Source organism: Pseudonaja textilis, unplaced genomic scaffold (assembly GCF_049901715.1).
Source record: "Pseudonaja textilis isolate UNSWEBS1 unplaced genomic scaffold, rPseTex1.2 PTEXSCF20, whole genome shotgun sequence".
Classification (NCBI taxonomy): domain Eukaryota; kingdom Metazoa; phylum Chordata; class Lepidosauria; order Squamata; family Elapidae; genus Pseudonaja; species Pseudonaja textilis.
Window position 1 is genome coordinate 3,110,151 of NW_028262864.1, and position 72,089 is coordinate 3,182,239.

Genomic DNA, 72,089 nt, shown 5'->3' on the forward strand with positions numbered 1-72,089 from the left:
TGTTCTTAAAAACCTCCATTGATGGATGTCCCAAAGGTGCTTTTTCAGGAGGCAACTGGACATTCTTGTTTTTTTTTCTTTTGACCGAGAATCTCTACAGACTCCATTGATGGAGCACCCACAACTTCTAGAGGCAAGCCATTCCACTGATTAATTGTTCTAAAGTGTCAGGAAATTTCTCCTAAGTTCTACGTTGATCTTAATCTGCATTTTTTAGCATCTCAATATCTATCTATGTACTTCTTTCTTTCTTTCTTTCTTTCTTCTTTCTTTCTTTCTTTATTTATTTATTTATTTATTTCTTTTTCATTAAACTAGCCATACCCAATTCCTGCAACCGTTCTTTGTATGTTTTAGCCTCCAGTCTCCTAATCATCTTTGTTAATCTTCTCTGCACATTTTTTCTAGCGTCTCAATATCTATATCTCTATCCAATCTCTATCCATCTATCATTTATCTATCTATTGATATATAGATACATCATGGCAACCAAAACTGGATGCAATATTCCAAGTGCGGTCTTACCAGTAAAACTTTCTACAAGTTTCATAAATTTGTCCATCGTACAGTCTGTCCTGCATGCCTTCTGGATTTTGTTTTGTTTTTTTCCTACATCACTGGTCCAAATCTCTCTTGCGTTCCCAAAAGCCAAAGATGATCAGCCCCATATGTATTGTTACATTTCCCTCACTCCCATATTTTTGCCACACATGGCTTCTTTTCTCCTGCTTCCCAGGCTATTTGTGCTGTTGCTAAGTAACTCACCAAAGTGCAAGATTGTGTTAAGTTAGATCTTTTTTTTCTTCCCCTCTTAGGTTTTTTTTTTAAATTTTCTCCCTCCCTCCCACCCTCATCCATCCCACTTCACTGCTCTCACCAGGCTGGCTCCCCAGACTGAAGAGAGAAAAACAAGGAGAGGATAGAACACAAGCAAATTGCAATTTTTTCTTCTTTCGGCCAAAAAAACCACCCCACAACAACTTCAAGCTGCAAAATAAAATTGTACAGAGACACACATGCACCCCCAGGATTTACACGAGGGCCTTGGAATTTTCCAAGCAACCCTGGAAGCCTTTTGAAGTTTAGTGTTTAATTTCACTGGGGGAATGATTCAATGTGCGAACTCTATGCAATTTGGACAGAAAAGAGATTAGATAGCAGGGATATTTTTTGTTGTTGTTCTAAGCCCACTCAGATTTTGGGGGGTGAAGGGTGTTGGGAGAAACATCCTTCTGGGTTCAGTTCCAAGTGGGGAAAAAGACACTGGAAACATGGAGGCTATTTAGAACAGGGGTCGCCAACCTTTTGGACCTCAGGGACCACCAAACTCATAATTTAAAATCCCAGGGACCACTAACCGGTTCTGTGGGTGTGGCCTAATTTGTGGGTGTGGCTTGGTGGTCATGTGACTGGCTGGGCATGGCTTATATGTAAATATTATAAATATTTATATAAATATTGAATTTATATATATAAAAAAGCTTTTGCCCAAAATCAGGCAAAGCAGGCAGGCAGATTTGAGTTGCTCACAGATTCACTCAGAGATCTATCTTTCTGCAATCTGCTGCCTGAGTCTGTCACGTAAAATTTGCTTGCAAGCAAACTCATAAAATTTGAGAAATGAATTGGTCTTGGAAAAAAAAACCCAAAAAGTCCAGTTGGCATTTGGAGAAAAGCACCTTTTTGGGACATTGCAGCTCATGGTTAAGTTGCCCAGAGTGAAAGAGGGATGTCTGGCCCTATAGATGGCATGGATGGCATTGGGATGCCCAAAGATGCAGGAAGAGTGGCCACCTTCTAGCAGTCATCTGGATTTGTGCAGTGCAGACACGGGAGGCTGAATCAGCCTCCAAACAGATTCCTTCTCCTTCTCTTCTTGCACCAGCCAGGTTCCCTCTCTCTTCCTTCTCCTGTTTTTCCTTTCTCTTTTTTCTCCATCTTCATCCTCCTTGCCATCATTCCCTCCAGCTTCCTCTTTTTCCTCTTCCTTCTCCTCCTCATATCCATCCCTCCCTCCCTCCTCTTCCTTCTCTTCTTCCATTTTGCCATCACTCCCTTCAGCTTCCTCCTCCTCCTCTTCCTGTCCATCGCTCCCTCCATCCTCTTCCTCTTTCTCCTCCTCGCCATAATTCTGTCCAATCGTCTTCTTCTATCCATCGCTCCCTTCCTCTTCTTCCTCTTTCTCCTCCAGACACCTCCTCCTCTTCTTCCTCTCCCTGCTCCTCCTCCTGTCCATTGATCCCGCATCCTCTTTCCACTCCTACTATTACTCTTCTTTCTCTTTCCTCCTCCACTTCCTCCTCCTCCTGCTATCCATTGCTCCCTCTATCCTCCTCCCTCCTCGCTCTCCTTCAGCCTCTGGCCTCCTCCTCTTCTTCTTCTTCCTCCTCCTCTTCCTCCTGTTATCCATCACTCCCTCCCTCCTCCTCCATCCTTCAGCCTCCTCTTATTCCTCCTCCTCCTCCTCCTCCTCCTCCTCCTCGCCATCCTTCGACCTCCTCCTCCTTCTCTCCATCGCTCCCTCTATCCTCCCTCCCAACTCCTTCTCGCCATACTTCGGCCTCCTCTTCTTCGTCCCCTCCTGTTATCCATCGCTCCCTCCTCCTCCTTCTCCTCCAGGTGCGCTCCGGAGCCGTAGCGCACGGGGGCGCCCTCCTGGTGCCAGCGCCGGCCGCCCTCCAGACACCAGAGGTCCCTGCTGCAGATTCGTGGGGGGAGCCTGCTGATCTCTCTCGCCGCTGCCGCTGCCGCTGCCGCCGTCGTCGCCACCTCTTCCTCCGGGAGCGGCCGAGATGACCAGCCCCCGAGGACGCGGGGAGCCGGCGGAGGGCGAGGGCGCAGCGGCGGCTGACGCTTGCATGGCAGAGCCCGCAGGTGGGGAGGAAGGGGCTGCAGCGGGGAGGGAGAGATGGAAGGAAGGAAGAACGGGAAGGGGGCGTAGGGATGGGTGGGGGTGGGGGTCCCCGGCACCACCCGACCCTTTCTTTTCCAGGCAGGCCGGTCCTTCTCCCCACCTTCCATCTCCCTTCCAGGCGCGGCCGGTTAGTTCGCCTTTCCGGGGTCCTTTCCATTGTCTTCTCCCCCTCCCTCCCCAAAGCACGCGATCCGTCCCCACCCTCCGGGGTGGGTGGGTGAAGGAGGAGGACGGGGCGGGGGGGTACACCAATACGGTGGACGGATCTGAGACCCCTTGGCGTTCCCTTCCACCCCCGTCTGCCTCCTGTTTTAGGATGCGCCCAGAAATAGATCTGCAAGAAAGGCGGGTCGTGGTTTGCGCTCAGCCGAGTTTACAAACCCGCAAACAACCTTGGGAGGCGATCTAGAGGAGATCCTCGCTTCCTAAAATTGCGACGCGGTAGTTGAACGGATGCTTTTGCTGGTATTCTTTGCCCTGCCCGGTAGCTTCCTTTCCCTGCTTTTAAAGGTCAACCGTGAAGGCGAGAAACTTGGCTGAGGTTGGACCGATCTTTCAATGTTAGTAAACGCAGAATCACCATTTTGCTGTGCTGGCATTTCTCTCTCTCTCTCTCTCTCCCTACCTCCCTCTTTCCCTCCTCCTCTCTCTCTTTCCCTTCCTCTCTCTTTCTCTCCCCCCCTCCCTCCCCAAGCTTGGCTCAAGGACTGCGGATTGAAGATGGCAGGAGATAGATTCTTGAGGATGACCCAAATGTCTGGAAGGGAAGCTCTAAAAGGCCAGGGCCAGAACAGAGCAAGTTTTTTCAACTGCAGATGTGTTAGATTACGCTTCCCGAAATCCCCAGTCTCCATGTGTATTAGTGGGCCGGGGGATTCTGGGAGAGGGTGCTGGTTATATCTGGAGGCCATCACCCATTTGAGGAAGCTGGGAAACCAGATTGGCTTTGTGCATTAGAATTGTGATTCATCTGCGGTCCAGTATTTCTCAACTTCGGCCGTTTTAAGATGTGTGAACTTCAATTCCCAGAATTCCCCAGGCAGTCAATCTAAGCAAGGGAGAGTGTTAGGAATGATAGTCACCTAACAGTTGGGTTGGAAATATATAAACCAGGATAGTTATTTAATACTGTATCTTTAAGAGAATGCTGTAATTGTGATTGGCTGAGGTTCCTCCAACGGCCATAAGATGGAGCCAGAAACCTGGTTTGTTTCTCCTTGCATTTCCTGTTTTGCAGTGTTGCCTGATCGTCATTCTACTTGGATTGCTGTGAGTCTTGCAACTGTTAGCAAACTCCATTTACTGAACTTTGTTTATGATACTTGACTTTGTTTTTGGATTATCCCTGGACTGATACTAACTGCTTTAACCGTGTATGATTTGGACTGTTTGTTGGACTTTGTTTACCCGTTTACTGGAAGTAAAACCTACATTTTACTATTCAGTGTATCTGTATGCTGGTTGTGTGTTATTCAACATCACTCTCACTACGTTTCCCTGAGTGTACCTAGACCAACCCGAGCATTCAATGGAGCCCCCGCAAGGGATCCAATGATTAGGGTTTCCTACGGCCCAATTGATGGGCGTGGGACACAAATACTTATGATCATGAGCATATTTGGTTTTCCAATCATCTGACCCACAAGGATATCCCCCTGGTTTGGAACAAGCAATGCAAACATCAAAAGTTAAGACAATTGGGTCAGTACCATCCTTAAGCACAGTGGTGTGATTTAGGTAGTAAAGTTTTCCCTCCCCTTCAGGATCGGCTCTGCCAGAGGCTTTTGGAAGTCCGGCCCACAAAGTAACATTGAGGCAAACAGCCGTCTTGGGGTCATAGCAAATAGTTTTTGAGTTCATTTTGCATAAATGATACATAGTCCCGTTATTCTGGCGAGTTTTCCCAGTAGAAAGGCATCTCTGTGGTTGCTGGGTATGGTAAATGAGAGTCAGTCGAGTGAAGCCTGCTTGTGTGGTTTTGGTCAAGCAGGGGTGCAGTCATCTGGTTTGGTGGGTTTTTGTGATCTTTTAATCCTACGCAGCAAAGGGGGGTTCTGAATATGAGTGTCACGCTGATTCATGAATTGTCTGTGATGATGATGAGGTGAGCGAGGTCTGAGGATTGTCCAGGAGCTGTAGGTGTTGCGCGTAGAATCATGGAGGCGTCGACCTGATCAATAGTAGGTGGTTGCAGTAGGATGGGATATGAGGAGTGTAGCTCGAGGGGGTTGTTCAAAGGTGTTGACCCGGAAAGAGGTGTTGCTGGAGATGTAGGACCATGGCTGAGGAAGCGTTGACCATCTGAGATAAGGGGGAAAAATGTCCCAGGATGCAGTGCAGGTCAGCAGGAGGGGGGTGTCTGGCGTGAAGTATGTTACTCTGGATGGAATGGAAACTTTGGAGGCGTGTGCAGCAAGGAGGAAGAGGAGGAGGAGGAGGGTCAGCGAAGCAGCAGGGCAGATCATGTTGATATGTCTGCAGCTGGTGGTTTTGCTACCTTGGGGTGGTATGGTCTGATGTGCCGTCCAGGAACCCACAGGACACGATCTGGAAGCTGGATAGCTGCGTAGCCGCGACCCCAGGTAAGGAGATCAGCAGGACCTTTCCAAGCAGGGTCTGGCAGTTGGCGGTAGTATACCTGTGGTTTGGGAGAATCAGGAGAGGGGGGGGAGGAAAAGTGTCGCTCCGCTGCTGTCGTAGCAGGGTGCCAGAGAGATTGAGGAAATTAAGCATATAAAGGCAAAGATTAAGGGTGTTTTGCATCGCCGGGAGGCCAAGGGGTTTTTCCCTTTGGTCAGATGTCGTTCTAGCGCTGTCTTTAAAGTTAAATTGGCTCTCTCTGCCAGGGCTTGTCCCTGGCTGTTGTAAGGGATCCCAAATTTGTGGGTGACCTGCCACTTAGAGCAAAATTCTGACATAGCCGCACTAGTGTGTTGTGATTGGAAGGATCGGTCCTGTTAGGAGTTTTGACTCTGATGACTGTTAGATCGTGGATTGACGTCAGAACCAGGAAGCGTTAATCTGAAGGGCAAGCCAGTTAATTAGCACGTTGCCTTAATGGGTATAAAAGGACACAGCTGAGCTGGTGCCTTTCGCCAGAAACAAAATGACTATTTTGAATGAGGACGTTACTGCAAAGAGCCCTCTGTTTGTTTGAATTTTGAAGGGAGTCCTAACAGTTTCTGCCAGCCGTTATCTTGTTATTTCCTTCAGTTTGATTTGATTGTGAAACGGCTGTTTTGTGTTTGTTCGTTTGAATTTCCAAGAGGAGACATAACATTATTGTTCCTGGCCAAAACAAACCATCTTTCAAGCAAGATGGATTTAAATCAACTGCAGCGTTTGGTAGAGCAGCAACAACAACAAATTAATCAGCTACTGCAAAGCAATGTGACGCTTCAGAATCAGGTAACACAGTTGCTGAATTATGTTTCCAGCTTACCAAGCCCTGCTGCTGTTCCCCCTGCCCCTCCTGAGAGGAAAAGCCCAGTATCCATGCCGGAGAAATTTTCAGGACAAATGGACATGTTTCCGGCATTTCTGGGGCAGTGTCAATTATTTATGTCCTTGAGGCCTGAAAACTTTCCAAATGATCGGGCCAAGACAGGATTTATTCTTAGCCTTTTATCTGGGCAGGCTGCTAATTGGGCTACTCCCTTGTTAGTTCAAGATAGCCCGTTGTTGAATGATTTCCAGGGTTTTCTTCAACAAATGAGAGTGATGTTTGAGAACCCAATTAAGATACAAACTGTGGACAGACGGTTATGGGACATAAATCAGGGGAAACGTTCCCTGCAGGAATACGTTGCAGAATTTCGTTTGCTGTGTTTGGACTCCAACTGGAACGAACCGGCTCATATGGCTGCATTCCAGGAAGGCTTGTCTGATGCCATCAAAGATGAGCTGGTCCATGCAGAGAGGGCTTTAACTTTGGATGCATTGATAGTTCAGTGCTTACAATTGAAGCTCGTTTACAGCAACGTTGACGCAAACGGCTCGGTATGGAACCATCTTCGTTTTCTCGTGCACAACCCACGGTTAATGTTGAGGAGCCGATGGAGTTAGGCGCACTCCGCCCTCGCTTAACGGTGCGAGAACGTTCGAGAAGGTTCCAGGAAGGCTTGTGCCTTTATTGCGGGGGTCTGGGACATTTTGTTAATTCCTGCAAACGGAGAGGGACCCGCAGACCCGTACCTGAAACCACTCTTGGCTTGTCAGGAAAACAGGGTAGACCTGACCTCAAGGAAACCCTAGGTCGGACACATTTCACATCCCCACCTCAAATTGCTGAAGTAAATCCTGGCCCTCCTCGGCATTTACTTTTGGACACTCGAATTTTTCTACAGTCACAGAAGGAGGGAATTCCCGCTGTTGCGTTGGTGGACTCAGGGGCTACAACCAGCTTTATGGACCGAGCTTTTGCTACGCACTATGGGATCCCATTGGTTGCTGTACATCCACCCATTAAGGTGGAAACTGTGGATGGGCGTGAGCTCAAGTCTGGGCCCATTCGTTTCGCCACCCAGCCAGTGCGTATGATCATTGGGGATCATGAGGAGGCGATAAGTTTTTATATCACCTCGAACCTTCATCTCCCTTTGGTGCTCGGAATGTCCTGGTTGCGTTTGCACAATCCGTTGGTGGCTTGGTCGCAGAACGGTATTTCTTTTCCAAGTCTCCAATGTGTAGACCACCTGAGACAATTGGAACGAGCGACGCCTCCATTGGCTGTGGGAGACAGAGTGGGGTTGTCAACGAAACATCGTCAAGTTAATCATCAGACTCAGGGGAAGGGCCCTGCGGTGGGGGATAGTGTTGTGATTGGAAGGATCGGTCCTGTTAGGAGTTTTGACTCTGATGACTGTTAGATCGTGGATTGACGTCAGAACCAGGAAACGTTAATCTGAAGGGCAAGCCAGTTAATTAGCACGTTGCCTTAATGGGTATAAAAGGACACAGCTGAGCTGGTGCCTTTCGCCAGAAACAAAATGACTATTTTGAATGAGGACGTTACTGCAAAGAGCCCTCTGTTTGTTTGAATTTTGAAGGGGAGTCCTAACAGTTTCTGCCAGCCGTTATCTTGTTATTTCCTTCAGTTTGATTTGATTGTGAAACGGCTGTTTTGTGTTTGTTCGTTTGAATTTCCAAGAGGAGACATAACACTAGTGTATGCAGGACCATTGTCTGTTTTTATTTCGTTTGGGCGTCCCAACGATGCAAAGGTGCGAATGCAGTGGTTAATGACATGTTTAGAGGCTTCTCCTCTCTGCGGGGTTGCCATTATGAACCCTGAATAAGTATCAATTGTGACATGCAGGTACTTCCAGGGGCAAATGGAGGAAACTGAGTAACGTCCATTTGCCATATTTCACAGGCTTTCAACCCGGGGATTTACTCTAAGGGGATGGAATTGGCTTGCTGACTGCAGGTGGGGCATTGCTGTCTGATGGCTGAGGCTTCTGCCATGGTAAGGTTAAAATGTTTCATGAGGGCTTTGGCATTTTGATGAAAGTAAGAATGGCTTTCCCAGGGAGTTAGGGTGTGCGTGGTCATAATACCTGCAGCCGCTTGATCAGCCATGTCATTGCCTTCCTGGAGAATTCCTGGGAAAGGCTGGTGGCTGCGAATGTGGGCTACAAAGAGAGGGTGTTGTTGTTGTGCAACAAGCTGTGGCAGTGTAACAAAAAGAGAGAGAAGGTTCTTGTCAATAGCGGGAGAGAGGTAAGAGTCGTGGATGGTAGAGACTATTTGGGTAACATACAGGCTGTCCAAGATCAAGTTGAGGGGTTCGCTGAAATTTTGGAGGACTAGTATGGTTGCAGCAAGCTCAGCCCTTTGTGGTGAAGTCTGCACAGGGGTGGTTTTGGTGTGCCATGCTCCATTCTTTTGCCAAGCGCATGCCCCTCGTTCCCTGCTGCCATCAGCAAATATAGTCAGGGCACTGGCCAAAGGTTGTTTGCTGATGGGAGAGGAGAAGGAGATGGGTATGGTTCGAATGATCTGAAAACGTGGGTCAGTGGGTGGGTGGCAGGAGACTAGCCCAGGCCAGTCGGATAAGGCCAACTGAAGCTCCTGGGAGTTTTGGAATAGAGGTTCCCAAATTTGCAGCGAGAAGGGGATAAAAAGTGTAGAGACATCTATCCCCATGAGTGCTTTTGTGCGGCTCCTGCCCTTTACGATTAATTGAGCCAATTGAGCTGGTTTGGAAGTGATGGAGCATCGGGGCATGTGGGAGAGATGGATCCACTCTAAGATGTGGAGCTTTTGGTCCTTTTGGGTCACTGCCGCGGTCATGAGCCTTGGGGTGGCTAGAATGACCATATCTAGAGGAGTATTGGCAGCGGCCCTATCCACCCATATTCTACGTATGTTTTCTTCTATATGGGTCAGCACTTGAAGCTGAGGTTGCTGCAAGGATATTTTGTCAGCGGGCCCTTTTCCCCAAGTAAGGGCTTCGAACAGCGGAGAAAGAGTGTCAGTGGTTAGTGACAGGAAAGGTCGGGCCCAATTAATGGTGCCCAGATATTGTTGAAGCTGAACCAGGGTAGGTTGAGGAGGCAGAGAGAGTGAGGGGAGTGAAGGATAGGCAGTAGTTGAGAGCATTTTATAGCCTAGATATGCATAGGGAGTCAGCACTTGTACCTTTTCAGGCGCTATGTGCAAGCCTCCTTTGGAGGATGGCTTTCAGGAAAGAGAACGAAGCAAACACTACCTGGGGGTCCAGGAGCAGCAACAAGGATGTCATCCATGTAATGATACACCAGAAATTGTGGATAGGCAGAACCATAGGGTAACAGGACCTTATTTACATAGTGCTGACACATGGTGGGGCTGTTGAGCATGCCCTGAGGTAGGACTTTCCATTGAAAGCGAGAGGAGGGAGAGGAGTTATTCAAGCGAGGCAGAGTAAAGGCGAACAAGGCGCGGTCAAGTTCATGCAGTGGGATAGAAAAAACAATCCTTTAGGTCAACAACCATGAGATCAAATTTTTCAGGGATGATATTGGGATTTGGCAGGCCACATTGTAATGCCCCCATTGGTTTTATAATCATGTTCAAGGCCCTCAAATCCTGTAAGAGCCTCCATTTCCCTGATTTTTTCTTTACAACAAAAATGGGGGTGTTGTATGGGCTGACAGATGGTTCAACATGCCCTTTGACAATTTGGTCCTGGACAAGTGATTGCAAGGCTTCTAATTTGTCTATAGTGAGGGGCCACTGATCCACCCAAACAGGCTCTGTGGTTTTTAGTTGCAGCCGCAGTGGGGTTTCAGTGGAGGATGCCATTAGTCTATGATGAGTTTTGCATTAAGTTGAGACATGAGATCACGGCCCCACAGGTTAGTGTGTAGTGGAAGCACCAAGGGTTGGAGGTAGGCAGTGCGAGACGTCAGATGAACTCACCGGTAGCCAGTGTTTGCTACGGTGGGCGTGCTGAACTCCTCCCACTCCCGAACGGCCGGGCAGTTTCCAGGGGCCAATCGTCCGGCCACTCAGCCGTTCGGATGACACTAACGTCAGCTCCAGTATCTAAGAGACCGAAAAGACCTTATCATTGATTGTGAATTGTAATACAGACCTGGCTCATTCCATAGATTGATGGACAGCGAATGCCCAGGCATCTTCAGTTTTAACAGGTACTGGAACAGCAGTTGCCACTAGTTCTCCCTTGCTAAATTTTGTGGGAGTATTTCCAATTACCGCTATGGCAACTGAGGAAAAGTCATCGGAATCTCTCAGAAATGGAGATGCAATAATTCCTTTTGCCATGAGGTCCCGGATGGGATAAATCATGAGGGGCGTCATGGCAGGAGGGATGGTTTTCAGACATGTGGGGAGAAAGTACACAGTGCCTGGGATGTCAATTTCCATATCTTCAGAAGCAACTAATTGGAAAGATATGGTGTCAGCCTTTGGAGTGGGGCTGGCTGACTGCCCCCTCTAGTTTCCCTGCGGTTGGGGGTGCTGCTGCGACACTGGTTTGCCCAGTGGTACCCTTTTTGCACCTTGGGCAAATTGTTTTTGCTTGTTGTTGTTTTGTGGATTGTCCCTAGCCCTACGTTGTGCTTTGAAGTGGCCTGGTTTCCCACAATTGAAGCAATTCCCAGCCGGCCTGTTTTGAGAATTTGCTTGCTGCAGGGCCATTGCCAGGTGTTCCATATTGTAGGAAACAGTCCCCACGATTCTGCAAGCCTTTAGATAGTCCGAGAGGGAAGCCCCCCCCTCGGGCAGCCAGAGGCTGCAGAATCCTTTTGCAATCCTCATTTGCATTCTCAAAGGCTAATTTCAACAGAAGCTCTCTGCGGGCCTCTCCATTTGAAATTTGCCTCTGGACAGCCTTTTGGAGCTCCTCTATGAATTCAGCATAAGGCTGATGTGATCCCTGGGTAATTTTGGAAAAGGAGCCTATAGCCCCAGAGGCAGGATCATCAACCTTATCAAGGGCTTTGATAGCAATGATGCTGACAAGGGTGAGAACTCGCTGTGGGATCGTTGTCTGGGATGTTAAGTCAGCGAATCGGCCCATGCCAAAAATTTGATCTGCTTTTGAGCCACGATCGTGAGCAACTTTCTCAGCTTCGGCACGAAAGTCTGATTCCCACACAACGTACTGCGGTCCTGTCAGTATCATTCGGAAGAGGTCTTTCCAATCTTGGGGTAGCATAAAAAGGAGGTGCTGATGGTGTTAATGAGACCTCTGACATACGGTGCCTGAATGCCATACATGGCCACAGCTTGTTTTAAATCTCTAATTAATTTCGTGGATAAGGGTTCAAGCCTAGGCACCATATTCCCAGCTCCATCCCCCACATATTCTATGGGGCAGAGGGAGAGCTCCTCTAGGGTAAGAGAGCCCTCCTTGCACCCCTGTGCCATGGCTTGTGCAACTGCTCCCATGGGTGTCTGATCCCCCGCAGGATTTAATTTAGGAGGAACCGAGGGTTCAGGAGCTGTGGGGAAGAGGCTTCCAGTGGGAAAGCGTCTTTGGTTTTGGTCTCAGCAGCATAGGGAGGGGGACCTCCCGCAGGGGTTGCCGGCGTTAGTCAGCGCTGAGCTGTGAACTTTAAACATTCCATAATTATCCGCCAGGTGGTTAAAATCTTTGGCGGAGCCCTGGGAGTATCATGAAAAAGTCACCCAAACGTTGCCATGTGGAGACTTTTAAGGACCCCTTTTCCGGATAAGCTGGACACTGCGTGTGGATGTACTTTAAAAGGGCTATGAGGTCCTTTTTAGTTGGAGCCGGAGCGTTTTGCCCTGACTCCTAAGAATCAAAATTGAGCTCTTCGTTAATTCCCTTAATTCTTGCAGATGCACCATCTGCGCTTTAGAGAATTTCCCGCCCATACTCACCTGAAGGGAGGATTTTCTCCTGGGGAGGGATCCGTGACACTAGACGGCGTCCCTGGGTTGCAACTGGCTCGTCCGGCCGGGTGAGATGGGAGGTCGAAGGCGGGCGGGTCTGCTTCTTTTCAGCAGATCACGTCGGGGTCACCAGATGCGGCTTTGCTCCGCATTAGGAGGGCTTCTCATTGAGTCCAATGCATCAAGAAAGAGACCAAGCCGGTTCAGTCTTGGATGAGCAGCCCCGAACACACGCTCAGGGAAGCTCTTTTATTGAACATACATTGTTAAACGTCACAAAAGAGAAAGTTCAGTCTACTTTACATGTTAAAAGAGTGGGGGTCTCAGTGGATACATTGTAGCGCCCGATCACAGTGCTTAAGGGATACAAAGTAACCAATCCGCGCCTGCAGTCCAGCCAGTAGCCCAAGGTGGGCAGCATCCTTTTGTTCCTGATACCTGCTTTCAGCCTACGTGAGGTCTTGCAGGTATCGAAACTCCTTTGCCTACGTGAGGCTTGGCATATATCAAAACTCCTTTGCCTACGTGAGGCTTTGGCATATGCCCAGGCTATTAGATGTGGATTCGCTGCTGCACTCCTAATTGGGAATACCTCAACAGAGAGTATGTTTTTAACTGCCACATCGCATTACATCGGTTAGATGTATTATTTGTCAGAAGGGCCTCTGGTGGAAGGAAATTTTCCATCTGTGCCTCTCCGTGTTTATGGGTTGCAATATGCCAGGAGAAGGTGGTGGCCATGCCAGCATGCACAGATTGTCCTCCTTGAGAGATGATGCCAACTTTCCCCAACCCAGTCCTTTCCAGATGCATGGCTTTATCCCTGCAGCTTAAAATTTGGTGAATTATAGGTAGTCCTCGGCTTATGACCACAATGGGGAGAAGAGTTTTCACTGCTAAGCATTGCTGAATGAATTGTTCCAGATTTTATGAGCTTCGTTGCCGTGGTTATTAAGTGAATAGCTGAAGTTCTTAAGGCAGGAATGTCAAACTCGTTTTCATTGAGGGCCGCATCAGGGTTGTGTTTGACCTTGGAGGGGCAGGTGACATGGCTAGGGTGGCCGTGGCCAGCTTGACAGCACTTATGTCAGGGCGTCTCTGGCAGCCCAAGTGCTCTGTCAGCAAAAACGGAGCTCAGGAGGGCTGTGTGCAGCCCTACCGAGCTTCATTTTCACTGGCACAGGCTGGTCCTTCGCTGTTTCTAGGTTAGCCTTGTAGGCCAGATCTAAGCACCCCACAGACCGGATCTAGCCCACGAGCCTTGAGTTTGACACCACTGTGTTAAGGGAATTTTTTTAAAAAATCCAGCTTCCTCAAATGACTTTGCTGGTTGGAAAGTTGCATATGGTGGTTACATGACCCAGGGACATTGCAACCATCATAAATACTTGCCAGTTGCCAAGCGGCTAAATTTTGATCATGTGACCACAGAGATGCTGTGATGGTTATAAGGACCGGTCAGAAGTCCCCTTTTTCACTGCCATTGTAACTTTGAATGGTTGCTAAACCAATACAGGTAGTCCTGGACTTACAACAGTTCATTCAGTGGCCATTCAAAGTTATAACATCCCTGAAAAAAGTGATTTAATGATTGTTTTTCACCCTTACAACCATTGCAGCATCCCCATGGTCATGTGATCAAAATGTGGATGCTTGGCAACCGGTTCATATTTATGAAGGTTGCAGTCTTCCGGGATCATGTGATCCCCTTCTGTGACCTTCTGACAAGCAAACCCAGAGGGGAAGCTGGATTCACTTAACAACCCTGTTACTAACTGGACAACTGCAGTGATTCACTTAACAAATGTGGCAAGAAAGGTCATAAAATGGAGCAAAACTCACTTAACAAATGTCTCACTTAGCAACAGAAATGTTCGGCTCAGTTGTGGTCATAAGTCGAGGACTACTGTAGTCTTCATCCAACTGGAACAGTGGCCCCACAACTTTTTGGTCACCAGTTGTGTGGAGAGAGGTTTTTCTGTGAACTGGGTGGGTGTGGTTTCATGTCCCACAGGTGGGACTTTGCTTGTTTATGCGGCCTGGTTTCTGGCATGCCGTGGCCCAGTGCAGGTCCACGGACCAGGTGTTGGGGACCCCTGATCTGGAAGACACCTTGCTGGAGGGAAAACTGAACTTTAGCGGATCTCTGCTTTGAATATGCAGCCAATGTGATTTAAGATTAAACAGGTAATCTTGGAGTTACGATCACAATTGAGATACATATTCTTTAAAAGAAAAATTTAAAATGATCTTCTGATGTACTGCAGCGGTGGTATTCAGCATCGGTTTGGGTGAACTGGCGACAGAGCAGCCAGCACAAGGGAAGGAGGAAGCTGCTTTCCCTCTTTCTTCTCCCTGCTCTTCCTTCCCTCATGCGAGCTGCTCCGTTGCCCATTTCTCCATTGCAGTGCAGCTCCCAGGATCCACTTTGATAGCCGGGGGGGATTTAACAACCAGTTCACCCATGGTTAGGTTGGCCATTGCAGGAGGTTTGTCCTGCATGTGCAGCAGAGCTGGAGGATGGGGATGCGCCACGCCTCCCACAACAGCCAACCTAACCCTGGGTGAACCAGTTGTTAAAATTATTTGAATCCCACCACTCATGTACTGCCTGTGTTTTTCATCTTCTACCTATCTTGTAGACAGGTAGTCCTTGAATTACAACAACCTTTGAGCCCAACATATATACAGGTGAAACTTGAAAAATTAGAATATCGTGCAAAAGTTCATTTATTTCAGTAATGCAACTTAAAAGGTGAAACTAATATATGAGATAGACTCATTACATGCAAAGCAAGATAGTTCAAGCTGTGATTTGCCATAATTGTGATGATTATGGCTTACAGCTTGTTATGTATATGTAAATAAAGTAGTTGGGTTGACAATATATAAACTACAAATATATATGTTTGTAGCTTTAAGGAAAAATAGTGTAATGTATTATGCTGTGTTCTGGTTGGTTAATTATGCTACAAGTTGCCATAAGAGGGAGCTATAGATCATGGTTTGACTCTCTTTTCCACTGATGATCTCTCTTGATACTGATACTGAATGACTACAGACCGATATTGACTAACCCTGTTTATTTTGATATTCTGTTGATATTGAAGTTTATTTGTTGTATTATGGTTTGATATTTGTCTGCTGTAAAAGACATGGAACCGGTAAGAAGACTTTATAACTAGATGTAAGAAGACTTTATAACTGGATATTTCTGGACTGTTAAAAACGTGTATGACATGGACTGTTTATTGGACTGTGCTATTTCTTCAAGTAAACATTAACACAACTTGTTCAACTCTGTGTGGCTGTATATTTCTTCATAACTGTTCTCATAAACCGTTTTCCGTGTGCATATCCTTTTTATACAAGGGTTACTCTGCACATATCCTAACACAGCTCATGAAAACCCCTAATCCACAATCTCAGAAAATTAGAATATTACTTGCAATAAATAAAACAAGGATTGTACATAGAACAATATCGGACCTCTGAAAAGTATAAGCATGCATATTTACTCAGTCATTGGTTGGGGCCCCTTTTGCAGCAATTACTGCCTCAATGCAGTGTGGCATGGAAGCTATCAGCCTGTGGCACTGCTGAGGTGTTATGGAAGACCAGGATGCTTCAATAGCGGGCTTCAGCTCTTCTTCATTGTTCGGTCTCATGTCTCTCAGTTTTAATTTTATTCTCGCTTTCTTGCTTTGCCATATATATTTCAACACAATTTTATTTAAATCTTCAAAGTAATCTTTCCCAAGCCTAATTGGAATTGTTTGAAACAAATATAAAATTCTGGGTAATATATTCATCTTGATTGTTGATATTCTCCCTGTTAATGACAGTTGTAAATTTTCCCATTTCACCAAATCTAGCACTATCTGCTGTTTAAGTTTGATATAATTATTATCTTTTAGTGTACTGCATCTTGCTGTCAAGTATATCCCCAAGTACTTGATAATAAGAATTAATTAAAAAAAGAAAAAGATATTTTTTAAAAAATAACTAAAAGGGAGTCTCTGGCTTAGAATATTATAAAGTCAAAAAGGAGAAAAGAATAGATAAAAAGAAGAGAAAAAAACCAGTCCAGTTTCAAAATATAAGATCATGTGTAGAAAATCCAGCAATGAGAAAAAAAATAAAAATATTACTTTGACATTCCTGTTTAAAATCGCCGCTTAATCACTTCTGTCAAAACTTTTACAGATTATTTCTTTCCCTTAGGGTGTCCTTTCAAGTCTTAAAATAAAGAAAAAGTTCTCACCAAACCGGTACACTCTCTCTTTCCGTTCTCTTTCATTTCAAAGCTGTCCCAACTTCAGCAGCTTTAATGGCTGCCTCTTTGGCAAAAAGAGCTTCTCCTGGATCTACCAGGGACTTTGCGATATCCCTGGGATCGATAGAATGCACTCTTTACATTCACCGTCTCTTCAGGATGGTTTAAATCCACTTGGACCGTCCAGGAGCAAAGGTATCGGCAGCGATCTCAGACCTCTGGGATCGCATGCCGTATCGTTGCGATGCCAGCTCCGCCCTCCTCCACATAACTTTCTATTAATGTGCTTTGATACAGCACTTTGGGAACATCCAACTTCTTTTACAATTACCTTTTGAGGCTTTCCCTCCTTATGGAGGGTGTCATTGATGGTTTTCTGTACAACTGTCAGGTCAGCGGTCTTTCCCATTATTGTGCTTCCTACTGAACCAGACTGAGAGACCATTTAAAGGCTCAGGAACCCTTTGCAGGTGTTATGGCTTAATTAACTGATTAAAGTGGGACACTTTGAGCCTAGAATATTGAACCTTTTCACAATATTCTAATTTTCTGAGATTGTGGATTTGGGGTTTTCATGAGCTGTAAGCCATAATCATCTCAATTATGACACATCACGGCTTGAACTATCTTGCTTTGCATGTCATGAGTCTATCTCATATATTAGTTTCACCTTTTAAGTTGCATTACTGAAATAAATGAACTTTTGCACGATATTCTAATTTTTTGAGTTTCACCTGTATATATGTTGTAAGTGACTTTTTTCAGTGCTATTGTAACTTTGAACAGTTACTAAATGAACTGTTGTGAGTCAAGGACTATCTGTACTAAGTCTTTATCTGTCGTCAGTTTTTTATGTTCCTGTATTATTATTATTTTTACAAATCTGGACTTAACAACTTTCTCTTTTTTTTCTTTTACATTTCTAGGAGACACTGGGGGTGACTCCAGCCCCTTCTCCTGACCTTCCTGTCATATCATCTTCAAGGACCTCTCCGAGTTATCCACTCACACCACTACTTGTTTCTCAGAGTGAGCCCCCAGTTCAGCTGGACTTGTGACCACTCCCACCACCGGCCAGGAGCACTCCAGCGTCTGCTCCTCATCCTCCTCTTCCGTTGAGGTCCACCCCGAAAGGTCCACAAGCATGGATGTGGAACCTGGGCCCTTGTTGACTGAGCCAAGCCAAGAGCCCGCCTCTTCCCGGCCCCCTCCTCCGTCACCCCCAACCTTGCCTCCCCCCACCACTCTCCCCACCGGGCATCTCAACATCCCTCTCATCCTGGAAGAGTTGCGTGTTCTGCAACAACGCCAGCTCCATCAGATGCAGATGACAGAACAGATCTGCTACCAGGTGTTGCTCTTGAGTTCGTGGGGGCAGGTTGGGGCTCTGGCCCCTACCACAGAACCTGCTTCGGTGGTGTCTGCCCCACCCAAGCCCCCTTTGCCCGTCTTTTCCATCAAGACTGAGCCTGGGAGGAGCCAGGTGTCCGCCTCTCCAGATTTACCAAAGCCGGCATTCTTCCATCTCTACCACCCGTTCCCTGGTGGCACCAGGGTGCCCAAAGCTGAGCAGCTCCTGGCTCCAGCCTTCCCTACATCCACAGGTGTCTTGGCAGCCCAGTGCTTAGGGACTGCCCAGGGTCTGGAGCAGGCCACATCTCCAGGACTATTGCAACAGAAGAACGGAGGAGGCGGGGGAGGAGGAGGAGGAGAACCCAACTTGGAAGGTGAGAAACCAAGTGGCCGCCACAAATGCCATTTCTGTGGGAAGATCTTCGGCAGCGACAGTGCCCTCCAGATCCACCTGCGCTCCCACACCGGTGAGCGTCCCTACAAATGTAACATTTGTGGGAACCGTTTCACCACCCGAGGCAACCTTAAGGTCCATTTCCATCGTCACCGGGAGAAGTACCCCCACATTCAGATGAACCCTCATCCAGTCCCAGAGCATTTGGACTACGTCCTGACCACTTCGGGCCTCCCTTACGGCATGTCTGTGCCGCCTGAAAAAGCTGAGTCAGGAGAGGACCACAGGGCCCTCCCTGCAGCTGAGCGCAAGGCCCTGAGTGCCACTGAGAGTCTGACCGTACTGTCTGGCACAGCTCCTTCGGCTGCGGCTCAAGCTTTGCCCAATTTCAACAACCTGGTCCTGATGAAGATGGTAGAAGCCAAGGGGAAGGGGGACGAGAACACCCCTCCTGAATCAGAGGTGGAGGGGGCCCGTCTTCAACTGGGGAAACTTGTGGGGGCCTTGCCCAGCTGGGCTCTGTTGTCCAATCACTTCAAAGCAGGCCCAGCCATGGGGCCCTTCCCCTACGTCCTGGAGGCCTCTCCCTCTGAGACCTCCAAGCTTCAGCAGCTGGTAGAGAAGATCGACCGCCAAGGATCCTCATCCTCGGGCACGGCCTCCGTGGCCCCATCCACAGCCGGCTCCTTGATGTCGTCTTCTCCGGCAACTTCAGGGCCTAATCAATGTGTCATCTGCTTGAGGGTCCTCAGCTGTCCCCGAGCTCTGCAACTTCACTATGGGCAGCATGGGGGTGAACGCCCCTTCAAGTGCAAAGTCTGTGGGCGAGCCTTCTCCACTCGGGGGAACCTGAGGGCTCACTTTGTGGCCCACAAAACCAGCCCGTCATCCCAAGCACAAAACTCTTGTCCCATCTGCCAGAAGAAGTTCACCAACTCCATGAGCCTCCAACAGCACGTCCGAATGCACCTGGGTGGGCAGATCCCCAACGGAGCTCTCCTGCCTGAACCTTCAGCCCCAGAGGGGGCCCCATTGGGAGAAGGGGAGAAGCCACGGGAGCAGCCACCTGCCCCCCAGGAGGAGGGGCTGTTGGAGGAGGATGAAGAAGAGGAGCCCACTGACGAAGACTCAGTGGAAAGCATTGGAGAAAAGGCAGAGCAGGTCTCCAGCCCTGAAGGTCTGGGTCCTCCCAAGGAAGGGGAGGAAATGGGGCAGCCTGAGGGGGAAGAGGGAAGACCCGGAGTACTCTCCTCCTCCCCACTGGGGCCCCAAAGTCCTCTCTGCCCCTTGAAGGATGGGGAAGAGAAGGCCTATATGGAAGAAGATGATGGTGGAATTGCCCCGGTGAAAGAAGAACCAGAGAAGGACAAAGGAACTGGTGGAGAAGGTCTGTCCAAGAAGCAGCAGCATCAGGGCAGCCAAGCCAAAGAGGAACCAGTGCTGATCTGTGGGATTTGCAAACAGCCCTTCACCGACAGGACGGCCTTGCACAAACATGCAATGACTGTCCATCCCCAGGTAAGAAATTAAGGCAGTGGGATAGGGGACACCTGGCTTCCTTTGCCCCCTTGTGGTCTTGGATAGGAAGGTATCTTCCCTTGTGTGCTCTCTGTTGCCCTCTAGAGGTGTTCTTGACATTCTTCCTATGGATTATCCAGTTTTTCTTTAAAGACATTTCGCTTCTCATCCAAAAAGCTTCTTCAGCTCAATGATGAAGATGCTTCTTGGATGAGAAGCGAAACCTCTTCAAAAGAAAAAACAGAAAATCCATTTGCCTCTTGAAAAAAGAACCTTTGGGACAACCATGACGTGGATGACTGAGACTCTCCATAAGACATCTTCCTATGGATGTTCTCCAGATGTGTGGTGCCACAATTCTCCCATGATTTGCAGTTCAGCAGGATGAGGCCTTCATAACCTTTGTGTTGGGTATCACTGTGGGCCAACCTTCCCTAGCCTGGTGCTCTATAGTCCACACCACCCTCAGTGCAATGGGGAGAATAGGTTCTGTAGGTAGAAACAGAATTGTTTGGCCTCTTGATGGGAGACTAGCAAGGAATCGAGAACTGTAGACAGGGAAGTCAAAAAATTGGATAGACAACTTCCATGCTGTTCCTGAGGATACCCCATAGATGTCCTTCACCATCTTTTACTTTTATGCCATTTCTGATTATGGGCAAAATTTATATGCTGCAACTTCCTAGGTTCCTTGCTTAAACTGTACCTCACCTTGAAATAATCCCCAGAAATCCGGACTGCTTCCGGTAGCAGGACAGGGAGAACGGAGGTGAAGAAGACTGTCGCAGTCTTTGAACACCTTTTCTGGTGCCAGGAGCGATCCCCCAGGGATATACGAACCCCGGAGAGGTTCGTGTCAACGTGGAGAACCTCGAGCTGCAGAGGGGGGAAGGCAACCCCCCAACAGTGAAGAGGGAAGCTCCCGAGCCCGGCGCAAAAGAGTAAGCTGTCATTCTATGGCGGCTTCAAGTCCGGTCTGCCACTTGAGTGAATAAGCAAAGCAGTGACAGCCTGCAAGGCCGAGAGTAACAGGAACAGAGAAACGGTTTATAACTTGGATCCTTTGAAGACTGAAGAGAGCAGAATGACAGAAGAATGACAGCATAAATTCTTGTCTCCTGGTTGTGATTAGCACCTCTCAGAAGTCGGGCGGAAAGCGGCCAGAAAAGCAGTTGGGAAAATGAAAGGATTATAATGGAGAGCGGAAAAGCCTAAGCACAAAAGTGAAAGCACAGATTTACCCTGTGAAAGGGAAGCTCTGGGGAAAGAGGGAGATTGCTAAAACCAGGAGATTGGAGGTCCGGAATTGGTGAGGGGCTTCATCTGATTTTTGGACCTTTCTTTTTGACTTTACTTGAGAAGAGGGAGGCGACGGAGGTGAAAGAATACTGACATTGATTGAGTCTTATGAATCCTCAGATCTGAGCACAACATGACTATTACATCTATTTAATACTGTGGAGAAGACAAACGGAGCATTATATTGGACTTTGGAAGATTTGTATGTTGATTTAAAAGTTGGAAAGCAAAGAAAGAAGCAGCAAGAGGAAGAAAGCAGAGGCGAACAGAAGGCTGGGAAAGACGGTTTGGGGACTGCAGATTAGTCAGCACATTACACCATTTGCTGATTGGAAGGCTGAAAAGAATTCTCTAGCTGGAAGATGGACTTTTAGCTCACCCAACTTGCTTTCTTTATTACGTGGTATTACTTACCGTATTTATCGGCGTATAACACGCACAGGCGTATAACACGCATTCCCTTTAATATGCGGCGGGCGCAGCGCCATGACGCTGCGCCGCCGCTTAGGCACTATTGGGACGGACATCGGCGTATAACACGCATACATCATTTGCCCCTATTTTCAGGGGAAAAAGTGCGTGTTATACGCCGATAAATACGGTAATATTACTAGTTTGGCACTACTTTCTCCTTAAGATGACTTCCTTGCTTTTTGTTTGTTGATTCTCTGAAGCTGTGGTAATCTCTCTCCTACCCTTTCTCTTATTGTTTTGCCCCCGCCTCCCTATTGTATCTCCTAAATAGCTTACATAATTCTACTTATTTGGGGGGAAAAAAAGAGGGGGGGTATACTATTATTATAGAGTTAAGAGATTACTGTTGTAAGTATTAATAGTAAAGAGGGATAAACTCTGTTGATATAAACTATTTATAAATTATTTAGACTACTTAAGACATTTAAGATTAATTCCTTAAAGTGTTAATTGATGTACTATTGCTGACCAATTTTCTTATTACATAGACTAGAATACTGTAGCAGATATCTATTTATGATATAGGGGAAAAGACTGTGGAGTGAGATATTAAATAGACTTTCAAATACAAGACCCAAACACTGAATGGTGATTTGGGATAATATATCTAAAATTGTGCATCAACAAAAACAAATACTTAGAGAGATGACATCCACGACAACTATGGCCTTAAAAACAGGAAGGAAGGCTACCCCGACCCTATCGACTACGTTGACACCCACCCCACCAACAACTCAAAAAACTATTGAGGAGTCCTTAACAGGGGAAAAGCAGCCTAATGTCCCCAACATTAATATACAAACTTCCCTATTATCCTTGCAGGAAGCTATATCTAAAATGCAAGAAATGATGATTAAAAATCACAATGAAACTAGAGCAGATATAAGCGAATTGAAAGATGAGATGGGGAAACTGAAGGCTGAAATGAAAGCGGATATATCGAAGGTAGAGGGTAAGATAGGGTCTCTACAGCAGGCCATGGAGAAAAACGAAGTGAAAATAAAAGATATAGAGAGTAGAACAACACGCATGGAGACTAACTTTGAAAGGATGGATGAGGAATTTAAAAATGTACTTAGAGAAATGGAAGACTCACTGGTCCACCTCGAGATGGACAAAGCAATGGCGTATTTAAGGTTCCAGAATGTGGCGGAAGCAAAAAATGAAGAATTGGAACATTTGATGGCAGAAATATTGGCTGAATGGCTAGGAAAGGAAAAAGATGATCTAATTAAAGAGTTTGATGAGGTATATAGGGTTAGCACAAGCTACGCCAGACACAACAACTGTCCAAGAGAAATCCATATCCGCTTCTCTAGGAGATGTCTGAGGGATTTAATTTTGAAAATGTCTAGGGAGGAAACAATATCATATAAAGGCAGAGAAATTATGATTTTAAAACAAATTCCAAAGAAAGTGAGGATGATAAGACAAGATTATAAATTTCTAGCTAATGATTTAAATAAAAAAGGAATCCAATTTAAATGGTTAATCCCGGAAGGGATGTTAATTACGTGGAAAGAGAGGAAAATCAAAATAGAATCGATAGAACAGGCCCAAGATTTTTATCAACAGCTCACGGATACGAATGGTCAATCCACTAAAGAAGAACTTAAAAGGAGACCACAGGAGGACCGATATCATCACAGAACCCAAAAGGAACGACTTTCTCCAATTTCAGGAAGTGATAAACCACAACCTGGGAGAGAAGAGCAAATCCCACAACAACAACAACAAGAGAACCGAATCATTACTAGGCAAAAATCTAAGCAGACGTAGATAAATGGTGGAGGGGAAGAAGTTGCTCTCCATCAATATAAACGGATTAAATTCAATATCAAAAAGAAAAAGGATATTTTCAAAACTTATTCGACATAACGCAGATATAATATGTCTTCAAGAGACACATATTTCGAAAAATGATGAAAGACATCTAATTTGTCCAAAATTAGGGAAACTTTTTATGGCACCAGCCGATAAACACAAGAGAAAAGGAATTGCAATTTACGTAAAACAAGATGTAAAGGCAGAATTAACCTGGTCGGATCCCGAAGGAAGAACTCTGGTTATACAAGTTTGGATAAACCACATCACATTTTTTCTTGTAGCAATCTATGCCCCAAATGAAGACCAAGGGAAATTTTTTAAACACCTCCACCATTTGCTTGATTGGCGATTTTAACTCCATTGCAGACTACCAAAAAGACCATAGTAATATGGGAAAAAACAAGAAGGGGAAAAGGGAACTTTCTGCGACATGTAAGGAAATGATGAAAGAGTTAAATTTAAAAGATTTATGGAGGGAACGGAATCTTGAAGAGAAACAATTTACATACTATTCTAATCCACATAAGACTTGGACTAGAATAGATATGGCTTGGATGGATTTGGATTTGGCTAATGAAATAAAAGAAATTAAAATCCTACCAAATGAATGGGCTGACCACAACCCAATACAGCTAATTTGGAGAGATAGGAGAGGAATAAAAAAAAGATGGACACTCAACACCCAAATAGTAAATGAAGAAGAGTATATTAATAAGCTGAAAGAGGAGCTAAACTATTTCCTAAAAGATAATAATAATGAAACAACTTCAAAACAGAATATTTGGGATACTATGAAAGCAATTATAAGAGGTACAACAATTTCCTATAATGTTATGAGAAACAAGAGAACTTATGCCCGACAAAACGTATTACAACAACAAATCAAAGACTTAGAAATACAATTACAAAAAACCCCTAAGATCCAAGGAATACAAAACCAGTTAATATTAGCCAAACATAAGCTGAATTTAATTGAACAAGATAAAATAGAAGTTAGCTTGAGAAGGTCCAAACAAAATTATTTTGAACACACCAATAAACCAGGAAGATGGCTATCTTATAAACTTAAAAAAGAAAAAGAAAAGAGACTGATACACCAACTAATAGACGAGAAAGGCATACCACAACATGAGATTGAGAAGAAAAAAGATATTATATTAAACTATTTTCAAAGATTATATAAAAAGAAGAAATCAATGAAGACAAAATAAGAACTTATCTGGAGAATACGAATGATAAAACAATAGGAGAAGGAGACAAAGAATTATTAAATAAGGATATTACATGGTCTGAGTTGAAATCTGCAATGGAGAATCAAAGTAATAATAAATCTCCTGGTCCAGATGGGATTCCAGTAGAATTGTACAAAGCCACAATAGAGTTAGTAGGGCCACTGATGCTGGAAGTGTTTAACTAAGTACTTTTGGCAGCCAAAATGCCAGACTCATGGAGGGGGCGTTGATTTTAATTCGAAGGAGGATGTAGATGCCAGATATATCAACAATTATAGACCAATCTCACTTTTAAACGCTGATTATAAATTATTTACCTCAATTATAGTGAATAGAGTAAAACAAGTTTTAAATTTATACATTCATGAAGACCAAAATGGTTTCCTTCCATCCCGCCAAATCAAAAATAATCTAAGAACCGTTATTGACGTCTTAGAATATTATGAAGTTCATCCAGAGAAACAATTTGCACTCATGTTTTTAAATGCGTAGAAAGCATTTGATAATCTACATTGGCACTTTTTAATACAAAAATCTATAACATGAGTCTGGGCACTAAATTGAGAACATTATCACAACAATTTACAATACCCAACAGGCCAATATACTAATTAATGGTGAACAAACAGGCCCATTAAACATTGAAAAGGGCGTTAGACAGGGTTGCCCCCTCTCACCCCCTCCTATTTATACTTGCTTTAGAATCACTGTTAACGCGGATAAGACAAAACTTTGAAATCCAAGGAGTTAGGGTCAAAGCAGAGGAATATAAACTACAGGCGTTTGCAGACGATATGGTTTTCTTCCTAGAGGAACCCATGGAAAAAGGACATAACCTAATAAAAGAACTAGAACAATTTGGTTCAGTAGCAGGATTAAAGATTAATAGAAATAAGACAAAATTACTGACTAAAAATCTAACAGAGAATCAGAGGAAAGAATTAGAAAAAACCATGGGGATACAGGCAACAAAAAAGGTCAAATATTTAGGCATATGGTTAACACCACATAGTAAATCGCTCAAAGAGAATAATTACGATAAACTATTACAGCAAATTAAGAAAGACCTAGAACCTTGGAATAAGCTGCAGCTTTCTCTACTGGGCAGGATTGCCATGATCAAAATGAACATCTTACCAAAACTCCTTTACTTATTCCAGACAATCCCAATTAAATTACCAAAAAATGTTTTTGAAGATATAAATAAGGTAACTCTTAAATTTATTTGGCAAGGGAAAAAAAGCTAGAATCAATATTAAGGCTTTACAAGATGCAAAAAGTAGAGGGGGGCTAGCGCTCCCAAATTGGGAATTATATTATTGGGCAGCCAACTTATTATGGTTAAAAGACTGGGTCAATTTACTCAATAAAAGAACTTTAGCCTTGGAAGGGCACGATCTTCAGAGAGGGTGGCACGCATTTCTATGGGATGTGGGGAAAACTAAACAGTCGTATTTTCATAGACACCTTATTAGAGATTCATTATTAACTAATTGGAAAAAAATATGCAAAAAACATTATTCAAAAATTCGATTTGGCTTTCAACAATGGAGGCAATGGTTCATCCCAACAATTTGGATATAACAAAAACGACTAAATATAAAGATTTATTAGACCCTCTAGGGAAATTAAGAACTCGACAGGACTTACAGGAACAGGGATTTAAAATTGACCAGTGGTTATATATACAAATCTATAGCAGATACAAACAAGATATCAAAGAGTTTGGAATCTATAGCAAATTACAATATTTAGATAAAATCTTATTAGGATCAAATAAAAAGAATATCTCCAAATTTTATAAATATTTATTGGAGGTAGAATTAGAGCAAGAGATAGTGAAAGGGAACATGATAACGTGGAGTAGGAATATTGGAAGAAGCATTACATTAACAGAATGGGAAAAGATCTGGAATAGAAACATCAAGATTACGAAATCACATGGCATACAAAGAAAATATGTATAAAATGTTATATAGATGGCACTTACCCCTTCGAGGTTGGCGAAGATGAACCCTAACATGAGCTCAAGGTGTTGGAAATGCAAAAGCACTGAAGGAACATTTTCCACACGTGGTGGTCTTGTAAAACTACCCAAAAATTTGGCAAAAAAATCAGAAAATGGTTGGAGGAGATAACTAAAGAACAAATAGACTATAAACCAGAGTTCTTCCTGTTAGGGATCTCTGATAGATATTTATCCAAAAGACAAAATATGTATTAATCCATATTCTAACCGCAGCTAGATTAGCGTTTGCTCAATGTTGGAAATTACCTCATACACCTTCAGAGCAAATGGTTATTCAGAAAATTTGTGAGTGTGCTGAAATGGATAAATTAACGATAGCATTAAAAACAAAGAGTCCTCAACATTTTACGACAACTGGGACTCATGGTATAATTGGCTTACACAGAGACAAATTATGTAAATGATAAAAAGTAACTTAAACATAATGGAAAAGAGGAGTAGATTGGATATGATGAAGAGAAATGATCCTTACAGACTGTCACAAAAGATATCATTCATTTTTAATTGTATTTCTACCCTATTCTCCCTCCCTTCCCTTCCCTTCTCTCCCTCTATATCCTTTCTCTTTCCCCCAACCAGCCTTTATCCGGTGTGCTAGGCCGGGTGTTTTCCTTCTTTCCCCCTACCCATCTTTCTTTCTACTTTGTAAATGTATTGTCGATGTGTTTTTAAATTGTAAATTTAATAAAATCTATTTTAAAAAAAAAGAAATAATCCCCAGAAATCCCAAATATTTTGCTGCAGGTAGTCCTCGCTTTACAACAACAATTGAGCCCAAAATTTCTGTTGCCAAGGAAGACAGTTGTTAAGTGAGTTTTGCTCCATTTTACAGTTGTTAAGTGAAATCCTGAGGTTAATCCAGTTACTGTGTTAATAGCACAGTAAGTTAGTAACACAATTGTTAAATGAATCTGGCTTCCCCATTGACTTTGCTTGTCAGAAGATCGCAAAAGGGGATCATGTGACCTGGGACATTGCAATCATCATAAATATGAACTACTTGCCAAGCATCAGAATTTTGATCATGTGACCATGGGGATGCTGCGACGGTCCTAAGTGTGAAAAATAGTCCTAAATCACTTTTTTTCAGTGCCGTTGTAACTTTGAACAGTCATTAAATGAATGGTTCTAAGTTGAGGACCACTGTGTAGGCTTCTTCTGATGATCATTTGGGTCTTCTTGTCTTGTTCATCTTTCATTGTCTATGGAGATTCTCAGTCCTCCAGATGATGGTTGTCCCAAAGGTGTTTTTTCAATAGGCAATTGGACTTTTCTTGTTTTTTTCTTTGAAGACGTTTCACTTCTCATCCAAGAAGCTTCTTCAGCTCTGACTGGATGGTAGGGTGTTGTGGCTCCGGGCTTGGATTCAGCTCCTGTGACTGATATGAGTTCAAGTGAAGAGGTCATGGCAGAAAAATATGAGCCGGCCTGGCTTAGTGATTGGACTGATAACCAGGATGAGGAGATGGACGTGACAAAGGACGACAGACCTGATGTATTAGAATTGTCAGGACCTTTGACCTCCTCTGGTTCCTTATCTGATCAACAGCCGGGAATGGCTGACAGGGAAGTTTTGAGAGAGTCTTCTAGTGGAGATGAGAACTTGGAAAATTTGTGGTTAAATGTAAAAAATAGAAGACGGTTGAGAAGGCAAAATCAGCTGGAGCGAATGAGGAGAGCGAGTCAGTAAATTAGCACGTTGCCTCAATGAGTATAAAAGGACACAGCTGGGCTGGTCCATTTTGCCAGGAACAAAATGACTATTTGAGTAAGGACGTTACAGCAAGAAGCTCTGAGACTGGAGATTTATTGCCAGGACTGGTTTGCCGGACAGAGTAAAGATTTATGCTGTGGTTTCTGCCAGCTGTTATCTTGTAAGACTTCTTTCTGTTTGATTTAATTGTGAAACGGCTGCTTTCTGTTTTGTTCGTTTGAATTTTGAAGGGGAGTCATAACATTATTGTTCCTGGCCCAAACAAACCATCTTTAAAGCAAGATGGATTCAAATCAACTGCACCGTTTGGTAGAGCAGCAACAACAACAAATTAATCAGCTACTGCAAAGCAATGTGATGCTTCAGAATCAGGTAACACAATTGCTGAATTATGTTTCCAGCTTATCAAGCCCTGCTGCTGCTCCCCCTGCCCCTCCTGTGAGGAAAAGTCCAGTATCCATGCCAGAGAAATTTTCTGGGCAAATGGACAGGTTCCCGGCATTTATGGGTCAATGCCAATTGTTTATCTCTCCGAGGCTTGAAGACTTCCCAACCGACCGGTCTAAAGTAGGATTTATGATCAGTTTATTAACCGGGCAGGCTGCTAATTGGGCTACTCCCTTGTTAGTTCAAGATAGCCCGTTGTTGAACAATTTCCAGGGTTTTCTCCAACAAATGAGAGTGATGTTTGAAAACCCAATTAGGATACAAACTGTGGACAGACGGTTACGGGACATTAATCAGGGGAAACGTTCCCTGCAGGAATACGTTGCAGAATTTCATTTGCTGTGTATGGACTCCAACTGGAACGAACCGGCTCATATGGCTGCATTCCAGGAAGGCTTGTCTGATGCCATCAAAGATGAGCTGGTCCATGCAGAGCGGGCTTTAACTTTGGATGCATTGATAGTTCAGTGCTTACGAATTGAAGCTCGTTTACAGCAACATGGACGCAAACAGCTCATTATGGAACCATCTTCGTTTTCTCGTGCACAACCCATGCCACCGAGAGTTTTCCAACCCACGGTTAATGCTGAGGAGCCGATGGAGTTAGGCGCACTCTGCCCTCACTTAACGGTGCGAGAACGTTCGAGAAGGTTCCAGGAAGGCTTGTGCCTTTATTGCGGGGGTCTGGGACATTTTGCAAATTCCTGCACTTGGAGAAGGACTCGCAGACCTGTGTCTGAAACCACTTCTGGCCCGTCGGGAAACGGGGTAGGCCCGACCTCAGGGAAACCCTAGGTCGGGCACATCCTCCACCCCCATCCCAAATTGCCGAAGTAAATCCTGGTCCTCCTCGGCATTTACTTTTGGACACTTGTATCTTCTTACAGTCCCAGAAGGAAGGAATTCCTGCCGTTGCGCTGGTGGATTCAGGGGCTACAACCAGCTTTATGGACTGTGCTTTTGTTAAACATTTTGGAATTCCTTTGATTCCTGTGAATCCACCCATTAAGGTGGAAACCGTAGATGGGCGTGAACTCAAGTCGGGACCCATTCGCTGCGCTACTCAGCCAGTGTGTATGCTTATTGGGGATCATGAGGAGGCGATAAGTTTTTATGTCACCTCGAACCTCCATCTCCCTTTGGTGCTCAGAATGTCCTGGTTGCATTTGCACGATCCGTTGGTGGCTTGGTTGCAGAACGCCATTTCTTTTCCAAGCCTACAATGTGTGGACCACCTGAGGCATGTTTGCGCTGGCCAAGATATCGCTGCTCCTGCTGTCTCAATTCCTTCGGAGCTGTCGGACTTCTCCGATGTTTTCAGCGAACAGGAGGCAGACCGATTACCCCCACATCGTGCTTATGATTGTCCCGTGGACCTGATACCGGACGCTCCATTGCCAAAGGGGAGATTATACTCCATGTCGGAGCCCGAGTTGGTTGCACTCCGAGAGTTTTTGGATAAAAACTTAGCTCGGGGATTTATTCGACCCTCGTCGTCCCCTCTTTCGGCTCCCGTTCTTTTTGTTAAGAAGAAGTTGGGAGAACTGCGTCTCTGTTGTGATTATAGACGACTAAACTCTATCACCGTGAGGAATAGCTATCCCTTACCGCTCATTCCGGAATTGATGGAGCGGTTGCGGGAGGCTACTATCTTCACTAAACTCGATCTGCGTGGGGCTTACAACCTGGTTCGGATGCGCAAGGGGGATGAGTGGAAGACGGCGTTTGGCACTCGTTATGGTCATTTCGAGTACACCGTCATGCCATTTGGTCTAACCAACGCTCCCGCTGTATTCCAGCATTTGATGAACGACATTTTTCGGGACATGCTGGATCGGTTTGTCGTGGTGTATCTGGATGATATTTTAATCTACTCTCGGTCCAGGGATCACCACCTTCATCAGGTCCGTCAAGTGCTGCAGCGTCTTCGGGAGCATAAGCTCTATGCGAAACTGGAGAAGTGTTTCTTTTTCAGTCATCGATAGAGTTTTTAGGGCACATCATTTCTCCCGAGGGCATTGCTATGGACCCTAAAAAGGTTGAGGCATTGTGTAGTTGGGAAGCCCCTCGTCGAGTCAAGGACGTCCAATGTCTTTTGGGATTCGCCAACTACTATCGGACTTTTATCCCGGACTTTGCTAAAGTAATGGACCCCATAACTCAGCTCCTCCATAAGAAGGTCCCGTTTGTGTGGGGGGGCCCGCAACAACAGGCTTTTGACATTTTAAAGAAAGCGTTTGTAGCTGAGCCGATATTGAGGCATCCTGATCCGAATCGTCCATTTGTGGTCGAGACAGATGCCTCTAATGTCGCTATCGGAGCGGTACTGTTACAAGCTTCGAAGGATGGCGCGCCTCTTTTCCCATGCGCATACTCTTCTAGGAAGCTCACAGCTTCAGAGCGCAACTACACCATCTGGGAAAAGGAGTTGTTGGCCATTAAGGCTGCTTTTGAGACCTGGAGACATCATTTAGAGGGGGTTCGGCACAAGGTAGAGGTTCGGACAGATCACCGAAACTTGGAACATTTGACCACAGCTAAGAAATTGAACCAATGCCAGATTCGGTGGTCGTTGTTTTTTGCCAGGTTCAATTTCTCCGTTACTTATGTTCCGAGTGGACAGAATCGGAGGGCAGACGCGTTGTCTCGGAAGCCCGAGTATATCAGTCCCGAGGATCCTCTTCCTCTACGAATGGTGTTACCACCAGAATCCTTGGCCGTACTGCAAGATCCAATAGACTTGCGGGCTCGCATACGAGAGGCGCAACGATTGGATGCGTGGGCGCAGCAGAGACAGGGGGATGTCAGACCTGATTCTCCATGGTCCATTGAAGAGGACTTGCTCCGACATTGGGGTTTATTATACGTACCTACCAGGTCGTTGAGAGCTCTCATCATGACACAATGTCATGATAACCCCGCTGCTGGCCATTTTGGATTTTATAAAACCTTGCATTTGGTCACCCGGACTTTTTGGTGGCCTCAGGTTCATCACGATGTGTTCTCTTACGTTGCTTCTTGCGTCCAGTGTAGGCAAGCGAAAGCGGCATCGGCTGTGCCCCCTGGACTCCTCCAACCATTGCCGACTCCGGGCAGACCATGGGGAGCGATCTCCATGGACTTTCTCACACATTTACCATCCTCATCGGGCTTCACGATGGTGCTCGTGGTAGTTGATATGCTGACTAAAATGGCTCATTTCATTCCCTGTCGGAGATTACCTTCATCCCGCACTACGGCTCAGCTATTTTTACAGCATATCTTTCGTCTGCATGGACTGCCAGATAGAGTGGTTTCTGATCGTGGGGTTCAGTTTACTGTGCAGTTTTGGAAACAGTTAATGGCAGCGCTACAAGTTCAGGTGTGCTTAGCGTCAGTGCACCATCTGGAAACTGATGGCGGGACTGAGAAGGTGATTGGCATTCTTACCCAATATTTGAGGTGTTTTGTTAATCAGCGACAAAGCGATTGGGTGAAATACCTCCCATTGGCAGAATTCGCTTTTAATAACTCGCAGCACACCTCCACTCGGGTAACGCCATTTTTCGCAAATGTAGGTTATCATCCGCGCTTCTTCCCATTAACTTGGATGGATTCACCGGTTCCTGAGACACAAGATTTTCTGGAGGAACTACAAGCGGTCCACCGTTTAGTAAGGCAACAACTTGAACGAGCGAAAGAGGACTATAAACGGTTTGTGGACCGGTCACGTCGAGCACTGCCTCCGTTAGCTGTGGGTGACAAGGTGTGGTTGTCCACGAAACACCTTCGGATCGATCGCCCAATTAGGAAATTGGACCATCGTTTCATCGGTCCATTCCCGATTGAGGCGGTTATCAACCCTGTGGCATACCGGCTCACCTTACCGCGCTCCATGCGTATTCACCCTGTATTCCATCGCTCTCTTTTGGTTCCTGACTCCCCGGACTGTCCTCTGCGTGCTCCAGCTGGTACGACTTCCCCATCAACGCCCCGTGAGGAGGCGGAGGTTGATGACACGGTGGTCAGCGTTACTGATTCGCGTTGGCTCAAGGGTCGTTTCCAGTATTTAGTTGGGAGGAGAGTGGATGACTCGGAAATTTGCTCATGGACGGATGCGTCTGCAGTTCATGCTCCAGACATCATTCAGGACTTTCATGAGCATTTCCCTTTGAAACCGCATCCGGATCGTCAGACCCGGGGAAAGGGCCCTGCGGTGAGGGATAGTGTTGTGGCTCCGGGCTTGGATTCAGCTCCTGTGACTGATATGAGTTCAAGTGAAGAGGTCATGGCAGAAAAATATGAGCCGGCCTGGCTTAGTGATTGGACTGATAACCAGGATGAGGAGATGGACGTGACAAAGGACGACAGACCTGATGTATTAGAATTGTCAGGACCTTTGACCTCCTCTGGTTCCTTATCTGATCAACAGCCGGGAATGGCTGACAGGGAAGTTTTGAGAGAGTCTTCTAGTGGAGATGAGAACTTGGAAAAATTGTGGTTAAATGTAAAAAATAGAAGATGGTTGAGAAGGCAAAATCAGCTGGAGCGAATGAGGAGAGCGAGTCAGTAAATTAGCACGTTGCCTCAATGAGTATAAAAGGACACAGCTGGGCTGGTCCATTTTGCCAGGAACAAAATGACTATTTGAGTGAGGACGTTACAGCAAGAAGCTCTGAGACTGGAGATTTATTGCCAGGACTGGTTTGCCGGACAGAGTAAAGATTTATGCTGTGGTTTCTGCCAGCCGTTATCTTGTAAGACTTCTTTCTGTTTGATTTAATTGTGAAACGGCTGCTTTCTGTTTTGTTCGTTTGAATTTTGAAGGGGAGTCATAACAGTAGGGAATGGAAGGATTTATATTCCTTGCAGACAGCTGGTCATTCACATCCTTTTAGAGAGTTGTTGAGACCACTTGGAGTCCCAAAGGTGCTGTTTCAAGAGGCAACTGGACTTTCTGTTTTTTTCTTTGAAGACATTTCGCTTCTCATCCAAGAAGCTTCTTCAGCTCCAACTGGATTGTGAGGAATGAAGGATTTATACTCCTTGCAGACAGCTGGTCATTTGCATCCTTTTAAAGAGTCATTGAGGCCACCTGGAGGTTTATCTCTTCATCTCTCATTGAGATAAAGGCCAGACCTCGCTTCTCATACCGGTGTGAATAACAGAAAAGCATGCTTGCACTTCATGTCCAGTTTCTCTTTGAGTTGTGGTACAACCACGCCAGTTGTGTACTTCTCAAGTTGTTTATGGAAAGTTGCCCCTGTTTTGTATAACCATCTTTTGAAGTGGAGGCCAATGTTGACAAATTCAAAAGTTCTGCTTCCTGTCTTGATGAATCTGGTTGTAAGTCTTCACAGATAATCCTTGACTTACGTCTTTAATGATTGTTCAAAAGTTACAATGGTATTGAAAATACTAATTTACATCCGGTCCTTGCACTTATGACTATCAGAGCATCCTCACAGTCACATGATCATGATTTAGGTGCTTCGCAACCTTTATGTACCGGTAATCCTCAACATACAACAATTCACTTAGTGACTGTTCAAAGTTACAGTGGCACTGAAAAAAGTGAGTTATGACCATTTTTCACACTAGTGACCGTTTCAGCATCCCCATGGTCACATGATTTACATTTGGATGCTTGACAATGGACTCACATTTATGACAATTATAGTGTCCCGGGATTATGTGATCCCCTTTTTGACCTTCTGACAAGCAAAGTCAATGGGAAAACAAGATTCACTTAACAACCGTGTTACTAATTTAACAACTGCAGTGATTCACTTAACAAAAGCAAAAATAGTAGTAAAATGGGGCAAAACTCAACAAATTTCTCACTTAGCAACATAAATGTTGGGCTCAATTGTGTTCATAAGTTGAGGACTACCTATATTTATGATCATTCCAGAATCCTGGTGTTCACATGATCTCCATTTGCAACCTTCCCAGCTAGCTTTTGATAATAAAGTCAATGAAGGAAGCCAGATTCACACAAAAGGGTTGTAAATTCAGGCACAAATCACTTAAACGGCTGCATTGTTTAGCAGCAGAACGTCCAGTTCCAATTGAGGTCATAAGTTGAGGACTACCTGTATTGAAAGAGTCTTGGCATATGGGAAGTGCACTTTTGTCTCTAAACATTCCTAAATGTTGTCCCTTTTGAGGAATGGACAACCTCAGGACACCCTGATGGACTTTACTTCCCATTGTTCTTGTTGTTCAATCAGTAAATCATGCCTTACTCTCTTCAGCCCCATGGACCATTGCACACCAGCACACCCACCGACCCCAGTCCTCCATTGCCTCCTGAAGTTTACCAAAATTGATATTTATTGTATTATCTAACCCTGTCATCCTCTGCTGTCCTCTTCTCCCTTTGCCTTCCATCTTTCCCAAATATCAGGGTCTCTTCCAATGAATCCTGTCTTCTTATTTGGCAGCCAAAGTATTTGATGACATCCCATAGTTCCTAAATTGGAAGAAAATATTGGGTATTCCTCCTTTGGCTTTTGCCGCCATATCCATACCTCCCTTTTCCTTCTCCTGCTTTTTTTTCTCTCCAAAGGTTCATCTTGGGAGCCACGTTTGGAGCAATAACCAGGCGCAGCGGGGATGGCACCTGCCTCTGGAAGGGCCCCTGCCGGTGCTCTCCGGGGCCCAAGTCAAGCTGCAGGACTTCCTGGGACAGGACATCCCAGCCCAACTGGTGGGGGTGGATCCCCTTTCCTTCTGGAATCAGTACACTGCCTTTGTCTCTGGGGGCCTGCCCGCCAAGTCTGCCCACAGCACAGCGGCTTCCGTTGTTTCATCTTCCTCCTCTTCTTCCCCCAACATGACCACACAAAGCCTCTTTGGATCGAGCAACGTGCCTGGGAAGGTGGTCCCCGCGGAGTCCAAGGAGAAGCTTCCGGTGACCAACTTGCTACTCCTTTCCCCGCCAGCAGCCCCCATTTTGGAAACAATCCCTGAGAACCAAGGAAAGGGGGAGAAGTAACCCAGCTTCTACTGAGTAAGGTGGTAGTGGGAGATTATGAAGCTTGTGAGAAACCCGACCCTGGCCAAGATGATGAGATTGAAGTGGCACTTTGCCAGCATGTCTGCCTCCGTGTGTTTTTATCAAAATGTTTGGCTAGTGGCTGATATTGGAAGCTGGATCAAACATTCATTACTAGTAAACAGTCTCACTTTGGGTCTGTTTCATTTTATTTGGCTCCCAGGGTAGGGTAGGGTAGAGTAGAATAGGAATAGGGATAATAGTCCAACCCCATGCCAATGGTATAGGCAGGAAACCCTATACTATTTCAGACAAATGGTTGTCCAATCTCTTCATAAAAACATCCAGTGTTGGAGAATTTACAACTTCTGGAGGCAAGTTGTTCTTCACCTGAGTATTAATTGTATGGGACTCTAGTAGAAAGTTTAACCTGGTGCATAAAAGTAAACCAGGTCAGTATTTACAGGTTTTGTTGTATTTTTGGTCTCGGAGGGGAAATCTGTGAACATCCATGACCTGGTTTCAAGTTGGGCATCTGGTTTGATGGAGGGCTTCAAACTCAGCAGAGGTATTTGATTGACTGGACAAACCAAAGAAGGTTGGATCTTATTAATACTGGGATGGGAAACCACAAAGAGATCCTAAAGTTAGATGCTAGATTGTGAAGTGAAAATAACAGTAAAAATCCTACTGGCAAAATGTTTCCAAGAAAACTACACATGGCTTGGGAATCAGCCTTGATTTGAGGAAGTCTTTATTTTTATGATTAAAAAAAGTCATAGTTGGAGTTGCAAGGCCAGAAGAGTTGAGAACTTGCTCCCTATAACTATATCCCTCTCTTTTTCTCTTCCAGAATGATCCACTCAAGAGGGACCAAGTGTGTGACAGCAATTAAACCTTATATCTGACGTTGCAAATTGATATGGTTCCAGTATAATTTTAGCAACTTTTTAGTGTTTTACTTTTAACGTAGTTTGGAGCTCCGTCGGCCGAAAGGCAGGATCCTGACCCGAGGCAGGGAAGGATGGTCCCTGCCTTGTACTTTTGATTTTTTTTTAAAGAAACTTCCCTCTCATGTAGAACAGGACACCAAATGGCCTCAACCGAAGAATTTATTCCCTCAGTAAAATAAATTTGAAAGAATTATTGAGTCTGTGGGTTTTCTTTCTGGCCACAGGGAAAAGAAGTCCCTTTATTTTGAATTCTGATTTCCTTTGGGAAGGAGAACCAGCTTCATGCATGATCTGAATTCATTATATATTCCAGTTTGTCAAAAGGCAGTGAAAGGGAATTGAAAGATGCCACTTTGAAAATTATTGTTTGGGTTGTCTCAAAGGTGCTTTTTCAAAAGACAACTGGACTGTTTTTTCTTGGAGGAGGAGGAGGAGGAGGAGGAGGAGGAGGAGGAGGAGGAGGAGGAGGAATTTCGCTTCTCATCCAAGAAGCTTCATCGATTCTGGACAATGAAGCTTCTTGGATGAGAAGCAAAATGTCATCTTCCTCAAGGGAAAAAAACAATCCAGTTGCCTTTTAAAAAAGCATCTTTTGAGACAACTATGACCTGGATGACTGAGAATCTCCACAGGTATTTTCTGTTTGTTTGTTTTTTAACAGCGGCCAGATTCTTTTGTTTAGTTTTTTAGAGAAAATAATAGAAACCAACACATTGAATGATTGACATTCAAATGTGAGTTTACATACCCTTTCTGAGTTTTGGTCTAAAACTGGTTTTTGGTGAAGTTTAATTCTGTGCTTGGTGAGGTTTAATCCTGTGTTTATTGATGGGATAATTTTCCCTATTCAGCTTTGTTTGGAAGGAAAAGGGTTAATCTCTGTTCCTGAAAAGAAACTGGGTTTAGAAATCTGTCTAGTTCCTATGTCTATTTGGTCTGGTAATTGGTTTAACAAGCAACAGCTACTGTTGTGATTTAATTATTTCTATTGTGTTTGAATTTTTTCCTGCCTCATGGTTTCTTTTTCTATCTGGGGAGCGGTTCTTCCTTCACTGCTTTAGTGGTATCTGGCACTGTCCTTTTAGGGTGTACTTCCAAGAGGCAGGATGCAAGCTTGGCACTGATTTTTTTTTACTGCCTTTCTGGTTGGGCATGTGATCTTCCCTTAAATCTGGATGATTTCCTTAGGATAACTTGTGAGGTGAGTGAGACCAGCTGGTATCTTTAAATGGTGCAAATGGATCTAAGCAGAGGTGGTATTCAGCAGGTTCTGACCAGTTCTGGAGAACCGGTAGCGGAAATTTTGGGTAGTTCGGAGAACTGGCAAATACCACCTCTGACTGGCCCCGCCCCATCTATTCTCTGCCTCCTGGTTCCCAGCTGATTGGTTGGGTCTTCTTTTGTTGCCCTGCACAGGAGAACAGAGCTGGAAAGCAGGTTAGTGGAGTGGGAAGAGAATGGGGATTTTGCAGTATCCTTCCCCTGCCAAGCCTACCAAGCCACACCCACCAAGCTACACCATGCCCACAGAGTAAAATTTTTTGAATCCCACCGCTGGATCTAAGGATTGCTTCTCCTGGGTGTGCTCTTTCTGGAGAGCTTAAATGACCTCTCTGCTAAAGGGTTTCATTTTATGAGCAAGAGTTGGCTGCTGATAGTTATCATTGCATTTTAACTATTTTAATTCCTCAAGGTAACTCCAGCTTGCAGGTATTTTTAATCTAATTATTGGTATTTAGGACAGCTTTTTGCAGGCAAAGAAGCTTTTTGTATTTTTGTACAGGTAATCCTTGACTTGCAAAAGTTCATTTAGTGACCATTCAAAGTTACAATGGCACTGAAAAAAGTGACTTATGACCGTTTTTCACACGACCGTTGCAGCATCCCCACAGTCATGAGAGGCTATGTGAGGAGAAGCGCCCCTTGATGTGAGTGATGTAGAATTGGCCATGTCCACCCAGTCACATGACCACCAAGCCATGCCCACCAACTAAGCCATGCCCACAGAACCAGTTGTTAAAAAATTTGAATCCCACCCCTGAGCCCAACCCACCTCACAGGGTGGTTGTGAGAAAGGTGGGTTATTGAATTATTTGTAAAAATAATAATTAAAAATAATAAAGGCGGAATGCAAATAAACACATTACTCCATAAAATTACAAGCTATGAGTACAAATTGAAACTCCATTCTGCTTTAAATAGCCTATGAAACTGAGGTACTGTATGAACTTTGTACGTTAAAAAAAATAAACTCACATTTTGGATGGGGTACAAATCCATGTGTTTTGTGGATTTTATTCCCCCAAATGGTTCTTGCTGGAATCTCAAGAAATTGCGTAATCGGTGTCCAAATAGAGTCAGAGACGTTGACACGAACTTCTAGTTTTATTTAAATATATTTTACAATTATGTTTACAGCCCATAAGATAGGCATATTATGAGGTAAATCATGAGGTAAATCACAAACGGCATACAGAGAACACAGGAGAAAAAGGCGAGGGGAAAGGGAAACGCCCCCTTTATACCCAGCAACCAATTATAACACAGATTGCCTCATGCAGGAGCCCGCACTGTCCAATCAATCAACTACAATTGTGTATTGTGGCTCATTATACAATTTACTGTTCCAGCTATTAAATTAAACATCTTAACATTTTAAATTATATTTATGTTCAAAAAATGAATTTCAGTGGAAATCTTTTACCATTGTCATAAAATAAGACAAGTGGAACAGGAAATACAAGCATGCACCTCATTTTGCTTTGAATCAAAAGTTTATTTCATGAGCAATTTGGAACATGAAAGCCATCAAAGTACAAACAACAATTCAGTAAAATAATGTTTACATCAACAGCTCATTGCAATGAGATCCAGAGATAATAGCTAGGTCCAGCAAGGAGCAGCTACCGTCAGTGGCCATGATCTGAGATAAAACCCCTTCTTATATACTTTTTCTCTACATCTCTTCTGTTCCTCTGGCAGATTACCAGGGCTACTTCCTCATTCATTGTGCCATCCTGTTGCTTGGCACTTATTTGAAAAACTCTTGTCATCTGCACTTTTTGGTTCCATATTCTCATAATGTCCCAGACAGTTATGTCTAAAATAGACCCAAAACTGATTGAATTGCAACTATTAGATTTACATAATTGCAGATTACAAATTTTCCCTTAGTTTGCGACTTTTAGAAGGCTAGTGCTGTAATATACTATCATATTGGAAGAGTCAAAGCCAGGTTCAGAGCTAGGAAGCATAGACAGATAGAGAGTTACAGGTCTCCTCTTACACTCCCTCCAGTTTGTCCTTCCAGGACAACACTATGATGGATACAAGGTTGCCAGATTTTTAATATAGTCATACATCCCTCATATAAGATGAAAAGAGGATAGCTACTTTGATTAAATTGTTACAAAGCAATACTCTAGTGACATGGCAAATAATCAAGCTGAAACAAGGGTTCATTTAATCAGGGTAGAAGTCAACGCTCTTCTTCATAGTGGCATATCCGTGGTCTTCTGAGTGCACCAGTGTATTGTGAGGGGTCCTATTGTCCCTCTCAGAGGAAAGGGACCTAGCCGAAGGTGCTCTACCAACTTCCAGCAAAGAGGAACTCCCCATTTCACCTGTCACTGCATGAGCAGTGATAGTCATAAGAGGAAGAGGAGTGGCTTTGGGAATTATGGTGGAGATACATCTTTTAATCACAGTAATGATGATACATAGCAGGAACGCAACAGCCAGAATAGATATTAAGAAGAGTAAAAATTTTCCTGCTATACCAGAAAAGACTCCACCGAGTAATTCTAAGAATCCTCCTTTAGCAAAGGATCCATAAGGGGTGACAGGACCTGATTTATAATTTATAACAGCCTGGCAAAGTTTATTGATGTTGGCAAACAAGCTGAGGTTTCTATCTGGAATATGTACACAGCATGAGGACCCCACTAGTTCACAAACTCCACCTTCCTCAGCAAGCACCATGTCAAGAGCTAATCTGTTTTGTAAAACAGTAGTTCTCATTGCCAAGATTTCTGCTCCTATTATCTCAAAACCTATGGCAGTGGTATTGGCAGTGGTTTCAAGAAGCAAGGAGGATCTTTTGCATTGTTCCCACAGCATATTAATTCCTAATTGAGGAATAAGGGAACCAAAGAATCTGTTCCACCCACTGGTCAAAGAAGTGGCATTTGCTAAAAGATCACGTTTCTGTCAGGGAAAGGGTACTGTAGGGCTATGAAGGTCCTGAGGTTCCATCACAGGGAGTAGGCCTGGAAAGATAGCCCCTACCTTTCCACCCCTGGGGGAAGCTTACGATAAGCTGTATGCCCACAGATGATATATGACCCTGGTGGAGCAGTAATACCAAACATAAATTGTGCAGGTGCAAATGCTTGTTCCCATACCTGTGCTTCAGGTCTGAGATATGGGGGCACCACATCACTCTGACTCATCTTGATCTTTCCTTTGCAGGTGTGAAATTCACACTGAGTAGTTATGGTTGCAGCAACATGCAGTGACAAATGGTTCCTTGGGCAAGTCCTTCAATGGTTTGTTTTGATATGGAAATATTCTTGCACTAGTGGATATTACCCCTAACAAGTCATGATCAAAACAAGGATATTTGTGCCATGGGGAATATCTGCAGGAGTCCCCCTCAGATGGAATACACCATTTGACTTTCTTTAACGCAGTAGAGGACATTGCAAAGTTATATGGCCTTATGTTTCTACCCCCAGGAAATATTTTCCACTCAGCAGAGGCTTTAATAGTGAAGCTACATTGACTGTACCCAACTGTGGTGACAGGCTGACCCCTAGTGCGAATGCCTGTTGATTCAAAACAATAGCCCCCTTCCTCTGCTTCGAGAAGGGGAATTGCTGTGATGGGAGGTGATGACTTCATTTCATAATCTTTAGCATAGCCAGGGGAAAGAAAGTGATCAGAGACCAATTTTATCCCACTAGACATAGCATTCTGCTGATACCATTCTGCTGATAAATGGGTCAGGTATGAAAGTCACATCCTCAAGATCAGAAACATCCCTAAAAATAGCCCGATTCCCCAAAAGATATAATACTCTGAGAAAATGCAAGGCGCTGCTAAGCCAAAGTAGCATCACTATTGTCCATACAGTGGACATTAAGCCTTTTCTGATGCAAGCTGTGGCCTGCAGTTGTCACTGTGCTTCCATGATTCGTAGAGTTGGTCACTCCGATATAAAAGGTAGGGATGACACTGAACTGACCTTTTGCTGCTTTGAATGAAGGTTGTAGGGCGATCGGGGGCAGAGGTTACTAGCACTTGCCTCCCTGTTGGGCAAAGCTTCAGTTTTTGCCTTGGTGCAGCCTTTCGATGTTGGTTGAACGCTTCCCTTGTCTGGGACAGGTACTTTCTTATAGGGCGATGCATGCACCCAGGAAAGCAGACTGTGACACTTCACAGCTGTGTTAGTAGTCAGGAGAATCTGGAATGGACCCTTCCAACAAGGAGTCAGACAGTTATTTTGCTGAAATATCTTGACCAGCACCCAGTCACCAGGAGACAAGGAATGACAAGGATGGAGAGTCTCTTTGGGGAGCACAGCAACAACCTGTGAATGAGATGACCTTAGGGTGACAATGAGAGCATGACAATAGTCTAGCATGATGCTATCCAAAGCATGTATATCAGATAATTGTCCTATAGATGGAGGAGAAGTAGGCATTCTCATAGGATGACCCATTATAATTTCGTGGGGAGAAAGGCCTGTCACCTTTGAAGGCGTGGTTCACATGGACATCAAAGCTAGTGGAAGACAATCAGGCCAACTTAAGGTGGTTTCTTCGCACAACTTGGCGATTTTATTTTTTAGGGTGCCATTCGCTCTCTCAATCTTCCCACAGGATTGGAGGTGATTCACACAGTGGAGTCTCTGATCAATTTGTAGAGCTTTGCAGGCGGCTTTTATTACTTGATTTGCAAAATGAGTCCCTCTGTCACTGCTCAAATATATTGGAATGCTAAAACGAGGAATGAATTCTTTTAACAAGAATTTGGCCACTGTAACTGCATCTGCCTTGGCACATGGATAAGCTTCCACCCATCTGCTATACATACATACCAAAACCAAGACATATTCATAACCATGGCTTTTAGGTAATTGGATTAAGTCCATCTGGATGTGTACAAAGTGAACAAATTTATACAGACAAGGATGGAAGAATCTTGATGGTCGAAATAATTGATAACAATGTTAAAATATTTTTAATAGCATTATATGCTCCCAATGGAAGTCAAGAAGAATTCTACAGAAAATTACATAAGAAAATAATTGAACTGGACTATGACAATATATGTATGATGGGAGATTTCAATGGAAAAGTAGATGTAAAATTAGATTATAAATCACAGAAAATAACTAAGAAAAATAGAAAGATTCTCCCAAAATCTTTTTTTAAAATGACAGAGGAACTGAACTTAAAGGATGCTTGGAGAGAAAGAAATGTAAAAAATAGACAATATACTTTTTATTCAAATAGACACTCATCTCGGTCAAGAATAGATATGATATGGATGTCAATGGAATTAATCTCCAATATGCAAGAAATTGAGATTGAAACAAGTACTTGGGCAGACCATAACCCAGTTAAAATTAAATGGAAAGGACAAAGGAAGAGATCTAGATGGACTTTAAACAATACAATATTAAAAGAAAAAGACTTTATACAAAAAAATGGAGGAAGACTTAGTGTTTTTCTTCAAAGAAAATAGAACAGAGGACACCTCAATACAAAATCTTTGGGACACAATGAAAGCTTATGCTAGAGGAGTGATAATAGACAATACAAGAAAAAGAAATATAAAGAAAATCCTGCAAACATTAGGGGAGGACTATAGGAGACTTGAGAAAGAGTTACAGAAATATCCACAAAAAAGGACATTAAAATTCAAATGGATGCAACTAAACATAAAATGGGGTTAATGGAAAAAGAAGAATTAGCACAAAAAAATCAGAAGTGCTAAACAGAACTATTTTGAAGATGCAAATAAACCAGGTAGATGGTTAGCATATTAGTTGAAAAAGGAGAGAGATTTGAGAAAGATAATGCAACTGACAGATGAACAAGGGAAAATCTGCTATGGAAATAAAGAGAAGAAAAAATTACACAGGGCTATTATGGAAAATTATATGAACAAGAGAATGTGGAGGAGGAAAAAATTAAACAATACCTGCAAAAAGCGAATTTACCCCAGATATCTAAGGACATTGAAAGGATGTTAGAAGGGAACATAACTATGATGGAATTAACTGAGGCACTAAAAAAAACAAAATAATGGAAAGGCACCAGGCCCAGATGGATTACCAGCTGAATTCTGTAAGACACTACAGGAATCATTACTTGAAGTAATGAATGAAGTTATGTTAAAGACGAAAATACCTAATTCATGGTCAGAGGCATATATTACTCTTGTACCAAAGGAGGACGCCGACCCACAGCAAATCAAGAATTACAGACCTATTTCCCTGCTAAACTCAGACTATAAAATCTTTGCTTCAATAATGGCAGAAAGACTTAAAAGATATTTGAACAATTTTATTCATTCTGATCAAAATGGATTTCTGCCAAAAAGACAAATTAAAGATAATATGAAAATTATTCTGGGCACATTGGAATATTATGAGGCACATCCAGAAAAGCAAATGGCTTTGATTTTTTTAGATGCACAAAAAGCATTTGATAATGTGAATTGGCAATTTATGTTATTACAATTGGAGCAGATGGGCTTTGGCGAGAAATTTATTCAAGCCATAGAAGCTATATATCATAAACAAACAGCAAAGGTAATGATAAATGGAGAGCTAACAGAAAATATTGATATTAAGAAAGGAACTAGACAAGGTTGCCCACTGTCACCTCTGTTGTTTGTGTTGACATTGGAAGTACTAAATAGAAATATTAGAGAACACAAGGAAATAAAGGGAATGAAAATTAAAAGGGAAGAATATAAACTATAAGCATTTGCAGATGACCTGGTTTTTATTTTGGAGGATCCACTAGAAACAGCGCCCAAATTGATAGAAAAGATTGAGGAATATGGATATGTGGCAGGCTTGAAAATAAACAAAGACAAAACGAAGTTTTTGGTGAAGAATATAGTTGAAAAATGAAATAAGGAGTTGGCGGTGGTCTTGAAGATCCAGATCACAAATAAAGTTAAATATCTAGGAATATATTTGACAGCTACAGTAGATGTGATACACTTAAAGAAGATAACTACCACAAACTCAAACAACAGATTGTGACAGACTTGGCAAAATGGGAAAATTTGTAATTATCTTTAATAGGGAGAATATCTACAATTAAGATGAATATATTACCACAGGTTTTATATTTGTTCCAGACAATTCCAATTAAACTAGGGAAAGACTATTTTGAAGATTTAAATAAAATAGCATTGAAATACATTTGGCAGGGAAAGAAGGCGAGTGTCAGCTTTGGAATCCTTATTAAAAGCTGCCACACAGCTGCGGAGGATGGAAGGGGGCTGCTGTTGTTTGAGTAGCTTTCAGTAGACAAAATAGATATATAAAACCTTCAAGGTCATTCTCTATGGCGTAGCAAGAATTGTAGCTGAAGGGTGATTGGTTCACGTGATTTATGGTGTGAAAGAAAAGGGGTGGGTGTTGATTGAGTATTGTGGGAAGTCTGGGAGGAAACTTTAGTTTTGGAATTCCACAGATGTGCTAAGTTTCTGTTTTAATAAAGCACTTTGAGATTATGGTTGTCTCGGAGTTATTGATTGGAACAGATAATTTCTGGAACCCTGACATTATTCAGAAGCTCAACTAAAGGGGCTGCTGAAACCCCCAGGGATTTTTTTCCAACGTTGGCGAAAGCCCAAGAATCAGCCAACACAGAAGGTGAGACAGAAGGAGCTTGGGGAGTGCTCTCTGGAGCATTAGCTGAATCCCTCAGCCCCCAATTGGAGGAGATGATGAAAGCATTTAGAGATGCAGAGGAAAGACATGATTTAGGAGCCAGGCCAAGACGTTCCAACTCATGGGGGAGTTGTCAAATGACATTAAACAGACTGCCTGGGAAAAAATCCTTTTTGAGCCCTGTGCATACATCAAAGGAGGCAGACTGGAGGGATGAGGCCCAAATTGGGTCGGAACCCTCTCAAGATGACAATCCACAGATTTATTCTAGAAGCCAATCATTAGCAGAATTACCACAACAATTCCAGCAATTAAAAGTGGGAAGTTTTGTCTCAAAGCCACAACCTATCTGGCCAAGTTGGAGCCTGGCACAGCCTGTCTTCTCTTTCCCAAGTGTTATGAGGGAAGAGGAAATTACCCAGATGCCAGTTGGAGAGGCCCAGCATGATAGCTCATGACGACAAGAGGTTCTGACTACAAGAGGTATGTTGCAACCTCCAAGTCCTCCTCCCCAACACCCAGAAAGAAGTTTACCCCCTGCAGAGAGTATCCCTCCAGGGTGTGGGTTTTATCCAGGCCAGGGGTGGATTCAGTGCCTATGGATGCCAGCGCCATCTGCACAGACAGCAGACAGCAGTCACTCCCCCTCCACCCAAGCAAAGAATGAGGCAATGCCCACCTTCCTTATGGCAACCACCAATTCAACCCCCAATTGGAGCAACCCTGCAGAGGCCCCTCTTCCAGAGCGACACACCCCAGCCAGACCTCAGAAGACCTTCCCAATCTAGATATGCACCTCATCAGGCTCCTTTCATTCCAGCTCAACCTGCAGGTGCCAGACCAGTACCACCTCCCCACCCACAACCCAGACCAGACCAGATACAGTTCAAGGGCATTTTCGACAGGCGCCATGAACATTTTTCTTACTTCCTCACTTGAATCTGGTCCAACATAAACCAATTTGGAGACCAATGCATGACAGAGCGCAATTTGGTTACTGCAATAACAGATGGGATGAATGAAGGGGATGCTTCTGACTGGGTGGCCCAGCTACACGACGAACAAGCCCCAGAATTACAAGATGTCAATGGATTTATTCGATTATTAAGATTCAGATTTGAAAATCTGGACAGGGTGGAAGAAAATGAAGAGAAGTTAATGGAAATGAAACAGGGCAAGCGACCCTTATGAAACTTTATTTGGGACTTTAGAAGGGTCGCGAGCCATCTCATAGATTGGCTAGAAAGAATGACCTTACACTATTTTAAGAACACTATTGACCCAGAAGTAAAGAAGGCCTGTAACATTAGGGGAATACCAGAGACTCTGCAAGCGTGGTATGCCACCGCCCTCAAATTAGACCGCGACATCAACCCACATAAAAAACCCTTTCCTGAAGGCCCGCCTAAGAGAACTGTAACCAGACAACCTCTGACCAAACTTGCTGAAGCTACCCGCATCCAACCCAACAGGATGATAAGATGTTACTGTTGTGGCCAGGATGGCCATAGAGCAGCTGACTGTCTGGCTCCCACAACTGTTCCACAAGCACCACAATCAAAGTCTAGCATGGCTGTCAGAGGTCAAAAAAATCAAGGAAAATCTCCTGACACTAGCCGGTTTGCTAAACACATCCTGGAAGGTCCTCTCTATGCAGAAGGGAGCAACAAACTTCTAGACCAACACCACCTCCACGAAAATCCTTCTGATGAAGATGACCCAATGGTGAGTGCACCCATCATACCTTTTACTGTCAAAATCAAGTTAGTGGTATCTAACACAGGGGAGGCAGGGGAGTTAGAAGCTGTCGTTGATACTGGATGCTCTAGATGACTTATTGGGCTTCGTATCATTGAGCAATTGGGCATAAAGACTAACCCACTAAGACGCCCAATCAGATTTGAGCAAGTGGATGGGACATTAATTGGGGGGACCCCAGCAACCCAAATGACAGAGTTGATCAAATTGGAAATGGGTCCTCACCACAAACTCATACGCTTTATAATGGCTCCGAGAATGTCAGAATCAGTCATATTGGGACTTGCTTGGCTAGATAAATGGGCCCCTACCATCAAGTAGGAGGATGGATTCAGGAAAATCATTATTGGGGTGGGCCCACTGCCCCCTCCTTCCTCCCACTAAGAAAACACCACCCGACTCAAATCCAAAACCTGAAACAGCATCCACAGCCTCAAACCTTCTCCCAGGTACTCCCCAAATACCCAAACAATACAAAGACTTGGCTGAAGCATTCAGTGGAGAGGAATGTAATATTTTACTTCCACATCCAGCCACTGATTGTGCCATAGAATTAGAACCTGGGGCAAAACTACCAAAACCAAAGATGTATTCCATGACACCGGATGAAATGACTGAATTGAGGAAATACATCAATAACAATTTGGACAGAGGTTTTATTGAACATGCCAAATCAAGGTTAGCTGCCCCCGTGCTGTTCAAGGAAAAGAAAGATGGTGGGTTGAGATTATGTGTTGACTTTAGGGGCATAAACACTGTGTGCATCAAAAACATGTACCCTCTCCCCCTCATGAAAGACTTATTAAACCACCTGTCAAAAGGCAAGATCTTCACCAAGCTAGATCTGAGAAAAGCTTACTACAGAGTCTGTATAAAAGAAGGAGAGGAATGGAAAACAGCCTTCAACTGCCCTTTGGGTAGTTTCCAATTCAGAGTCATGCCTTTCGGACTCCAAGGCCCCCCCCCGCAGTATTCAGGCAACTCATCGATGAGGTATTACATCTGCATTTGTACAAGGAGGTCCTAGTTTACCTGATGACATCCTTATATTCAGCGAAACCATTGAAGAACATGTTAAATTGGTCAGACAAGTGCTGAAAAAACTTTTAGCCACCAAGTTATACGTAAAACTATCAAAATGCGAATTCCACAAGGAGTCGTTGGATTACCTGGGTTACCAAATATCCAACCAGGGAATTGAAATGGATCCAGAAAAAATGAAAGTCATGCTAGATTGGCAACCCCCCAAGACATGCAAGCAACTTCAAAGTTCTTGGGGTTTTGCCAATTTTTATAGACAATTCATTCCTTCTTTTGCCAAAGTCACTCTCCCTTTGATGGATTTGTTAAAAACGGGGCCTTCCACCCTCAAACCAAAGCCCAGCCAACCCCTTGCTTGGACAATGGACTGTCAGAAAGCTTTTGAAACTTTAAAACACCTTTTTGCAGCTGAACCCATTCTTCAACACCCAGACCCAACCAGACCAAGCTGATGCTAATGATGTAGCAGTAGTGGCCGTTCTGCTACAAAAGGACTCTCAAAACCAAGTGATGCCTTGCACTTATGTGTCCAAAAAGCTAACGACACAGAGTGAAGACGGGCAGTCTGAGAGAAAGAAGCATTTGCAGTACAATGGGCTTTGTTGACTTGGAGGCATTTCCTAGAAGGGGTGAAGGAGCCGTTTGAGGTGTGGACTGATCACAAAAACCTCGAAGCTCTAAAGACACCTCGGAAACTATCACCTAAACAAGTTTGCTGGGCTCAATACTTCAAATGGTTCAACTTCAACATGAAATATATCCCTGGAGGAAAAAAACACATTTGCAGATGCCCTGTCCAGGAAACTCCAGTTTGAAAGTCACCGAGAGGAAATAGTACAGGCTTTGATATCAGAAGCTCAATCGGCAGACAAAGTAACCACTCGAGGGCAAGCCAACCACAACCCCAAATGCCTAGAAGACAAACTGACCACAGAGTTGAAAACAGCCCTATTGACCGATCCCTGGTTTGTGGAACATCAACCCGAATTAACAATCAATGAAGGACTGGCTTGGAAAGGGACTAAACTTTATGTACCCGCAACCCTAAGACTAATGGTACTAAAGCATAGCCACGACTCGTGGCTGGGGGGACACTTCGGGTTCTTAAAAACCCTACATTTAGTCAGAAGACAGTTCTGGTGGCCAAAAATGAAACCGGACGTCGAGGACTATGTAAAAAGTTGCTCAATTTGTGCCACAATGAAACACAGAACTGGAAAAACCCCTGGTCTCCTCCAACAAGTAGTTGAACCAACACAGCCATGGAAAGAAATCACAATGGACTTTATCGTAGAATTACCTGAGAGTGGAGGGAATACAATCATTTGGACTGTTATTGACTTATTCTCTAAGCAGGCCCACTTTACAGCCTGTAAAGGACTTCCATCTGCAGAAAAGCTTGCAAAACTGTTCATGAAGCATATCCATTAGGATATGTGCAGAGTAACCTTTGCATAAAAAGGATATGCACACGGAAACAATTTATGAGAACAGTTATGAATAAATATACAGCCACACAGAGTTGAACAAGTTGTGTTAATGTTTACTTGAAGAAATGGCACAGTCCAATAAACAGTCCATGTCATACACGTTTTTAACAGTCCAGAAATATCCAGTTATAAAGTCTTCTTACCGGTTTCACGTCTTTTACAGCAGACAAATATCAAAATATAATACAACAGATAACCTGCGATATCAACAGAATATCAAAATAAACAGGATTAGTCAGTATCGGTCTGTAGTCAGTTAGTATCAGTATTAAGAGAGATCATCAGTGAAAAAGAGAAAGAGAATTAAACCATGATCTATAGCTCCCTTTTATGGCAACTTGTAGCATAATTAACCAACCAGAACACAGCATAATACATTACACTATTTTTCCTTAAAGCTACAAACATTTATTTGTAGTTTATATATTGTCAACCCAACAATGTTATTTACATATACATAACAATATCTATAGACTACATGGAGTACCTTGTAGAATAATATCAGACAGAGGGGTACAATTCACCGCTAAATTTTGGAAGGAATTTTTAAAGTCTATTGGGTTGTCCCAAGGGTTATCCTCAGCATTCCATCCGGCTTGCAATGGAGCAGCAGAAAGAGTGAACGCCATGGTGGAACAATACATTAGATACTATGTAAATTATCAACAGGAAAACTGGGCTGAATTATTACCATTTGCCGAGGTTGCTTATAATAATGCAGTACATAGCAGCACAGGGTTGACTCCATTCCAAATCAACACTGGCATGGAATTTGTCCCTATGCCAGAATTATCTAGAGAACCTGCTACATCCATGTCTGTAACAGAATGGATGAACTCAATAAAAAAAGGTTGGGAGAATACAAAAAAAGCATTGACTGAAGCTGCAAAGGATTACAAAAAGCAAGCGGACAAACATAGATCCCTCCAACCACCGTTTAAAGTAGGAGACAAAGTATATTTGTCAACCAAATATCTTAGATTGAAACTTCCTAGTAAGAAGTTGGGACCTAAATTCTTAGGTCCATTCCCAATTTCGAAAATAATCAATCCGGTCACGGTCCAACTAACTCTTCCCCAGCTGTTGGGAAAAATTCACCCAGTGTTCCATAGTAGTTTATTAAAACCAGCTAGTACATCAATGATAAGACAAAAACCAATCACTCCCCCAAGCCCTTTAATCATACAGGGTGAGACACACTATGAAATCAAAAAAATCCTCGGTTCTAGATTACACCGAGGACGATTGCAATATTTGGTCTTATGAAAAGTTTACCCTATATCAGATGTTACTTGGGTAAAAAGTTGGGATGTACATGCAGATAGATTGGTTAACTAATTTCATGAGGAATTTCCCAACAAACCAAAAGATCCTCTTGGAGGGGGGAGAGGGGGTTAAGGCGTAACATTAACCCCTGTTTGTATTTGTTTCTTATGTTTTTTTTTAGGAGGTGAATTTTTCAAGGGGGGACACCTGTCAGCTTTGAAATCCTTATTAAAAGCTGCCACAGAGCTGTGGAGGATGGAAGGGTGCTGTTGTTTTTTGAGTAGCTTTCAGTAGACAAAATAGATATATAAAACCTTCAAGGTCATTCTCAATGGCGTAGTAAGAATTGTAGCTGAAGAGTGATTGGTTCATGAGATTTATGATATGAAAAGAAAAGGGGTGGGTGTAGGTTGAGTCTTGTGGGAAGTCTGGGAGGAAACTTTAGTTTCAGAATTCCACAGACGTGCCAAGTTTCTGTTTTAATAAAGCACTTTGAGATTATGGTTGTCTTGGAGTTATTGATTGGTACGGATAATTTCTGGAACCCTGACAGCGAGAATCAAATTAAAATTACTACAAGATGCTAGAATAAGAGGAGGGTTTGGCTTGCCCAATTGGGAGCTATACTACCAGGTGACAATGTTGATGTGGGTTAAGGAATGGATAACGCTAAGGAATATTAGAGTATTGACGTTAGAAGGACATGACCTGTTGTTGGGATGTCACGCCTTCTTATGGTAAAAGGGAACTAAAACACATGGGTACTTTAAGAGGCATTATATACGAGAGGCTTTATTATCAACATGGGAGAAAATTAAAAGACAACATTATTTGAAAATACCAGTCTTGTTGTCAACTATTGAAGCATTTGCATATCCAGTAATTTACAAAATAGAACAAACAGTTAGATATGGCGAAATATTGAATGAAAAGGGTGAACTTAAATCTATGCAAGAACTAGAGGAACAAGATATAAGGATGAATTGGTTTTCATATGTGCAAATACATTCTAGATATGATGAGGATTCTAAAACAGAAGGTTTTTATGATAAATTAACTGAATTAGATAAAATCTTTACAGGTACTGATGAAAAGGTGATTAAAAAATTATATGGTTATTTACTGGGAATTAAACTAGAGGAAGAACAAGTTAAAGAAACAATGATTGCTTGGGAGAAGAATTTTGGATATGGGATAGATTTAGAGAAATGGCAAAAATTGTAGTCTCGAAATTATAAAATGACAATGTCAACAGCATATAAAGAGAATTTGTATAAGATGTTTTACAGTTGGCATTTACCCCTGGCAAGAATAGCAAGAATGTTTAAGAACAAGTTGGAGAAATGTTGGAAGTGTCATCAGATATGTGAATCATATTACCATATGTGGTGGACGTGTGCTGAGGCTAAAAGATATTGAACTAACATCCACACATGGTTGGAAAAAATGACAAAAAAACACATAGATTTAGAACCAGAGATATTTTTATTGGGCATTATACCCGAAATATACAGTAAAGAATTGATATATTTGATTGTAAATGTATTAACAGCGGCTAGAATTGTATTTGCTAAAAACTGGAAAAATGAGAAAATTCCAATGGAAGATGAAGTTATTAAGAAAATAATGGAGTGTGCAGAAATGAGTAAATTAACATATGAAATTAGACAGCAAGAAGAAAAACAATTTTATAAGATATGAGATCTATTTTATCAATGGTTAGATAAAAAAACCAGGGAAATGAAATATTTTATACAGGTGAAACTCGAAAAATTAGAATATCATGCAAAAATTCATTTATTTCAGTAATGCAACTTAAAAGGTTAAACTAATATATGAGATAGACTCATTACATGCAAAGCAAGATAGTTCAAGCCATGATTTGTCATAATTGTGATGGTTATGGCTTACAGCTCATGAAAACCCCAAATCCACAATCTCAGAAAATTAGAATATTACATGCAATCAATAAAACAAGGATTGTACATAGAACAATATTGGACCTCTGAAAAGTATAAGCATGCATATGTACTCAGTACTTGGTTGGGGCCCCTTTTGCTGCAATTACTGCCTCAATGTGGCGTGACATGGAAACTATCAGCCTGTGGCACTGCTGAGGTGTTATGGAAGACCAGGATGCTTCAATAACGGCCTTCAGCTCTTCTGCATTGTTCGGTCTCATGTCTCTCATCTTTCTATTGGCAATGCCCTGTAGATTCTCTATGGGGTTCAGGTCAGGCGAGTTTGCTGGCCAATCAAGCACAGTAATCCCATGGTCATTCAACCAGGGTTTGGTGCTTTTGGCAGTGTGGGCAGGTGCCAAGTCCTGCTGGAAAATGAAGTCAGCATCCCCATAAAGCTCGTCTGCAGAAGGAAGCATGAAGTGCTCCAAAATCTCCTGGTAGACGGCTGCGTTGCCCCTGGACTTAATGAAGCACAGTGGACCAACACCAGCAGATGACATGGCTCCCCAAATCAACACAGACTGTGGAAACTTCACACTGGACTTCAAGCATCTTGCAGTGTGTGACTCTCCATTCTTCCTCCAGACTCTGGGTCCTTGGTTTCCAAATGAGATGCAAAAGTTGCTCTCATCAGAAAAGAGGACTTTGGACCACTGAGCAACAGACCAGTTCTCTTTTTCTTTAGCCCAGGTAAGACGCTCCTGAAGCGGCTTGACAAGAGGAATGCGACATTTGAAGCCCATTTCCAGGATCTGTCTGTGTGTGGTGGCTCTTGATGCACTGACTCCAGCCTCAGTCCACTCCTTCTGAAAGTCCCCAACACTTTTGAATGGCCTTTTCCTGACAATCCTCTCCAGGCTGCAGTCATCCCTGCTGCTTGTGCACCTTTTTCTTCCACTCTTTTCCCTTCCACATAACTTTCTATTAATGTGCTTTGATACAGCACTTTGGGAACATCCAACTTCTTTTGCAATTACCTTTTGAGGCTTTCCCTCCTTGTGGAAGGTGTCAATGATGGTTTTCTGCACAACTGTCAGGTCAGCAGTCTTTCCCATGATTGTGATTCCTACTGAACCAGACTGAGAGACCATTTAAAGGCTCAGGAACCCTATGCAGGTCTTATGGCTTAATTAGCTGATTAGAGTGGGACACTTTGAGCTGAGAATATTGAACCTTTTCACAATATCCTAATTTTCTGAGATTGTGGATTTGGGGTTTTCATGAGCTGTAAGCCATAATCATCTCAATTATGACACATTACGGCTTGAACTATCTTGCTTTGCATGTAATGAGTCTGTTGTGGCTCCGATTCCTGAGCCTGTGCTGTCAGAGGAAGAGGACTTGGAAGATGAGGAGGAGGAACTGGGAATGCCTTCCTCCCTGATAATGCCTCAGGTTTCATCAGACAACCGAGAGGAACAGCCTGAGATTAATCAGGAGGAAGGCATATTGGAGCAGCCCCTGACAGGGAGTCAAGAGGAAGAATGTTGGCTTGATCCTAGGCAGTGTCGTAGGGAGAAATGTGAGCTGAAATGTAGGAGGCGTGGGAGGGTCAGAGAGTGAGCTGAGTCATTGAGCCACACCCCACAGGGGATAAAAGTGGGTGTGTTGTCGGCTGGAACTTTGTATGGGACAAAGTTTAATCTTACTTCAGGTTTTCTTTGTGAATGAATTTTGTGGTCTGCCTTGTAATTTTCTGTAAGTAGCTTTTTATTTGTTATCAGTTCGGACTTGGCAAGCAGAGCGTGTTGGAATGCCAAGGACGTTATCAGTTCCAAAGAATTAACTCTGTGAAGTCCAAGCCAGCTTGCCTGCCTGTGTCTGTGTGAGTTTGTACTCTTTCATCTTTTTGGGAAAGAAGTGAGGTGAGACAGAACAGAGTCTGGATGGATAAGTTTAAAGCAGGAAGAATGAAATGAAACTGTTGGAAATGAGGAACTGAAAGTAATGAACACAGGTGTTTACAGAAAGTGACAGTTAGTGAAGTTGTGAAGCGTGTAAAGAAAAGTATAAAGGATAGGGTTGGAGATCAGCTCGGGGCCCTTTGATTTATGGCAGTCCTTGCAGGACCTGCTATGTGTCATTGGACCCCATTGCAATGGCTTATTAATGTAAGTGTATTACTGCTATTATATCTTTTATATCTATTCGTTTCTTATGTTCCAAATTATTAGAAACAATAAACCTCTGATCTTAAAGTAAGAATGTTTGTTTGTGTTGCTTTCTGTTTCCTATTGGTATTTTTTTATGACAGAATTGGTGCATTGGCTGGGAAGGACAGTTGCTGGAAGAGATCTGGTGTCCACTGGGATTTTTTTTACAACTTCCTGGCTTTTGGCCTCCAGATAACCAGCTCGCCCCTTCTGAGTACCCACAATCTACTTTGGATCAGAGGTAAGCTGGAAGTTCCCTCTTCGGGGACATAGAGTAGTCAGATAAGGAGGTTGCTGTGATTTAGTTAGCTAGCTAAAGCCTGTCCCGCAATTTGTGTGCAAGGGAAGGGTCACACCTAGACTTGCTTTAAGGACAGGTTTCTCTTTCTTTCTCCATTACCTGTTGTGCCTCTTGGGGCAAAACAGTTGGGGCTGGTCCCATGGCTGGGACCCCGGGAGGAGATGACCCCGCTGGGAGCTGATCGCTTCCTTGTATTGGTAGTTGTGGTTGGGGTCGTTCCCCTGTGTGTTTTACTATACTTTGCCTTTCTTGAAAGAGGAATACTATTTCATGCTTCCCCTTCATTAACAATGTGTGGTAAGGTTTAATCTTTTTGATATTTTATGCATTTAATTGATATGTGTATTTTCTGTGATTATGTATTTTTTCTTGATGTTGCTACTATCACTCCCTTTTTGTTGGGTTTTTCTATAGACACTGTATGTATGTGTTTGCATTGATATTGTGAAGCGTTTCTTGAATCCCTTTTGACCAGATCTTTCCCACCGCCTTATTGTATAGGGTGGGTTGTTATTCACCCTGCCTTTTCCCCTTGGTAGTCATGTGTAGGTTTTGTGATTGTCACATTGATCATGCTTTGTTTTTTTTTAATGGCTCCTGTGATGAGATTTCTGAACATATGCCTCTTGATTATTTTGCTACTGCTTCAACTTTTCTCCTGATGAAGGTTATGCCTCAGTGTAACTGGAGCATGCCTCTGTCAGAGTCCTTTTTGCTTTCTTCTCATTATCTATTGTCTTTCTATTGGCTCCTTTATTTCAAATTGTTTACTTCTTTACACTATGATCAATTTGTTATATTGGTTTATTTTTCCTCTTCCTTATTGTCATTTAATATTCTTTATGATACTGCCTAAGTTAATTGGAGGAAGCTTAACCTTGCTGCTAGGATTGAGTTTTCCATTCCTTCTTTTGTCTGAATTGCTGACTTCTTTCCTGATTTCTTTCCCTCCCCCAATTATAAATTTACCTTGGTTTTTCACTTCACAACAACAAAATAGTTGTCTCTATTTCTCTCTTGTCAAATCACTGCATTTTACCATGAATTTCTCTCACAAATCTTCCATAGAACTTTTCTCATTTCTTTTCTTTAAAAAACAATTGTTATTGCCTTTCCACTGATTGTATTCAACATATTACATCCTTGGTTTGGGGATTTGGGCAGAAATTATTAACACCATTATAAGTAACATTAAGGAGTGCCTAAAGCAAATAATATCAGTGTCCTCTGTTTCCAGATGCTATTATGCTTCTGTTTCATGAAAAAGTGCATTTAATCAGAGGATAGTGGCATGTGGTGTACATGCAATGCAGTTGATGGGGAAGGTGGAGAGTAAGTGTTTACCAAATGCAGGACCTGAATGAAAATTAAATCAAGGATCTCCAATAAAGAATGCTGAGTATGTTAAAGATCTGTTGGATGCACTGCACCTGCCCTCTCAAGTTGCTGTTGTGAAATGCCTTGTCCATCTTGTCCCTGCTTCTCTTGGTCATCTCATAGATGCACAGGCCTCTGCTCCTGCCTCTGAACACCATGTATGGTGCAACTCTGACTGTACTATTGATTCTACAGGGGTGTGGCATCATCCGGACAGCCGCCCTATTTGCACAGGCTCTCTTTTGCCCTATCTTCGTCTCCAACATGGGCCTGCCACATTGGCCGGGAGGAAGTGTCTTCTGCTATCAAACAAAAAAATAAATAAAAATGGTTTGCTCCTGGATTTCATGTTCTGGCTAAACATTTTCGCTCTACCTGTATTATCTTCTTATTGACATTTTTTGCCCCAATTTGGTATCCTTATCTATTTAGGAAGTGATAGGGGTATCCAATTTGCAAATCAGGTAATTAAAAAAATATGCAAGCAAGTGTCAGGCCATGTTGAAAGAGTTAAATTCAACCCTTGGGCCTCTTCCATCTGTGGTGATGTTTTAACTGTTTTATCTTAAATTTATTTTCCAATAATGAAATTATCTCAGTAGCTTCTTGTTCAGTTTTGGTGATTAATGCTATGTCATCAGTAAACAATAGCATTAATGAAATCATACCATTACTTTCTCTTTTAAACAAACATGGATCAGCCATGCCAGCTACAAAACCTATTTTAGTTAATTCTTTAACTATACATTGGTTCCACTCATATCCTGATTGCTTCAAATCATAAAGAATCTTTTTCAATTTCCAGCAATCATTATTATCAGTATTATCGTTTTTGAGACCTAAAGGTTTCTTTACATATATAGTGTGTTGCAACGGTGCATGCAGATATGCCGTCTCTACATCCAAATGATTTACAATATATTTCTCTTTAGCTGCCCACACTAATGCTGTCCTTAATGTAGTAGCCTTCAGATTAGGTGCAAACACTGCATCATAGTCATTTGCTGTCTGATTAAATCCTTGTGCTACTAACCTGGCTTTATGGGTAACAGTCCCATCTATACCTGTCTTTAGCTTATATATCCATTTACATCCTATGGCATATTTACCCGGTGGTAACATAACATTTTCGTATACCTCCAGTCTTTTTAATGATTCCAGTTCCTTATCCATTGCTTTCTGCCAAGCAGCCTGATCCTTAGCAGGATACAGTTTTAGTTCACTATAATTACTTGGAACTGTATTCACATGGCATACAACACTAGCCTGATATCTATCAGGTGGTCATGTTACTTGGGTTGAACGTCTTGGTAATACAGGGCTTACTGGTGGACTTTCCTGTGCCACCTGCTCCTGTTCTTCTACCTCTTCCTGTGCCTGTTCTACTACTTCCTCCTGTTCTTCCTCTTTAATGGCTATTTGGGGTTTACTGATTTTATCTTTAGTGACTATTTGGGTATCAATAATAATATCATTGCTGGATTCCTGTTCCAGTTTATCCCACCCAACGTGCTCTAGAAATTTTGCACTAGCACTACAATAAACATGAGCTGTGCCTTGATCCCAGAAGCTAAATGATCTATGGTTGGCCTCATAACCCACAAAAAAATAACTTCTTAGCTCTATGTTGCCCTTTCAGTCTTACTTGTGAGGGAATATGCACCCATGCTGGAGCTCCAAATGTGTGTAGATAACTTAAATTTGGTTTTCTGCCATGCCAACGAGTGAATGGCAATTCTCCAGTTGTTGTATTTACTACATTGTTTAAAACATGGTTACTACACATTATGGCTTCACCCCACAGTGTTTCAGGTAAACCTGAAACAGATAACATATAAACGAGTTATGTTGTGGTCTGTAAGGTGCAGAACGTTTATGCTCAACACCAGCCAATTTTAGCATATTTTGGAATCTTTTGTTAACAAACTCAGTCCCATTATCAGTAACTAAAGTAATTACTTTACTTTTCATTTTTCTCTCAGCAAACCTTAGCCAGTTAAAGAAATGTTGGAATGTTTCTGTTTTGTTTTTCATAAGATAGCAGAAACCATATCATGAGTAATGGTCCATAATACTCAAAATATAACAGGCACGTCCTAAACTTGGTTTCTTGGGACCAATTATGTCAGCAAAAACAATCTCTAAAGGTTCTTTGGTATTAAACCCATTTAGTCTGTTTGCTGGAGTAACCTTGCTTTTATCTTGGCTACAAGCATTACAGTGATCTTCCATCAATTTGCCAATGATACATGTTGTTTACTCGTGGACATCTTTACAAACCTTTTTCTATCTTTAGTAATGCATTGCAATGCTCCACTATCAATAAACCACAAATCATGGTTTACAGTTGAATTGCTAGACATAGCTAAACTAACATTCTTTTTGGCCTTCTGGTGTTTGCCAGTATTCTGTTGTTTTCCCTTCTTACAGAATTTAGCTATATGTCCCCTAGCCCCACAAGAAAAACATTTCCTAACAGTATAGGCAGTTGAAGATAAATCCTCTTCTTGTGGTTGTTCCTTCCTCAGTTGGTCCCTATCCAGTCGTCTTCTTGCTTCTTCTAACAATCTTCCAGTTATGTCAGTCAATGTCAGTTTATCTCTGGGCAGGACTTCCAGTGAAGATGCATAATCATCATAACTTTCATCCAACGAGGAAAGAATGATATAAACTTGATGCAGCTCTGAAAATATCAGTTCTTTTTCTTGTAGCTCTTGAAAAGTTCTTTTCATGAAGTTTAAATGAGCTAACATATCTCCACCTTTCAGAAGACGTGATCTAAACAGTTTACGTGTAAGATGTATGTGTGCACGTACACTGTCACGAACATAAATCCTCTTCAAATTCTCCCAACGCTTGGCAGCAGACTCTTCTCCATGAATATGGACTAGCTGCTGGTCACTCAGTCCAATTATACAAAGAGCTCATTCATTGTTCTGTTTAAAGTCAGCAAGCTTCTTGGCATCATCCTCATTAGCTGGATCCCAAGCATTTACATCTGGTGGGTCTTGAATTACATTCCATAAACCTTCTTTAGGCAGAAGTAGACTGCACTTCATAGACCAGGAAACATAGTTTGTTCCATCCAACCGAGTGATCAGTGATAGACTTGTTGAAGTGACTTCTGCCATTTTTACCAGGATAGTAAACCACAATTAAACAGTAAACAGCTGTCTGTATACAGTACTGTGTATTCAAACTAACTGTCAGTTATCTGAGCCTGGTATGGCCTGGGCCCATAACCAGTGTTGAGGTAATTCCCCGTTAGGAGAATGAGCGCATACAGGGTGACGTATTTGAGAGTAGTGTTGGAATAATACACACAGAGCACACAGATACACTGTACAGTAAATGTAGGTTTTTACTTCCAGAAAGGTTTAAGCAAAGTCCAAAATAGGCAGTCCAAAGTCATTCACAGGTAAAATCAGTCAGTTTTCATCCAGGGATAATCCAAATATCAAAGTCCAGTGTCAAAAACAGTTCAGTATCAGACTTACATTAAATCCAGTAATATCAGTCAATTAGGAGAAATGGAGCAACGGCAATACTTTCCAACAGAAGGAAACAGAGATACACTCTCTTCTGAGACTCAGACTAAACAACCCAGGTTTCTGGCTCCATCTTATGGCTGTTTGAGAAACCACATCTAATTACAGTTTTGCATTTTCTTAAAGTTACAGTTTTAAAATGTTTATCCTGGTTTATATATTTCTAACTAATATATTTCTACCTGTTAGGTGACTTGTATTCCTAACATTAACTGTCTATATTTCTCCTCAAATCCTTCTTCCCCTTTTATCCATTTCTCTAATTGTATCAAATTCAACCAATTTAATTTAATATCTGATAAAAAATTCTTTAATTGTGTTATATTTTTTATCTTGTTCTTCCAGTCTTCCCATTTATATATCTGATTTTCTTTTAATTTACTAATCCATTCTTTCAATTCAATCTTAGGGAATTTCTCCATTTCCACCACCGGTGTTAAAGGAGAAATTCCTGGCATTAACCGGTATCTCCATTTATTACATAATTCTATCAAATTTTTTTAAAAGGGATTTTGAATCCCCCTAGCAATTTTTAAAATATCCTTTTTAAACCAATATGTTTCTATAGGATCACCTATTTCCCTTAATTCTTTCAACTCTATATCCCTCCATATTAAATCTCTAGTTACTGCTATAATACCCAGGACCACCTTTAATTGATTAGTTACCCATTAATTTCTAACATTTGGAAGACCGAGCCCACCCTTTTTTAATGGTTCATACCATAATGCTTTACTTATTCTTGCTCTCTTGCCTCCAGTACAATACACATCCAGAAACCTCTGTATTCTTGATCCAAAAATTTAATTGGGATCATCCAAAACAAAAAAATAAGTTTTGGTAAAACTTTCATTTTTATCATTGCAAATCTTCTAAACCATGATAATTTTACTTTCTCATATTTATCTATTTTATCTTTCATATCTTCCTGTAAATTTTCATAATTTATTTTCTTTAACTCTTGAACATTTCTTGGATGTCAGTCAGAGGTGGTATTCAGCAGGTTCTGACCAGTTCTGCAGCACCCCACCCCCGTGCTCTGTTTTTTGGCCTCCTGGGCCTCAGGGAAGCCTCCTGGGGGGTGTTTTTGCTCCCAGGAGGCTTTCCTGAGGCCCAGGGTGGCCAAAAACGGAGCATGGAGGGGGGCGTGCAGCACCCCCCCACACACGCCCCAATGTCAGAGTTCCAGAAAACTTCCAACTCCAAACAATAACTCCGAGACAGACATCTTCTCAAAAGTTCTGTTTTATTTGGATAGTAAACTGGCACAACTGGGGAATCCTGAATCTAAAAGTTCCAGGTTTCCTTGCAATAAGTAAAAACTACAAACCCACTCCCTGCACCCATCATCACATCACATGCCCCAATCACCATCTGTCCCAACCTGAGACATCCCCTCACCCAGGTGCAAAATAATATGACCTTGACTTAGAAGAAGAATGCTATTATGTCTAACCACATACACTTCAAGAAATTCCCCTGTCCCATTTTCCCAGGCTCAAGAATGTGGCAGTGTGGAAGCGACTGGTCTCAATATGGCTTCCAAAGCTCACAGGCGTCCCCCCTTAAAAAAATCACATTCTAAAAAATACAATAAACAAAACACAACAAGGGGTTAATGCATTGTCCCCTTAACCCCCTCTCCCCACTCCAAGAGGACCCTTTGGCTTGTCAGGGAATTTTCCATGAAATTGTTTAATCAATCTATCTGCATGTATATCCCAACTTTTCACCCGAGTAGCTTCTGACAAAGGGTAGCCTTTCCATAGCACTAAATATTGTAATCGTCCTTGATGTAATCTCGAGTCAAGGATTTTCTTTATTTCATAATGTGTTTTGCCCTGTACTACCAGAGGTTTGGGGGGAGCTGCCGATACAGGTTGTAGATTGGCACCAACAGCAGGCTTCAACAAGCTACTATGGAATACTGGGTGTATTTTCCACAACAGCCTAGGGAGGTTGGACAGTCACTGGATTGATTACTTTTGATATAGAGAAGGGACCCAGAAATTTTGGTTCTAACTTTTTACTAGGAAGCTTCAACTTAACATATTTAGTTGACAAAAACACTTTGTCCCCCACTTTAAAAGGTGGTTGTAAAGATCTATGTTTGTCTGCCTGTTTTTTATATTCCGCAGTTGCTTCCGCTAGAGCTTTTCTTGTATCCTCCTAACCTTTTTTTTTAAATAAACTTTATTCAGTTTTTCACATTAAAAACAAAAATCTCTTTTTAGTGGACAACATATTTCCGGGTCATCACCTTTACATACAAATATGACAGCAATTATACATTGATATATGCATACTTAATTCTATTATTACCTTTCCCATTCCAAATTTTCAGTAAGGAGAGAAACAAACACATTAATTCTAGCCTCTTTCATTAATCTCAATTGAAAAATCTTTTTGTTTCATTTCAATTATTTCAAATATAATCCTTTAGTATTTGTTTTTAAACATAAACAATATGTATTTGCCTAATAATAATAATAATAATAATAAAGTTTGATTCTAAATTCTTTCATTAATCTCAATCTAAACATCTTTTTATTTCATTTCAATTATTTCAAATATAATCCTTAATATTTATTTTAAATATAAAAATAAACAATATATATTTGCCTAATAGTAGTAATAATGAAGTTACCAATGTCTCTCCTTGCTTTTAATAATCTATATTAAATTTATTAATTTAGCTGGTTCTTTAGTCTGTCATATTCCCTTTCCATTACACATTTTTTTAATGAATTCTAAATTAATACAAATTTTAACACACACACACACACAAAGAAAAAAGAACAAGTATAGGTTTCCCCTCTTTTACTATTTTGAGTGTGACACCTTAATGATTAGAATATACCTTTATTCCCTCATCTTTATTCCCAATAAACCATTAATCATTACATCTTTTCAATTGGATTCCACAGCATATTTCCCCCCCTTTAATAAGAGTTATCAGTATCTATATTACCCTATTTTCTAAATATTTTTAATTGAAGAAATATTCTTATTACCCCTTGTCACCCTGCAGAATCCCCTTTTTAATTCATCAACCATTATCTCTGAAAAAACAATTTCTTTTCAACATTTTACTAGTTCTGTGTTTCTTTCTTTCACATGCCTGTTTCTTACTGCTTCTCCTCCCCCTCTTTTCCCCATATCTTTTCTCATTCCAGTTTATATCCCTCTCTTTCTTAATATCTTCCTTTCCCCTTTTCTGCTGAGTCTTTCTGCCTTTCCTGACTTCACAGGTATTCCTTCTTTTAATTGTAAAAAAACAATTTCCTTTCAACATTTTACTATTTCTGTATTTCTTTCTTCCATATGCCTGTTTCTTGCTGCTTCTCCTCCCCCTCTTTTCCCCATATCTCTTCTCATTCCAGTTTATATCCCTCTCTTTCTTAATATCTTCCTTTCCCCTTTTCTGCTGAATCTTCCTGCCTTTCCTGACTTCACAGGTATTCCCTCTTTTAATTGCCTTCTTAAAACTCAACTTTTTCCTTCTTTCCCCAATTCTTTGTAGCGTTCTTTGTGTTAATTGTCTATTTAAAATGTCATCTCCTTGAGTCGATTCTTCCTCCTCTGGAAATCTTTCTTCTTGTTCTTCAATCGCCATTTCCATTTTTTCTAGCACAGAGCAAAGTGATTCACCTCTTTCCTGCAGTAATTCTCTCATATTTTTAAGTTCCATTTTTAATTCCCGAAGAGATATCATCATTCTTATATTTTATGATCATTAAAGTCCACAAAAAGAAACCACTTTTACTTTCCTTCTTTCTTCTTTCAGTTTTTTAAGGTTCTCAGTTATTCCAGTCCAGGGTTTATACCAAAAACGTCAATCAGTCCCACAAACAATCTTTCCTTGCTTTTTCCTTTATTCTGGTTCTGCTTTCACTTTCTAAGATTCTTACTTTGTTTCAATGTTTCTGTAATGTTATATCCACACCAGTTCATTCAAAAACAGGATGCTTTCCCTTTTATTTGAACCAAATTTTTATCAAAAGGTGACTCCATTATACAAAGTCTTCACCTTTTTCCCCTATTTTTTTATTTAAGGTTTTTCGAACCTCAATATTCCAGCACAGTCCAGTCTCCAATTTGTAAACTTTGTTATTATTATTCTTTGACAATCTTAAGTCCAGCTCTAGTTTTATACTTGTTTATTCCCAAATTATTTTAGTCCAATTTTATTAAATCTTTAATTCCAGCTTCTTCCTTTCCCAGTTCGAAGCCCCATTTAGCTGCCAAAAATATATATATATTTTTCTCTGTCCCTTTGTAATTTCACCACTCTCTTTTCTTTTCTTAAAAATTCTATGTTCCCGGGGTACTTTTGTTTAGTTATATTGCCCAGTTGTCCCGGTTCAGATGTTATCCACCTCTTTCTTCCCTCCTGCACAAATCTTAGTCCAGCTGAGTCATCCTCTTCGGGATGGCCATTTTAGACCGCCGCTGCAGTCATCTTCGGGAGGAAAAAAAGCCAAGTCCAGAGGGGGGAGATGTGGCTCCCCACAATCAGGCTTGCTGCTTCCTCTTACTCCGCTGCCCCTCCAAGGCAGTTTCAGCCCCTAATCAAAATGATTGGGGCTCTCCGACGAAAGAGCACGAACGATAGCCGCAGAGAGTTGCGATCTACCGTCCATCGGCGAGGAGGCTCCGCCTTCTTCCCTCCCAACCTTTTTTTAATGATTCCATCCAATCCATTAAGGACATGGCTGTTGGGGGTTCTCTAGGTCAGGGGTCGCCAACCTTTTGGACCTCAGGGACCACCAAACTCATAATTTTAGATCCCAGGGACCACTAACCGGTTCCATGGGCGTGGCCTAATTTGTGGGTGTGGCTTGGTGGTCATGTGACTGGCTGGGCATGGCTTGTATGTAAATGTTATAAATATTTATATAAATATTGAATTTTTTATTAAAAAAGAGCAACTTTTACCCCAAATCAGGCAAAGCAGGCAGACTGAGTTTCTCACAGAATCATTCAGTGATCTATCTATCTGCCATCGGCTAGCTCAATCTCTCAAATTTGCTTGCTGTGAGTCTGCACTGAATTTGCTTGCAAGCAAACATTCAGTCCTAAGGGAGGTTCGGCTGTGCTGAGCCGAAGATCTAAAGACTAGCTAGAAAGTAAGAAATCCAACTATTTCCTGCTTCCTAGCTAATCTAAATCTCCCGGCACAGCAGAACAACTGATGGTCGGAAAAAGGAAAAATAGCAATTTAGCAGGCAAGTTTACTGGGTAAGGAGTGAGTGGGCAGGGAGGGTTCCCGCAGGCCATGTGGGCAGCACAGCCTTGTGTTCCTGCGCAGCCTGGATTAATTGCTTTGTGGGGCTGCTCTGGGGGTGAGATTTCTCTGTGGCCCATCAAAATTTTCTCATGGCCCACCAGTTGGTGACCGCTGGTCTAGGTAACTCTGGCATAGGGACAAATTCCACACCAGTAGTGATTTGGAAAGGAGTCAAGCCAGTGCTGCTCTGTACTGCATTATTGTAAGCAACTTCTGCAAACGGAAACAGATCCGCCCAGTTCTCCTGTTGATAATTTACATAATGTACTGTTCCACCATGGCATTCGCTCTCTCAGTGGCCCTGTTATAAGCCAGATGGAAGGCCAAGGAAAGCCCTTGGGATGACCCAATGGACTTAAAAAACTCCCTCCAGAACTTAGCGGTAAACTGTATGCCTTGGTCTGAAATTACTCGACGAGGCACTCTGTGGAGCCGATAAATATGCTTCACAAACAGTTTCGCCAGTTTTTTAGCCGAAGATAGTCCATTACACACTGTAAAGTGGGCTTGCTTGGAGAATAAATCGATAACAATCCAAATCACTGTACTTCTTCCACTCTCTGGTAATTCCACAATAAAGTCCATCGTGATTTCTTCCCATGGCTTCATTGATTCAGCTACATGTTGGAGGAGCCCAGGGGCTTTCCCAGTTCTTTATTTCATCGTGGCACAAATTGAACAGCTTTTTACATAGTCCTGGACATAAGTCTTCATTTTTGGCCACCAGAATTGTGTTCTGACTAAATGTAGGGTTTTTAGGAACCCAAAGTGCCTCTCCAACCACAAGTCATGGCTACGTTTTAGTACCATCAACCTTAGGGTATTGGGTACATAAATCTTGATTCCTTTCCATGCTAATCCTTTGTTCATTGTCAAATTGGTTTGATTTTCAGCAAACCATGGATCAGTTAAAAGTGCTGCTTTCAAATTGGTTGACATTTTGTCCTCAAGGAGTCTAGGGCTGTGTTTGGCTTGGTCTCTGGTGGTCGCTTGGCCAGCGGGTTGGGCTTCTGATATCATAGTTTGCACTACTTCCTCCCAGCAACTGTCAGATTGGGGTTTTCTTGACAATGCATCCGCCAATACGCTTTTCCCCCGTGGGATATATTTCATGTTAAAGTTGAATCTCTTGAAGTATTGAACCCAGCAGGCTTGTTTAGGGGAAAGCTTCTGAGAGGTTTTCAGAGCCTCGAGGTTTTTATGATCAGTCCACACCTTGAAAGGCTCTGTCACTCCTTCCAGGAAATACCTACAAGATAGTAAAGCCCATCGCATGGCAAAAGCCTCTTTTTCCCAAATTGCCCACCTACGCTCTGTGTCCGTCAAGTTTTTTGACACATAAGCGCAAGGCATCAGCTGGTTTTGAGAGTTCTTTTGAAGTAGAATTGCCGCAAAAGCCACATCACTGGGATCGGCTTGGACTACAAAACGTTTGGTTGGATCTGGATGTTGGAGGATAGGTTCTGCTGCAGAAAGGTGCTTTAAAGTTTCAAAAGATTTCTGACAATTCATTGTCCAAGTGAGAGGTTGGTTAGGTTTTGGTTTGGTTGGGGAAGGTGTTCAGTAACTCTGTTAAAAGGAGGGTGACCTTGGGAAACGAAGGGATGAATTGTCTATAAAAATTTGCAAAACCCAGGAAGCTTTGAAGGTGTTTGGTGGTTTTGGTGGCTGCCAGTCTAGCACCACCTTCACCTTTCCAAGGTCCATTTCAATCACGATTTGACACTCGGTAGCCCAAGTAGTCAAAAAACTCTTTATGGAATTCACATTTTGACAGCTTTGCATATAATTTGGTGGCTAAAAGTTTTTTCAGTACGTGCCTGACTAATTTTACATGTTCTTCAATGGTCTCACTGAATATAAGAATATCACCAAGTACACAAGGACCCCCTTGTACAAATGTGTATGTAACACTTCATTGATTAATTGCATTAATACAACAGGGGGCCTTGGAGTCTGAAAGGCATGACTCAGAACTGGAAACTACCCAGTTGAAGGCTGTTTTCCACTCATCGCCCTCCTTTATGCGGACTCGGTAGTAGGCTTCTCTCAGATCTAGCTTGGTAAAGATTTTGCCTTTGGACAGGTGATTTAGCAAGTTCTTCATTAGAAGGAGGGGGTACATGTTTTTTACGCATACAGCCTTGATGCCCTTAAAATCAACACATAATCTCAGGCCACCATCTTTCTTTTCTTTAAATAATACTGGAGCTGCCAACCTAGACTTTGCTGGTTCGATGAAGCCTCTGGCTAAATTGTTATCGATGTATTTCCTCAACTCAGTCATCTCGGCTGGTGTCATGGAATACATCTTTGGTTTGGGCAGTTTTGCCTCAGGTTCTAATTCGATGGCACAATCAGTGGCTTGATGAGGGGGGAGAACGTTGCATTCTTCCTCACTAAAAGCCTCAGCCAAGTCTCTGTATTCTTTAGGAACCTGGTGCTCACCTGGAGGAATGTCTGAAGCGGTAGCTGCTGCTTCTGGTTGTGGATCCCTGTTGGGTGGCAGTCTCTTTTCAGGAGGGACCAGGGCCAGCGGGCCAACGCCAGTTATGATCTTCTGGTACCCTTCTTCCCATGGTAGGGCCCCATTTATCAAGCCAAGCAAGTCCCAATATGACAGATTCTGACATTTTTGGAGCCACTATAAATCGTATAAGTTCACGATGCCTACCCATTTCTAATCTGATCAGTTCTGTAATTTGGGTGGCTGGGACTCCTCCAATTAACGTTCCATCTACCTGTTCAAACTTGATTGGGAATTTTACGGCTTTAGTTTTTAACCCTAATCGCTCAACGATAGGGAGCCCAATCAGGCATCTGGAACATCCTGTATCTATTACTGCTTCTAACTCCCCAGTCTCTCCAGTCTCAGGCACCACCAACTTCACTTTAACTGTAAAAGGGGGGATGGCAGCTTTCACCATGGGGTCTTCTTCCTCATTTGCCTTTCTGGGAAGGGTTTCTTTGGCTGGAGGTTCCTCTCTCTCTTCTGTGGGGAGGGGAACCTCTACAGCTTGTCTGGCAAACCGGCTGTTGTCTGGAGGCTTTTGTGGACCTCTTTTGCCTCTGGCAGCTGTACTGGGCCTTGGTTGTGGAACTGGTGCAGGAGCCAGACATTCGGAAGCCCAATGACCAGCCTGGCCACATCAATAGCATTTTATAATCCCTTCAGGTTGGGTAGGAGCGGGTTCAGCAGGTTTAGTCAGAGGGCATCTGGCCAAAGTTCTCCTAGTGGGCCTCTCAGAGGGAGGTTTTCGGTGTGGATGGATTTCTCTATCCAGAATAATGGACATGGCATACCAGTATTGCAGTCTCTCTGGTATTCCCCTGATGCCAAAGGCTTTTCTAACTTCTGGATCAATGGCTTCTTTAAAATAGTGCAGAAGTATCCTGTCAGGCCAATGCATGAGGTTACCTGCGACCCATCTAAAGTCCCATACAAAGTCTTTTATGGGTCAATTACCTTGCTTCATTTCCATTATTTTATCTTCACTTTCAACTATTCTGTCGGGGTCTTCAACTCTACCTCTGAGCAGCTCAACAAATGCATCTGCATCATTTCATTCTGCAGCGCCCTCATTGTGTAGCTGGGCTACCCAGGCGGAAGCGTCTCACTCATTCATCCCATCTGTAATTGCAGAAACTAGGTTGCCAGTCTGTTCCGTATTGGTTTCCAAATTGATCTATATGTGCCCAGATTCGGCTGAGGAAGTAAACAAGTTTATCAGGCTTTCCATCAAAAGTTGCTATAAACCTTGGTGGCTCTGGCCTGGGGGGGCGGAATCGCCATGGTGACCATCGGCTGTGCTGTGCAGGGCTAAAATATATGAGAACAGGGGGCCTTCCCCCCCTTTGTGGGTGATCCTCCCATCAAAGGCATTGTTGGAGGATAAGACATGGAGAGGTGGAGTGCGGGTGGATAGATAGCTGGCAGGCAAAGTTTGAAAAAAAATTAAGGTTAACATTGCAGATGTTAAATAGACAGATTAAACCACTTAAACACATACATTAAATGCAAGAATGAAACTTTTCCTGTAAATGAACTTAAAACATTCCTTCATAACCTTGGGCTGTTCTTAAAGGGACAGAGAGGGAGGGAAAACTTTACCCTATTCTGCTGGCCAGGCAAGCCCAGGGTAAAGGCATTTTCTTTTCATTGCTTTAACCATTTTTCCCAGCAATTTAAAATTCTTGTCTCTAGGGATCAGAGATACTTAACAGTTGATTTACACACACACACACACAAACACACACAGAGAGAGAGAGGGAGGGAGAGGGAGAAGGAGAGGGAGAGAAGGAGAGGAAAACAGAACTCTCAGGTTTACACCCTGGTCATTCTTGATTGTTCTGATAATTGGTTTAACAAGCAACAGCTACTGTTGTGATTTAATTATTTCTATTGTGTTTGAATTTTTTTCCTGCCTCATGGTTTCTTTTTCTAACTGGGGAGGGGGTCTTCCTTCACTGCTTTAGTGGTATCTGGCACTGCAGGATGCAAGCTTGGCACTGATTTTTTTACTGCCTTTCTGGGGGGCATGTGACCTTTTCTTAAATCTGGATGATTTCCTTAGGATAGCTTGTGAGGTGAGTGAGACCAGCTGGTATCTTTAAATGGTGCAAATAGATCTAAGGATTTCTTCGCCTGGGTGTGCTCTTTCTGGAGAGCTTAAAAGACCTCTCTGCTAAAACGGTTTCACTTTATGAGAACAAATAGACACAGGAACTAGTCAGATTTCTCAACCCAAGAACAGAGATTAACCTTTTTCCTTCCAAACAAAGCTGAATAAGGAAAATTATCACATCAATAAACATAGGATTAAATGTCACCAAGGACAGAATTAAACTTCACTAAAAACCAGTTTTAGACCAAAAACCAGTTTTAGTACTTGGGGGAAGAATTTTGGATATGGGATTGATCTAGAGAAATGGCAAAAATTGTGGTCTCAAAATTATAAAATGACAATGTCAACAACATATAAAAAAAAATTGTCTAAGATGTTTTACAGGTGGCATTTTCCCCAACAAGAATAGCAAGAATGTTCAAGAAGAAATCCAAAAAATGTTGGAAATGCCATCAGACACCTGGCTCATATTACCATATGTGGTGGATGTTATGTCCTGAGGACTCAAGGAGTTCTCACTCAGGTCCACTCACTTTATGTGGGCGTTATTCCCCCATTCCCATTGGTTGGTTCTCCCCAGCAGCCAGCTATAAAAGCAGGCTGCGGGGTCCAACCGGTTGCTGATTGCTGCGAGCCAGTTCCAGGCGTGGCAAGCACGGTCAGCCCTTTATTGTAAAATAAAGTATTGTTGCACACATGCTCTGGTTCAGCCTCTCATTGCTCAAACTTAACACTGGCGACGAGGATGGGATGGCTACCAGAAGCACCTTGCAACCGCTGAGTCACTAGCCACCGATCCGCAGCCCAGAGAGAGCGATCGGCTGGCGATAAGGGAAATGCTGATCCGCAGCCAGAGAGAGCGGTCAGCCAACAAAACAAGCGATCAAAAAGAGCAAACGCTGATCCGCAGCCAGAGAAAGCGGTCTGATTCAAAAAGTTAGAAGCGTCTGTAGCCGCTTGTTAGCCCCGCTACAGGGAAAGTGAAGCGCTGCGAGCCGCAGCCGCTCTGTATTTGGCGCGAAATTCAAACGGGTGTCATTTGAATTTCGAGCCAGTAAGAGACACAGCACAGCGCTGTAGGAAGTCACTAACGCCCACTTTTGGCGCGAATTAAGACACCTCCAACGGCTAGCAGCCAACGTGGTAACCCAGAGAGAGAAAGAGAGGGTAGCAAAAAAACCTCTCCAGAGCTGATATCACTAGTAACTCACGAGCGCCCGTAGTCCCAGAGAGATTTTTCCGCAGGTAGCCCAGCCGTTCCAGCACCATGAGTTCCAACCCAGTATTCCCGGCGTTTAAACCAGACGAAGAGAAGTGGGAATCGTATAAGAACCGCTTCAATCATTACATCGATGCGGTCGACCTGGCGGACGCGGAGAGCATCGGAAAAATCCTATTTCCTAATCTACTGCGGAGCCACCGTTTACGATACCGCTGCAGCACTCGTGGCGCCGAGAGAATTGAAAACGTTCCGTGGTCCGAGTTGCTTGAGATCCTCACTAACCACTACGCTCCCAGGCCTTCACAAATCGCCAGGAGGTTCACGTTCCGTATGAGGAAGCAATCAAGTAAGGAGACCAT

General features: G+C 42.9%; 1 protein-coding gene across 2 annotated transcripts; it reads left to right on the forward strand.

The window, feature by feature from the left end:
• The first annotated feature begins 17,489 nt into the window (after window positions 1-17,489).
• Window positions 17,490-36,953, forward strand: LOC113450731 (sal-like protein 2). Of its 2 annotated transcripts, XM_087918891.1 has the most exons (3): window positions 17,490-19,821; window positions 35,394-35,837; window positions 36,676-36,953. In XM_087918891.1, exons 1-2 carry the CDS (start codon window positions 17,701-17,703, stop codon window positions 35,820-35,822), a joined length of 2,550 nt encoding a protein of 849 aa, XP_087775017.1. In that variant the 5' UTR covers window positions 17,490-17,700; the 3' UTR covers window positions 35,823-35,837; window positions 36,676-36,953. The 2 variants fall into 2 exon arrangements, with proteins under 2 accessions (XP_087775017.1, XP_087775018.1); XM_087918892.1 differs by lacking the exon at window positions 36,676-36,953 and having other exon boundaries at window positions 35,232-35,478.
• The last annotated feature ends 35,136 nt before the right edge of the window (window positions 36,954-72,089 follow it).

Excerpts from the sequence above, each read along its gene's own strand:
- LOC113450731 (XM_087918891.1), top strand. The coding sequence starts at position 17,701 with ATGGATGTGGAACCTGGGCCCTTGTTGACTGAGCCAAGCCAAGAGCCC. Across the intron at positions 19,822-35,393 it reads CAATGACTGTCCATCCCCAG|GTTCATCTTGGGAGCCACGT; the intron begins GTAAGAAATTAA and ends TTCTCTCCAAAG.